Source organism: Wolffia australiana, chromosome 9, assembly GCF_029677425.1.
Source record: "Wolffia australiana isolate 7733 chromosome 9, ASM2967742v1".
Lineage (NCBI taxonomy): Eukaryota > Viridiplantae > Streptophyta > Magnoliopsida > Alismatales > Araceae > Wolffia > Wolffia australiana.
Genome location: NC_135843.1, coordinates 5495178 through 5567266, shown reverse-complemented (window position 1 = coordinate 5567266; position 72089 = coordinate 5495178). Strand labels below are relative to the sequence as shown.

The following is a 72089-nucleotide window of genomic DNA, read 5'->3' as shown; positions in this document are numbered from 1 at the left end:
GCGGGATAGTTATTCTCGCAGGTCAGAGTGAGCTTCAATTAAAGTTCTTATAGATCTTATTTTATTTTTGATAATGGTTATTTTTGACTAAACTCCTTGACTTCTTTGAAGTCAAGAAATTGTAGTACTGATGAGTATTCTATGGTTTCACATGTGCAGAAATTTATAGGAATGAGAACATGGTAACTCTCAAAGAGTTAGAGAATTTTGAAAGGGGAAGCTCTGAACCAATGTCTAACCAAGCTCTGAACCAATCTTGTTTGCTTTGAAAAATGTCTGATCCATGCAAAATATAAGGATCAAACTTGGGAGAAAGCATTGAGGTCTCAGTAAACTTGAATTGAGGTTTCAGGAACCTAGATTTGCATTTTCCCCATCATTATCCATCCATTTACCCTTAAAATCCATCATTTGCACACTCTAAACATTCATTTTCTCCACTTTCTCTCTCTAGAATTGGTTCTTTCTCTCTATAAACCTTAATCCATATATCTAGTTACTGCCCTAAAAATTTCATAAAAAATCTTCTTCATTTGCACCTTCAAATTCCACCTCAAACTCCTACATTCTCTTTTCCTTTTCTCTGTCTATCATCTAATTTTGACCTTTTCTCTCTATGAACATGTTTATTTCTCTCTCTAAAATCTCTACCTATCTCTCTCTAGATCCTCAAGCATTCTCCACTTTGAATCCCAGAAAAATTGCATTTTAATATCAATTTTTATCCTTTCAAAACTCGGATTTTCTCTCTCATAGCCGCCGTCATGCGCTGTCGTGTGGCTCTTGTGCGGCAGGAACATTCCTCTGCCCATTGGTCCACGCATGGGCAGTGCACGTGACCACAGGGCACAGGGTAGCCCAGTGCAGGACTTTGCCAAATTGGCCAAGTCCTGACCATATTGTGATGTCAGACGTTGTCGATGACGTTGTCCGACGGGTAAATTCCTAAGGTTATGAAACTATGTGATGCAGTGGTCCTAAGTGAATGTAGGTGCAGGCCCTGACTCGTGGGGTTAAGCCAAGCTCCAAGCTCTGGGACCTTCTGACCCTCGTTGAAGTGATGATGGCAACTACCATTTCAAGCGGAAGAATTATGTTGGTGCTCACACGTAATAGACGGGCTCGAACCCGTACCTAAGATTTCACTCAAGACGTGAATTTCAGAATATAAGCTCTCACCTAATCTAACCCGAGCACGGTGGAGTGCAGCCGAAAGTATAATGTAAAAGATAATATAACTAACGAGCAAGGGGACGACGTACCTCATCGGTGGTGTCGCCCGTCATCGATATAATCGTCGGTGTTATGGCCGGTGCGGGTAGGTGCGAAGGAGGCATGCCGGAGGCAAGCAAGGCGTTATTCGACATGCGGCACAGACGCGACGCTGGAGCGGGAAGCTGGAGGGAGAGGGCGAGGATGAGTGAGGTGCAATGGAGAGGCAACACGAACGATAACCAAGACTCGGCGGGCGTGACCTTGACAGTAGATCGGAGCGGGCGGAATGTTGGTGGCGTCGACAGCGTGGTGTTGCATGTATGGGCAGTGCAAACGTGCAGCTCCGTAATATTGAAAGAACTTACTAGAAAATACCCTTGTCATGGTCTTCCTGATTGGCAAATAGTGCAAATTTTTTATGATGGATTGAATGACCATGAGAGAAGTAGAGTAGATAGTGCTAGTGGTGGTACTTTTATAGATAAAACAATTGATGAGGTCACTAATATTATTCAAAAATTGGCAGATAGTTGTGCATATCATGAGGGCTTGAGTCATTATGGGAGAATTTCAGGACCAAAGCATGGAGGGCTATTGATGCGAGTGCAATAGAACCTGATTTGTGGAAAGATAAGGTAGAGAGGGACTTAGGCAAGGTGTGTAAGGCTGTCGGGGAGCTTGCCCAAGACATGAAGAAGATGATGAGCTCCTCTCCAACCTTTACTTGCCTTTCTACTATCCCTAAACATCCCTCTTGATGTAATACAAAATTGCCAGGATCGACGGCTCGTATTACAACACACAGGATGGTAGTCAATGACCCCAAAAGATATTGATGCAAACGTAAACATAACTCTTTGATGATGAATTAATGCAACGACTGAACCAAGAGAAAAGAAATCCACTAATGTTCCAAGAAGGAAGATTAGCACGACCAGACTCTCAACGTCCCGTTAAACCAACTAGATACCCAAACGCAAGAAGCTTATCAGCTCAAAGTGTGTCCACACTTCTGTATCATGTGATTACTCTTTTACCAAGACAATAATATCCTAATCACTCGACACAGTGGCTATCCTATTAGCAGATATGTTGACGCGAAAGCGGAACAGATAGTGAATGACGGCACTGAAGAAAGTAATGATACTGACAATAAGGGGAAATGAATAGTACCTAGCGTGGTGGAGATGAATTGTAGTTTAACTACAACGGTGTGCTTGGTGGTTGGATTAAGACATTCAACTAGGGTGACATGGCGCAGCACCGTTGGTTCGAGAGGTGCTTAGGTACAGTGGTCAGCACGCGTTTCAAGATGGCGTTGATTGGTTGCACAACACGGGATGTGCAGATCACAAGGCGTGGGCACGCGGATATGGCGCTCAGGGATCGGGCATGCGGAGATGGCATTCAAGGCATGGTGCACAAGGGCGTGCACGCACCGGCATATGCACAGATCTGCTAACATAGGACGATAGTGCCTAGTGCTGGCACGGGAAGCTTGATGGCGCAAGATCTGCTAACACACGAGATTGTCGGTGTGTGATGTGTGGATGAGCGTGAGATGACGGTTGAGAAACACAGGCGACAACAATAAGAGGGGCGTTAGACAACGGTGGTGGCGTTGGCAACGGTGACGCAACGGCGGCGGGGTACGTCGACGACGACAATGGCGGTGGCTGCAGATGCGGCGGCGTCAACGGCAGCGTCGGAGCGTGGGCGCCAATGAATTTCAAGAAGAAGGCCTAGAATGAGCGATTTCTTGAAAATCTCGAATCGGAAGAACCAACAAGAAACTCTGATTCTTGAGGGATTTCAAGAAATCAGGGTGGGGACAGAACTGGTCGTCAGCGAGGCAGTCCACAGAGTGATCTCGACGTGTGACTATGAGGGTGATGACGAAGGATCCACGTTCTCCACTCATTACAGGTCTGACTGCTATCTAATCTCTAAAGAACACAAGAAAGAAACTTTCAACTTTTCAAATTGACAAATCCTCTCTCACTTGGGAATGCCATCCCCTTATATAGGGAGGATGGGTTGCCAAGTGGCCGACAATAGGGGAAGAAACTGTCACGAGATGATGCCCCCCTCGACGAACATTACAATGCCAAAAAAAAATTAACGGACGAGGCCCAAAACATAATGGCTCAGTTCTATTTTTTGCCGAGATAAAAATACAACGAAATAGCATAAGAGACTTAAGAGTAAATTCAAGCGCAATATTTGAAGGCGAAATTGTGAACATCAGCACAAGCAACTCGGTGTGGTTGAACTTGTCCTGTGTTAGCGTCGTCGCGATGGTCCCCCATCATCCTCCTGGGGTGGGAAGAGCTTGACTCTGGCGAGTTGATGTTGATGGTGTCTTCAATGAGCTGGATCAGGTCCGGGTGAAGTCGACAAAGGTCTTCTTCAGTAATCCATGTGTCATCCGATGAGGGTCGTCCTTGACAATGCACTATGAAGGTGCGGTCTACTCATTCCCCTGCAGTGTTAATTACCTCCTGCAGTACCGTTTCTATCTGTTCTTGTCGTACAAAAGCAGGGAAAGGAAGAGGAATTTGGTTACACTCGCTCTCATGACTACCAAGTCTCAATTGGCTGTGAGGCTCATTGATCGGTGGTGAGGGGTGGTATCAGACTAAATCACATATATTGAAAGTGAAATAGATCCCCCAATTAGGTGGGATGCTTACGACATAGGCATTGTCGTTGATTTTTTGGGCTATCGAGAAAGGCCCAGCACTACGAGCATGCAGCTTCGTAGCGACCCCTAGAGAGTGTCGCTCAGGCCTCAATCTGACCATGACTAACTCTCCTTCTGAAAAAGAAATAGACCTTCGTTCTGAGTCAGCAGCTGCCTTATATTTCTCTTTACGAGATGAAATGCGAGAATGAATGCTTTCATGCATGCTCCTAATATGCTCAGTGAAATCATATGCATCCTCGGAAATTCTATGATGCTTGTCTAATGGTATGAGATCTAAGGGCTTGCGTGGAAGTTGACCATACACGATTTCAAAGGGTGCTTTCCCAATGGTACGGTTCACCGAATAATCGAAGGCGAACTCCGCGCGAGGTAGCACTTGATCCCATCTCGTAATATTCTCTCCAACAATAGATCTTAGTAAGTTGCCAAGACTATGATTGACAACTTCTGCTTGACCATCCGTTTGTGGACGGTAAGACGTGGAAAACTTCAATTGGGTTCCAATAAGGACCCAAAGTGTTTTCATAAAATAACTGGTAAATCGTACATCATGATCTGAGATAATAGTTTTGGGTACTCCGTGTAGTTTAACAATATTATCGAAGAAATATCTCGCAACTCGTGATGCATCGGCCGTCTTGGAGCAAGGCACAAAGTGATGTAATACGACCTGCCGGGATCGGTCGGCTCGTATTACATCACAGGAATCGATGAGTAGATTCGTGATTTATATGAATATATGCTGATAGATGAAATCGTCGAATGAGCAATTAATGGTCATCCACAAATGGGGAGGAAGATCCTCGTCAATCAAAGGGAAGATATTGATCCTAGATCAAACTCCCGATGACCCGGCGGACCGACTACATCGACTAGGTGGCGAGGGGCGTGTGACTACCCGAAGGTGTTCGACGCCTAAGGACAGCGATAACCCTCAACCACAAAGAGAGGTCCTACCACTCGACGAGGTGGCTAACCTATCGACGATTCGTTGCAAAATGGGCAGCGGACGAGATACCGGGAGACGAGACTGAAACAGGTAATAATACTGGATATTGGTGGAGGGGAAACGAGCGGGTACATGATGTGTCGTTAGTCCACGGCTTTGTTCACGTCCAAAACAATGCCGAGGGCGGAGTCGGCGACGGTCGATGGAGCTGTTCGTCGGATGTGTGACCCGTGGATGGCGGGGAAGGATGAGCTGATGGTGGCCGTGCATCGTGGCGGTGTACGACCTCGAGTGCGGGCACGTGCGCTGTCAGGAGCGCGCAGCGCGTGAGCAAGTGCGGGCGGGCTCGTGGAGCGTGCGGGCGCGTGCAGCGTGCGGGCGTGTACGGTGCGCAGGAACACGCAGGCGCGCCGTACGTGAGCGCGGGCGGACGCATCACGCACTAGCGCGGATGGGCGCCAAACGCGTAGCCGCGGGCGGAGTGATGGCGCACGACCACGGGCGGCGGCGCAAGCGAGGGTTGGAGCGTGGCTCTCGGCGCGGACCGGCGCGGGAGGATGAGGGGCCTCGCGGGCGCTGGCGGGAAGGTCTCACGCATGTGCGGCCTGATGCGCGGAAGCGGGCAGATGAGTGGCACGGGGCGGCGGAATGGAGTTGGAAGGGGTGGCGGAGACGGCCGGCGGTGGCGTCGGAGGCGGAGCGGAGATGGTCAGGGGATGGCGGACTGTGGCGGAGGCCGTTCTTGAATCTCAAGAAGGGGTTCTTGAGCTATAACCACCCAAGAACCCTTCAAGAAGAGGGGTTTTCTTAATGTTCTTGGAGGCTTCCCAGGTGGAATCCGGGTAGCCCGTGGACGATGACGTCGGCGACGGTTCTTGATCTTCGGGCACCTTCGGAGTGATCTCGACGAAGGATTCTTCAGCTCCAGGCGGTGTCGACTTTCTTGGATCTTTAATCGTTCCGGAGTGATCTGGACGGAACGCTGGAACACGTCATCACGGAGTAATCTCAACGTGACGGCGAGGGCTCTATCCACGGAGTGATCTCAACATGGGCGAGGCTAGCCGGGCCTCTCTACTCTCTACTCTCTACGATAGGGGAGACACAAGTTGGAATTTTCTTTTCAACAAATGACTCAAAATGTCACTTGGGCATGCTATCCCCTTATATAGTGAGGATAGGTGCCAAGTGAACGTGGGGGGAGGACGAACCGTCGCAAGACGTGGTTTGGCCTCTCCTTACAGTTGAAAATAAAAACTAAAAAATAAATGTAAAAGACGGAGACGAGGCTCAACACCGGCCCAGTCCATGGAATCCAAAAACACAAACAAAAACAGAAACAAAAACAAGTAAGATAAGGATGCTTACGCGGGGTACTTAAACCCCGGTTCGCGAGCATCGGCGCGAACAGCTCGGCGAGGCTGATGTCGACTGGTCGTGGCATCTCCTGGATGGTCCCCCATCACAAAGTGTGCCATTTTGGAAAATCTATCTACTACAACCATGACTCAATCGTGGTTGTGTGAGGTCTTGGGGAGACCTAGAACAAAATCAATACTAATGTCGTCCCAAGGTTTGTTTGGGACTGGTAATTGAGTATATAATCCTGTGTTCTGCTTGGTAAGTTTGGGCCACGAACAAGTAAGGCATCCGAGACAACCTTTCCTACATCTCATTTTAAGGAAGGCCAGTAAAATTGATACTCCAAAGCTTGTATGGTTTTATTTACTCCGAAGTGTCCACTAAGTCCTCCGGCGTGTGTTTCCCAAGTAAGGAAATCATGTAGTGAGGTACGAGGAATACATAATCATTTGTCGTTGACAAGATAGCCATCCGAGATGTAATAATCCTGTAGCTCCGTGTTAGCTTTACTTGTGACGGCATGGAATATCTTTCCAAAATTGGGACAATCGGAATAGTTTTCTTGTAATTTTTCGAATCTGAGGACTTGGGTCCTCATCATGTTCAGGACCAACAGTCACCTGCTCAGTGCATCCACCACGTCATTGTCTTTTCCCTTCTTGTGACGGATAACGAAACTAAAATCTTGAAGATATGCTATCCAGCGAGCATGACGATCACTAACTTTTCTTTGAGCATGTAAGTGGTGTAGCGCACTGTGATCGGAATATAGAACGAACTCCTTGGGGAGGAGGTAGTGGGGCCATTGGCACAGGGATTGTTGCACAAGAGCATAGAACTCTCTATCATAGTTGTCGTATCTTTTTCGAGTATCATTTAACTTCTCATTGAAATACTCGATCGGATGTCCTTCTAGGCTAAGGACTCCTCCAGTTCTGATGTCGGAGGCGTCATAGGCGACCTCAAAAATTTTTGTGAAGTCAGGTAACTTTAGTACCAGAGCTTTGGTCGTAAGTTTTTGAATAAGTTTGAAAGCCTTACCAGCTGATGGTGTCCATTCGAACTTATCCTTCGAGATCAGATCGGTAATGGGTGCAGTCACACCACTAAATCTGGGTATGAACCTTCGGTAAAAGGTTTCTAATCCCATAAAGCTTCGGACGCCATGTACGTCATTTAACTTGGGCCATGTAGTGATAGCTTCAATCTTAGCCAGATCGACAACTACACCTTGCGCAGATAGTATAAATCCTAAGAAGGAAACTTCTGGGGTGAAAAAGCTGCATTTTTTTGGATGTGCATAGAGCTTTTCACGTCGTAAAGCGGTGCACACCTCTCGCAGGTGTTGTAAATGTTCACTCCGAGTACAGCTATAAATCAATATGTCGTCAAAATATACGACAACAAACTTTCATGTGAATGGGAGGAGTACTTCATTCATTAGTCGTTGACAAGTACTCGGGGCATTGGATAACCCAAAAGGCATCACGTTCCATTCAAAGAGACCATCTTTGATTTTGAACGCCATTTTCCATTCGTCTCTGGGCCGAATTCTGACCTGTTGGTAACCTCTCCGTAAATCTATCTTTGAGAAGATAGTTGCTCCAACCATTTCATCTAACAGATATTGTACTCTAGGAATCATAAAATGATATTTCATGGTGATTTTGTTGATGGCTCTCGAGTCACAACATATGTGCCAAGTCCCATCTTTCTAGGGCGCAAGTAGTGCTGGTATAGCGCATGAGCTGAGACTTTCTCGGATCGATCCTTTAGATAGTAGATCCTTGACTTGTGTATACAACTCCTCGTATTTGACAGTATCTATTCGATAGTGCAGTAGGTTTGGGAGTGAGGCTCGCGACAATAAATCAATCGCATGCTGAATATTCCTCAGTGGTGGGAGTTCACTGGGTAGCTCTGCAGGGAATACTTCTGCAAACTCGTCCATGAGTTGAACCACTTCAGGTGTTTTGGAATCTTCTTCCGGTTCCTTAATAGCAAATGCTACAATAAGATCAAAACACATGGGTATGATGTCTTGATCTAGCTCTAACTCTCGTCCGAAGATGCAACCATTCAAAAGAATTGGGTTCTGTGGTGGTCGTGGTTGAGCTGGAGCAAGCAACGTAGGTTGTGTCGGTGGTCGAACCGTTGGGTACCAAATTAGACGTCGACCACTGTAAATGGACGAGCATGTGTTGGCTCGTCCTGCTAGTTGAACATCATGGTCAAATAACCATGGTCGTCCTAAAATGATACTACCAATCTTCATTGGTTGGACATCGCAGAGTACTTTTTCATTATACGTACTCATCTTCAGGGGTACATGGCATTGCATTCTCACCGATAGGGTGGAAGCATCGATCCAAGATACGTTGTACGGCATGGGATGAGGTATCAATGTGAGACCGAGTTTATTCGTTGTATCTTCAGAAATTGCATTTATGCAACTTCCACTATCTACTATCAACTTATAGGTATGTCCTCCAATTTTGACGTACAAATAGAAGATATAAGTACACTGTGTAATATCAGCGGGCATAACCAATGGTCGTAGTCGTCATCTCTAGACTCTACCGCAAGAGCATCCACTCATCCAACCCAATCGTAGGTTGGCCCATTTGGCATGACATGCTTCCAATGCCAAGGACGCAGCCATAGAGCATCCCAGTGTCCATCTAGAGCCTTGCACATTGGGAATGAATATTCTGAACTTGAACCTACCATTGATGATCAGCCTATTGATGAGGAAGACTATAGAGTAGAAAGTTATGTTGTAGGTGAATTTGTGAATGAGGATGGTTTAGTGAGTTTTATTGGTATCACCGATTGCCGCACCATCTCTTCCTTGAATGAGGATGCCATCTCTTCCTTATTCCCCTCAAGGTACAATCATACGAAGAAAAGGTTTTGTTTGATGTGTTACCTATGAAGGTCGGAAGTATTATCTTAGGTTGCCCTTGGATTTATGATAACGATGTGCACATTTATGGTAGAAGTAACACTTGTTCTTTCATTTATAATGGCAACAAGATTACTTGGCATCCTTATGACCAAACTCCTAAGACCCCAACACATAAATCCACTTCCTTAGGCTTATATATTCTCAATGGACGTGAATTCTGAAAGGAATTAGATAGTGAGTTGTCTATTTGTCTAGCCATGATTATTGATCATTCTAGAGACAGTTCTTCTTCACCACCCTTAGAGCTTTCTGAATTATTGACAGAATTTGAGTGTGTTTTCCCTGAGGAGTTACCCAATGCCCTTCCCCCTATGCGAAATATTCAGCATGCCATTGATTTTGTCCCCTGTTCATCCTATGGATCCCTCATTATCGTATGGATCCCACCCAATGCAAGGAGCTTCACCGACAGGTTCACGAATTGTTAGACAAGGGTTTTATTCAGGAGAGTCTTAGGCCATGCGCAGTTCCTGCACTTTTGGCTCCCAAGAAGGATGGGAGTTGGCACATGTGTATTGATAGTCGAACTATAAATAAGATCATCGTTAAGTACAGATTTCCAATCCCTTGCATTGATGATATGTTTGATATGATGGCTGATTCAGTGATTTTCTCAAAAATTGATCTTAAGAGTTTTTATTATCAAGTCAAAATCTGTCTTGGAGATGAGTGGAAAACTGCTTTTAAAATTAAGGATGGCTTATATGAGTGGAAGGTCATGCCTCTCCAAGTACTTCCTCGTTGATCATGTCTCATTCCTTGGTTATTTTATCTGCACAAGGTGTTTCAGTAGATCCTGCTAAAATAGTTGTCATAACCCAATGGCCTACTCCTAGAACTGTCCATGATATTTGTACTTTCCATGGCTTAGCTACCTTCTATTGTCGCTTCATTCCAAACTTTAGTACTATTATGGCACCCATGACCGAATGTTTAAAGGGTAACCATTTTGAGTGGACTACATTGGCTGAGAAATCATTTGAAGAAATAAAGGTTAAAATGACTCAAGCACCTATCCTCCACTTACCATATTTTGGTAAAGTCTTTGAAGTCACATGTTCTGGGTTGGGTATTTGATAACTTGCAAATTATAATATGAAATTGATGAATATTACATTACATATATGTGTTTTACTAGCCATGTCTGCATGTTATCATAAGTAAATGGACATAAATGACTTGCACTATGATTTTATGATTTTTTTTAGTTTTTAAGTATTTGTTACATGTCATTTAACCTCAGTGCATTGAAGAAATATTTTTCAGTGCATAAATACTTGGCTAGATGTTGTTAATGCTTTTACAAATTTTTTTGGGATTTTTCCATGTATTTATATATATTTTTTTGAAAATTATATAGCCCAGAAATAATTTTTAGAAGTAACAGAATATATTTTGCATTTTTAAAAAATCATTTTTTATTAAATTAAGTGGCTTCCACATCACTCGCCTGAAATTTTGGGCGAATGATTGGCCGCGCCAATCATTTGCTGTAGGAAACCATGGCATCGCAATTCGCGATGCCATGATTATCCAATCAAAGCATTCGTCGTAGGCTAATTCGGGCATCATGATGCGCGATGCCATAACTAACGAATCACCATGGCTGTTATTACGTGGCACGGCCGGCTCAAGAAGAAAAGGTAAGTTTTGTTCCTTTCCGCGTTTGGAATTTTGTGTAATTAATACACGCGGAGAATTGATAATCGAATGCAATAAATGCACGCGACGACTCAATATTCCGCTTGTATTTATTAAAAGTGGTAAGCTCACCTTTATTTGCTTTTTTGTATTCAAAATGAAGCTGACGCGACGACGTGGCACTTTCCTAACCGTTAAAAATGTATAATCTCTCTCCTTCGTTAACGCGAATTATTTCATTAAATTTCATAGTGAAAATTTTGACTTTGACATCTCGCTTTCTCTTATTTTGATTTTCTTTTTCAGCTAATCTGATTGTTTTTCCTAATTGTATGATTGACATTGCATGAACGGTAGGAGATCCTTAAATCCCCATTTAGTGGATCTTGAGATGATTGATAGAAGAAGTCCTAGTATTGATACTATTTTTGAGAGCTCCGAGGGAGAAAATCACAAATCGGTGAGAAAATGGAAGACAACCAAAATCATAGAGCTGAACAAGGAATGAGGTGAATGAGATTGAGAAGGTATTCTGATCCTGCAGAGGGCAAACCTATACAAAAGTTTATGCTCCTCTACCCGAAAATGTCAACTTTAGAATTGACCATAATATGATCAATCAATTACCTACATTTTATGCACGATTCAATGAAGAAACTTATGAATTTTTATAAGAATATAATCAAATTTGTTCTGCTTATAGCTATGCAGGTGTCCCTCAAGAAATTCTCAAACTTAGGCTATTTCAATTTGCTTTGAAAGATAGAGCCAAAGAGTGGTTTAAAGGAATAGATCAAGAATTTCAATCATGGAGTAAGATGCAGTCTAGTTTATTAAACAAAGTTTACTCGTATGGAAAGACCACTTCAATAAAAAAGGCTATAAGACATTTCTATCAGGGAAGTGACACCCTTGGAGAAGCATGGGAAAAGTTCATGGCACTTACTAGGAAGTGTCCACATCACGGAATTCCATCTCATGAGCTTGTTCAAATTTTTTATGGGGAATTGAATGATCAATAACGACACCTAGTAGATATATCTAGTGGAGGAATGTTCCTTGATACTCATGCAGATGAATATATGAAACTTATGGAAAATTTAGTGGAAGATTGGACACATAGACAAAGTTTTTCAAACACTAACCAAAATGTGAGCCCAAAGCGTGGAGGAATCATTGACATAAAAGCAGTTGAACTAGAGCTAAGAATGGACAAATTGGAAAGAGACATGAGCAAAATTGGTAAAACAATAGAAGATATGAATAACATTTTTAAATCCTTTTTGCAAGAAACTAAGGGGAAGGAAAATGCATATGATGGCAACACATCTACTAACATCCCTTGTTTTTAATCTAGTGAAGAACATACTAATGAATCTTGCCCCATGATTGAACAGTTAAATGCATTTGAAAGACAATATGCAGGGCACGCCCAACGGAATGCAAGACCTAATTTTGCCAATCAGAATTGGAACAAAGGAGCAAACAACAACATCGCGACAAAGCAATTTACCCAACAACAACATCCACAATCTTTTCAAAATTTTCAAAACTACTCTAGACCTTTTTACTCTCATCCTAACAACAATAATGAAAACACTAACTCAACTTTAATGGATTTTATCAGGGAAATGCAGGAAGAGAGAAAGAGCATGCATGAAGAAAGGAAGATGTTGATGCAAACCTTAGAAGAGCACAAGAGAGAGATTGAAATGCTCAAGCGAGGACAAGGAGCACAAGCACCAAAGCCTAACCTCAGAATTAAATTGGACATCATTCTAAGAGAAAGCCATCCAGGTCAACTTCCTACTCAACCTAATATTAATCCAAAGAATATCATGTCGTGTGTAGATAGAAATTTAGAATCATCATGTTTTTATCTTTTGAAAATACAAATGAGTCTTACATTAGTGAAGATAATAATGTTGCATCATGCACTAGTTTCATAAATAATTTTTTGTATAATTCTGAAAAAGATAGAAACAATAAAAATGATGATGAGCAAGTGCATGCAATTTCAAAACCTAGAAATGGAAAAATTCTGCTTGACCCACATGAAAAAGGTGTAGAAATGAGTGAAGCTAAAGAAGAAGTAAATGGAGAGATGGATAATGATCAACAAAATGAGGGTTGCCAGGATGATGAAAGGCATCCAAAAATGGTAGACCCTAATCCAGTTGGCTATAAACCACCCATTCCATTTCCTAGTGCACTAAATTTGACCAAGCAAAAACTAGAAAATCACCAATTGCTTGAAATATTAAAAAATGCAACCATATTATTCCCCTTACTGAGGCAGTACAGAATATTCCTTCATATGCAAAATATGTGAAGGAAACAGAAAATAGTACAACTATAAAAAAATATCAGTTCAATTCTATTGAATGATATTCCTAGACAAAGAAGAGATTCAAGGGCCCCTCTAATTAAATTTGAAATATGATGAATGGTTTTTAGCAAATCACTTCTTAATTCTGGTGCTAGTGTCAACATAATGCCTAAAGCTTCATAAGACAAATTTAAATTTGGTGAACTTGAACCCATTTTTCTTGAATTACAGTTAGTCGATGGATCAATTAGGCAACCTTATGGAAAATTAGAAGATGTTATTGTGAAAGTAGAAAACTGTAAATTTCCTGTTGATTTCATTGTTACAGAAATGAAAATAACAGGAAATCTTGGTCATGCACCAATAATTTTAGGGAGACCATTTCTAGCAACGGCGAAAGCCACTACGGATTGGGATAAGGGTACAATTGAACTTAGAGTAGGAGATGAAAATATTGAATTGTCCATCTCAAAATTTATGAAATATCCAAAAGATAGAAGTGAGGATGTTTGCTTTCTAGAGTTGGTAGAAGATGATAATTTTGATTTTGATCCGTGCTTTTATGATTTATTTTCTTGTGAATTAAATGAGTACATGAATCACCAATCATCAATGCCAGCAAATATTTCTTTGCATTCTGAAATTGAGCTTAAACATTTACCTTCGTCACTGAAGTATGCTTATTTAGGACCATGTAATTCCTTTCCCCCAATTATATCATCATTGTTATCCTCTAAACAAGAATTAGAGTTACGAAATGTTTTATCTACTTACAAATATGCTTTTGATGGACAATAGATGATATTAAGGGTATTAGTCCAAACATTTGTGAACATAGAATTTTCTTGGAAGAAAATTCTAAAGCAACAAAACAATCTCAACGGTGACTCAACCCACACATGTTAGAGGTTGTTAAGAAAGAAATCATGAAATGGCTAAAAGCTTATTTCATGTGTCATTTCAGATAGCCCATGGGTAAGTCCTAATACATGTAGTACCTAAGAAAATAGGAATAACAGTGACGAAGGATGAGAATGGAAATGAAGTTCAAGTATGCATAGACTATAGGAAGCTAAACTCAGTAACAAAAAAAGATCATTACCCATTACCATTCATTGATCAGATTCTTGAAAGACTTTTAGGCCAAAACTTTTAGGCGCACTTCATCGATGCACTTGTTAAAGGCAGGGACAGCTCCGCTATTTCTCCACCATCATCATGCAGGGGGCTCGTGTGAGGCGGCGACGCGAGCACTTCTCTGAGCACCTGCAAGGTATCACTTATGTATCATTTCCTTTCCTGCACATGGGCGTGGACGAGTGGGACCCGAGGGTAATTGGGTTTTTTATACTCGCTCCATGCCTATAAAATTGATAAACACTTCACTTTATAAATAAAATCCCCCTGGGTGGCATCCAAGGCATGGCTGGATTGGTCTACGGGCACAACCGCAGGGTTGGCCGTACCCGGCACCGTGTTTTTTGCCCCAAAAAAAAACTTATATTGTTTTTGAGATGGATAATCAGGGTATAACCAAATTGAAATTAACAAAAATGATCAGGAAAAAACAATTTTTACATGCCCAATAGGTACTTTTGCATTTAAAAGAATGCCTTTTGGATTATGTAATGCACCAGCAACTTTCCAAAGATGTATGAACGCTATGTTTTCTGATTTAGTAGGGGATTGACTATAAATTTTTACGGATGATTTTTTAGTCTTTGGTTCATCATTTGATAATTGTTTATCTAATTTAACCAAGGTGTTGCATATATTTGTCAAGAACAATCTGGTGTTAAGCTGGGAGAATTCTCACTTCATGGTGGAGGAGGGCATTGTCCTAGGGCACCATATCAGCAAGGATGGACTAAGGGTGGACAGGGCCAAGGTCGAGGTCATCAAGAACCTCCCCCTGCCCACAACCCTAAAACAGCTTAGGGGATTTTTAGGGCATGATGGCTTCTACAGAACCTTTATAAAAGACTTTGCTAAAATCTCTAAACCTTTAACTAATTTACTTTCTAAAGATACATTGTTTGTTTTTGATGAAAATGCTAAAACATCCTTCTTGCAGATTAAAGAGGCTTTAATTCAAGAACCAATTTTACAAACTCTAGACTGGAGTAAACCTTTTGAAATCATGTGTGATGCCTCTGACAGTGTAGTGAGATGTTAATAATAGAAAAAAAAATTATAAAGATATTAATTACTATTGTTATGATGAACAAAAACTTTTTAAACTAGGTGTTGACCATGTGTTTAGAAGATGTGTACCCCAGGAAGAAAAATGGAGTATATTAGATGCTTGTCATTTTTCTTTATGTGGTGGGCATTATGCCCCAAAATTAACTGCATTTAAAGTTTTAAATTGTGGATTCTTTTGGCCAAGCTAATTCTTTAATACTTTTAAGTTATGCTTGATAATATCACTTTTAGGGTTAAAATTTGTCGTTGGTGATTGAGATTATTCAATAAATATATTTAACCGTACTTAAAAATATTTAGTTAGGGATGAGTACGGATCATCTCCACAGGGAACGAAGATTAAGGAATTACTTTCTTAACTCGTGATGTTCTTATGAGAAGGTCGACAAAAGCACGATTCAAGGATATGAGCTAGTGATATTGATTAAGAAGTACTAAATGTATATGTTATTTCAACTAAAATAAAGAGTAAATGATTGTGACGGACACGAAGATGAACGAAAGTATAAATGAGGATAATGGTTGGGTATGATGGCACGGATGGAGAGACGAGAAACACGAGTGAAATGAGAGTGCAAGTATGATGATAAATTCTAATTATGTTAAATATAGTGAAGGGAAAGAGACAACGTAAGGCAAGGACACTTACCTTAGATCCTTATGTTCCGCCAGGATCACGGCGATCTATGAGTGCCGGTAAGCCCCTCCTCTTCTCCAATGCTTCTTCCCACACACTCAGGACACCAAGAACACTCTTAATGGATCTCAAAACTCACTATCTTTCAATCAGCCTACACAAGTAGGAAGCAAGTTCAAGATGAATTTTACAATGATCCAGGCCTCTATTTATAGATCTGAGGGTATGGATAGAAAGACTAGGGGGAGACGAAGCAACGCTGAAAATTTCAGCTAAATCGGAGTTGTAGATCAAAAGTTATGGCCGTTTCAATTTCAAGAAATCCTAGCCATTGATATTTTCTCTCTCCTCGTCATCGGCGTCATTTTCCGTGCCCGTTGAGAAGTCAAAGCGCTCCGCATTCCGTGCTTTTCGTCTTCCGTGCGTGCGCTTTTCGAAGTCCACGTGTACCTGAAGAAAAGTCAAAGAAAACAAAGCAAAGAAGAAGAAAAAAGAAGCAAAACACGTTTTGTTTTCGGAGGGAGACGTGGCGGCGCGACAGCGTGCCACGTCACCTTCTTCTTTCTTCTTTTTCTTTCTTTTAAACGAGTGGCTGTGAGTGTGCCACGTCACCCGGCGCCAAAAAAAACCAAAAACATTTAAAAATTCATATTAAATAAAATAAAAGCCCAAAAAATACGTATGTATATATTTTTGACTCAGAAAAATCATATCTTTCCAAATAAAATGTCAAAAAATTCCAGAAAAATCATTTTCTATCTCAAAAATAATATTCTTTTAGAATATATTGTTAGAAAATCCATAAAAATGCAGTAAAATCAACAAATCATTCTAAGAACAGATATAATCATTTTAAGATTGATAACATGCAAATATAAGTAATTAAATGCAGATAAATAGGTAAATATGATCATATAAGGTACTTAAAATGCATATTATCAATGCTCTAGTTGTTTAAAGTGTCAAGCTGTAGTAAATATTAAATAGAAAGATAGAATACCACTACAGCCCATAATTGAAGTGGAAATCTTTGACCTATGGGGGATTGACTTTATGGGACCATTACCAAATTCAGATGGACATGAGTACATCTTTATGGGAGTAGATTATCTATTCAGATGGGTTGAAGAAATCCCCACTAGGTCAAATGATCATAAAGTAGTTCTTAAATTCATTCAACAACATATATTTTGCAGGTTCGGCTGTCCTAGAGCAATTATTAGCGATGGGGAAAGTCATTTCAATAATTCTCAATTCAGGACCATGTTAAAGAAATATGGGGTTCTACATAGAATCACAACCCCATATCATCCACAAGCTAATGTTCAAATTGAGAATTCAAATAGGAAGATTAAGAAAATTATTAAAAAAAGTATTCGGTCTGATGGGAAGGATTCGTCAAGTAAGCTATATGATGCTCTATGGGCATACATAACTGCTTACAAAACACCCTTAGGGATTTCTCCTTATAGGGTTGTTTTTGGTAAGGTTGTCACCTTCCAGTGGAAATAGAACATAGAGCTTATTGGGCTATAAAAAAACTTAATCTCTCTTTAGATGCAATAGGAAAACAATGTTTATTGCAGATGTACGAACTCCAGGAGCTAAGGAATGAAGCTTATGAAAACTCAAGAACTTATAAAGCCAGGATGAAGCATTTTCATGACAAGAACATTAGCATCAAACATTTTCAGAAACATCAAAAGGTATGGCTTTATAATTCTAAATTGAAGCTTTTTCCAGGAAAGTTAAAATCAAGATGGGATGGATGGTTTACAATTACTGACATACATGAAAATGGAGAAATCTAGATTTGTGATCCTAAGACAGGGAAAGAGTTTAAAATAAATGGCATGCGGTTAAAGCCGTATGTAGAAGCGGAAAATCTACCACCACTTACAACAATAATGTTGGAAAATCCGGTTGCACCTACTGAATAGGATTCACCAACTTAGGACTTGGATTCTATATTTTTTTCTTTGATTACATTTTACCTTTGCAAATAATGAGAACAAACCTAATTCCCCAGATTTTCATTTTGTTTGTTTTGTTTTCAGTTTTTAATTTCCAGGAATAAACAAGAAGAAGCACAATTCTTACACGTGACAACAAGATGTCGGCTCAACATTAGTAAGTTTTCAAAAATCAAGGATCACGCCTACACAGGTTTACAATTCTGAGATTTTGAATTATGTTTATGTTCATATCTATGCATTGAGGACATTGCATATTTTAGTGGGAGGGAAGAACATTTCATGCTTTTAGAATTGCAAACCTTTGTTTGAATCATTATGTCATAATCTAAGCATTGAGGGTGTCTTTGTCTCATAAATCCCATTTACAAATCAAAACCCACCTTTAGGAGATCTTCTTCATCCATTAATTTGAATTATATGTGTAGGTAAGTTTAACTTTATAGTGCATCATGATCATGCAAAGATGAAACAAACCGAGATTTTGGATAATGTGGGAGTCAATTTCCAAATGTCTAGGGTATCTAGTGGGTGTGTGAGGGATAGGAAAATCGAAGGATTAAAGCACTATGACTCAAAAAAGTAGAGAGTTGAGGACCCCCACTATGCCACCATTTCACTGAGCCGATCCTACTTGAATTTTTTATTCTTTCATTGAGTCAATCCTACTTTAGGGTGGATGATGTCGGACGTCGTCCGGTCGGTACCGAATCGATGTTCAGTTACCTAGATAGTGGGTCGAACGTCGTCAACGACGTCGTTCGACAGATAAACAAACCTAACGGGTAATGTAACTACGATGAAATGATGTGCCTACGTGTCGTACTTGTAGGCCCCGACTCGAGAGAGAGTGACAAACTCTGAGCTCCGAAGGGGTCGCCGGTGATGGCGATGGTGGCCTCTCGAGCCTCGTCAGAGGAACGAAGGCGACTACGATGCCAAACAGAATAAATCCGTAGGGGGCCCACACGCAACGGATGGGCTCGTCCGTACTGGTAAAAACACTCAATAGTCGTAGTTACCTCTCAACTTTCCTCTCTCACCTATCTAGCCTGAGCGTGGTGGAGTCAATCAAAAATACACCGCAAGGAGTTATATAACGAGCAGCGGAGAGACAACGTACCTCGTCGGTGTGCGGCTCGTTGTGCAGGTTCCTCGTCGTTATGGTAACCAGCGCGAGTGGCGGGTGGATAGGAGCCGAAGAGAATCGGCTTGCTTGACTGCCGGTGTGGCACAGGAGCAATTAGCAAAGGTCAGAGGAGAGGGAGACAAAAGAGAGAGCAATGCACGGGCAAGGCAGTTCGAGCGTCGACCGAGTCTGGGGAGGCAACTTTGAGGTAAGTTAACAAGTTGGAATTTAGGCGGCAGATGCGAGCTACGCGCTGGAGGAGCCTTGGTCGGCGACCCGTGCAAGGTACGAGTTCCGTACAGCTATGTCAAAGAACACGACGGCGCTTGCATCGGCGTGTGTGGCGGCAAGGGCTCGACGGCACATTCTGGGATTGTGGGTTTGCGCGACCAGAGAGACGTCGAGACGTGTGCCGATATCTGGGCGCCGATTTCTGCTGAGGGAAACAGGGCGATCGTGGCAATTCCTGACTAGACCATTTCACTGAGGGAAATAGGGTCATCGCCGACACTGAAATTCAGAATGCCGGTGCGGGAACCCAACCTCCATAAAGATCGCGCCGTAGGCACAAAGGACGTCAATTCGTATTGCAAAGATTCCACGTTGGGTGAACTGGTCGGTCGGCGATCGTCGTTGTGATTGAGCTCAATGACATGGTAACCCATAGCTCCGTCGCAAGCGGTGGAATCCATGCCCGAGGGATGGGTCTCTACTGTCGCTCTACCTTCAGTGCCTTGGGGGGTGTCGATGAGCCAAGGCGGCACTTGACAGGCACCCGTTGCTGAAGCACAAACAGGCGAATGGAGGGTGCAATCAGGACGATTGCAGACCTAAGAGGGGGAGGGGAAGGGGTAGTCCAATAAGAGGGGCCCTTATATAATGGGCCCCCCATTATAAAAATAAGAGAAACTAAACATAAAAATAAGGGGAAAAGGAGGGGGTCCAAATGACTAAGGACCCCTCCCAACATAACGACAAAGACACAATGGACAAAATGACGGATGCTTCTCGGCTCGACAAAATGACTGGAGGAGACCGAGAAAACAAAAGCGCGACTAATGAAGAAGATGAAAGAAATCAAAACACGATAAAAGCGAGCATAATTCACCTGGGCTGTCAATGCCGGGTGTCTTCGTTGGTGCCTTGGCATGTTGGTCGGCTGGACATGAATCGGCAGGCAATCGATGATGATGGCGACGGCTCGGATGACGCCTTCGACGGGTCAAGATGGCGTGCACAATCAGTGGAAGATAGGCATTTCTCCAACTCTTAAAGCACGGAATTTTCCTTTACTTGATTCTCCATCCACTTTGTCATTTCATTTGCCATTCCATATGCCATACACCTTTCCATTTCTTTGAACTTTTTTCTAACCCACAGCCTTTCATGGATGGTAGCCATCTCCCAAGCCACTCTATCTCCCTTTCTATGGGATCATCTACATCCCATCTCTATCACCAATTCTGTCTAATTTCGCTCTTCAACTTCTTAATTCCTCCTCTTCTCTTCCATGATTTTACATAATGCCATTGCTAGAGTCAATGACCACCCTCTTCTTATATACAATGCTTTAGTATGTTCTTTACCCCTTACAAAAAAAGAAGAAGAAGAAGAAGAAAAGGGTCCCCAACTTTGAGAAAAACCTGAGGAATAAAAAAAGGGGATTGTTTTGTGGTAGGCATGCTAGTACATCAATCTTGATACAAGATATTGCTCATTGAATCTAGTGAGGGCATCACATATGATTTCAATTCTTTCTATGTCATTCTCATTCGTCTAATTCTTGGGAGAAGGCAACCTGAAATGATATATCCATTATAAAACCATGCAGTTCAAATCCATCTCCTCTCCTTTGAGCATTCCTTCTTTCTTAATCTCTTAGCCATGCCATCGTTTCTGAAGTAAACCTCATCACACATATCCCCCTTATACAACATTCGATATTCTGTGCTAAATGGGAGGCGGAGAATGTCTAGCTTTTATCATAAAGTAGGAGGAAACTTAGTGGGAGAATTTTAACATAAAGTAGCCGCTACCCGGAAGAGAGTGACCTTGATATGAGAGGCGAGAGGTCCACCACTTAAAGAGTGCAGTGAAGAACCTTTAGATCATAGTGTCAAATCTAGAGAGAAGTACATCTTTCTATTTCATTTCATTAGCTCTACCCAAACCAAGAGGGATGGCACCCATATGCCTGACAAGGTGGGATCCAAATTGTCAAGGGGAGTTCCTTTTGAGCATGTTATTGATATCTCTAACATTTCATGCAGATGAATGACGGTTGACTGATGAAGAAGTCATCTAAAGTAACAACGGTACATTGCTAAAGGACCAGCAATGATTAAAGTGGGGGGGTATGATAACTTGCAAATTATAATGTTAAATTGATGAATATTACATACATATATGTGTTTTACTAGCCATATTTGCATGTTGTGATACATAAATAGACATAAATAACTTGCACTCTAATTTTATGATTATTTTTAATTTTTTAGTATTTTTATATGGTATTTAACCTCAGTGCATTGAAGAAATATTTTTTGCAGGAAATAAAATACTTGGCTAAAGGTTAGTAAGGGTTTTACTAATCTTTACGGAATTTTTCCATATTTTTTATTATTTTTACCATTATTTAGCCAAGAAATGATTTTTAGAATTAAAATAATTTATTTTATGATTTATTTTGTATTTTAAATGATTTTTTATGAATTTCTTGGCATCCACGTCTTTCGCCCAAAATTTCGAGCGAATGGTCAGATGCGCCCAATGACCAGTTTATTGGCTCATTATGGCATCGCAATGCACAATGCCATAATGAGCAAATCATTATTTCAAAAGGAACAACTGACGTGGGCGACGAGGAAAAGGTACGTTTGTTTTTATTGTCTTTTTCATGTGATAAATGAACACAGAGAATCAATCTCCGCGTGCATTTATAAAACAAGAATACTCCTCATACGCGCAGTCGATTAGCCTCTTGCATTGATTGCACGTGGCAACCAACACCGCCTGCATTTAATAGAGGTAAGCTTATCGTTATTTGTTTATTAAACAAGGGAGACGCAGGGTGACATGGCGCGATCTCAGCCACACAAAAGGTATATTTTTTATCTCTCTTTTTGTAGCAATGATTGCGCCATTTCGGCGCGCAACTACATGGCAATGCGCGATCCGAGGGCGATAAAAACAGGGTGACGAATCAGAAAATGCCACTTCTATCTGCGTGGAGGAGAGATAAAATTTATCCAATGGCTAGGATTAATCTCCAGTAAAATGATGATATCTTGAGATCTAGCTGTCCGATTGCGCTCAAATTTTGAGGGTAGGTTTGATTTTTCACCCTCTATGATCCAGATGGTTGGATTTTTAAATAGAAGTCAGGAAGAAAGGGAAATTCACTTTTGAAAGCTCTCCCCAAGGAATTGGCCAGGAAGGACATAGGTGATGCTTTCAAAGTCGACAGATCTTGGTTTATCATTGAAAGTTGTCAATTTCTAATTTGCTTTTTGAACTTCTTCATGAATGATTCTAAAACACCAAGGCATGGGCAAAATGTACATGCCCTTGAAGTTGATTTGAATGGTGATTAGCATTGCATTTTTATTTTGATTCAAGATCTGACTCTTAATCCTTAGTTCTACATTGATTTTCATCCCATTTTGCAATTTTTATGATTAGCATTGAAATTGCAATTTTCCCCAATTTTTTCTACTTTCTCTCTCTAGGTTAATTCGTCTACTTTCTCTCTATATATTTAGAAATCGATTGCTTGAAAATTCAATTCAGTATATAAAAAACCTAAATCCAAATTTTCATCCAAAAATACGTCCATCTCCAAGTCCAAATTTAAAAATCCCTTTCTTGATTAATAATTCTCAATTTTAATACATAAAAATTGTCTTCATAAATCATCTTGATTGGAATATTGGTAATCCGAATTAATATAATTTAAGAATCAAAATTATCCTATCTAGAGTGTCTTGTACGAAAACATTAAGATCAAAATTAAGTTTTTGCTTAATTTTGATTAATTACAAACAAAATTAAAACTCAATTAAGGCCCATTAAATTCAAAATTTATTCAGTCTTGAATTAATTCATTTGAATTAGGATAAAAATTCTTACAGAGTGCCTTCCTATGGTTCGACCCCTTGCTTGCTCTATACATAGTATTTAGTGATTAAGGGCTATTATAAATTTTATTGCATAAGTCTAAAAACGAAAATAACGACACATTTTATACACCAAGTCCCCCCCTTCCCCCCCCCCCCACGGGCAACTGACCACATAGTTGGATTTGAGCCACCCTGTTGAAGCGCACGTCATTCGCTCCCGCCAATGACGCGTCGACAACTTCCGCATCGCCCTCTTGCGCTATGTTGGCGCTAAAGGTCCACCCTTCCCTCTTTGGTGATTCACATTATTTTATCCAGTACTTTCTCGTGTTTTTCCACCACCGTCAGACTTAGCAGAATAGGTTTGAATCTTCTCGTGATCGACCGTTCGAGAAATTGGATTTGGAGCTTTGTTTTCACCACGATGGTTGTAAGACAGTCCTCCCACCCTCGACCGAGGAAAGGGGCTGCACCATCAACATTTTACCGTATTTAAATGTTTGAAGTCGATTGTGTTGATTTGTGGTCTGTTTTATCCATCCCTAGTTGAGTTAGCCAATCCTACCCATGTCAGTCCTAGTCATCCTGCATCATTTTCTCATCCTTTAGGTTGATGACTTACATTTCTACTCATTGCAGTAACCTCTGGTGTTCTTCACACCTAGATAACACCAGGACCCTTGTGCTATAGTCTGCACTACCGCCTTATGAAAACAAAACCAGCCTTGCGACGTGACGCGAGCATTTATCATGATACGGTTCCCTCTAGTCTGTTCCTAGGTCGGGTTGGGGAACATCCAAGTGATTTTTTTTCACGCATCCAAATGTGCTCACAAGGAGCATAATAAGAATAAGACCAGTAGAGACTTCTTAAGAGATCATTTGAGCTGCATATCATAATACTCCTAGAAAGACATATTTTGAATATAGAGGAGTTAAAGTTTCGGAAATCACTTTGCTTACTAAAAAAATATTGTAAATTTTAGGCTATTTAAATATTTTAAATTTTAGGTTATTTAAATATTTTAAATTTCTAGCTAGGGAGTATAGTGACAAAAGTAAAATGATATGCTTCTTATTATTTGGATTAAGATTGCTTGATGGTTTTGTACATTTTCATAACCCATAGTTGATGGCATATTATATGGTTGTCAATCCATTCTCATTTACGTGTCACTGAATAAATATATTTTCATTATTATTTGTGTGATTTTTATAATGAAGTCCTTGAATAATTTAATGAACGATAGAACTATGGTGAGAGCGTAATACAGTGATCGCTAGTATTTAAACATTTATATAATTTTGTATTTAAATTATCAAAATCTAGAGCGAAGAGTCCTATCTAGTTTTACTCATTTGATGAGTATAACATAACCTATATCTATTAATGTGAAAACACTAATGACATATCGTGGGTGCTCTTAAGGAAAAAGAGTTGGACCAAAAACTTATCCCTAAGAATCCATGAATGGTATTATACTACCGCTGTTCAAGTCAATTCATGTCGCACTCTTATGAACAGTCCTTATACTTGAGACAACACAGTAATGTTGTGCAATAAATGTTATGTGATCGTCAAGCTAACCACATAACTATGTTATGTTTATGTTCATTGAAATGAATGTAAGTATTCATTATTATTCTCGTGTGATAATTATAATGAAGTTCATAAATTCATGCAATGATGATAACATCAAATTAGATCAATAGTTATGCCTATATACTTCTTTTATACCGATTATGACTTATTTTATGACTTATTTTCCTAAGCTCTATTTTTATGTATTTTTATTGATATTTGAGACTCGCCCCACTTGACTCATCAGAGTCAAGTGTATTTCTCACATATTCTTGGAGTTTTCTTTGAACTACAGGACTTAGGTAAATAAAATGGTGATTTAGGATACAAATTGGGGGAAAGGAGAAATCCAAGCCATCTCCTAGATACACAAGAAGATGACTCTAGAAGCCCCTTCGAACCTATCTAATAAATTGGTGAACTAAGGGCAAGAATTGTGGAACTAACCATCAATTTGAATTTGAACAACCTATTTTCAAATATGGGAAGGAGGCAATGTATATCTATGTTAGAAATTAAGTGATCCTAGCCCTCTAAACCCTTGAAATTAATCCAATGGCTGGGAGAATTTTGGCACTTCTATTTAATGTCTTCTCCCCGCTCTTTGTATCTCATCTTGGAGTTGTGCTCCCAACTTGCTGTTGGAGGCCTAGTGCATCATATTTCTTTGATCTATTCTTGTTATACAAGAGTGAGTGAGAGAGAGTTCAACGGTGATCAAGATTCTTAGAGAAAGAGCACCACTTTCCCCTAGAGGTTAGATTCGACTTCATAATGATGCACGGTATTCATCGTAAATCTCATGTAATGCAGCTTCACAGACCTCCTACCACTCGAAAGCTACCAAGACATCTGAAATAAAAAGCCACGCCAATTTACCATCCATATGTATAACATAATTAAAGATAAATTAGAATCATACCTAATGTATCTGGGTCAACATCAATGTCACCATCAAGGCAAATGTCGTACAATTTAGTTTTTCCTCCTCGACACCAACACTTTACTCAGACAAGTGCCTCAATACTCATCCCCTCCAAACGCGATCTCTCACAAGTGACAACTGCTCTACCAGCGGAGAACAACTGTTCTGAGGGAGCACTTGTAGCAGGCACTGATAGAAATTCACGTGCAATTTTTGATAGTGCTGGATAGACAAGAACACCCTTAATTCCCCACCAAGCACGTGCAGAGTCTCCCCTCCTTGGTGTGTTGTACGTAGGAATGTCTCCATTTCCTCAAAAGGGGAAGCTGGTGAGGTTGTTCTTATGGACGGTTTGCTGCTAAGGGCCTGATTGACCCAAGCCTTTGATGGTTGTTGCTATGGGGCCATATTTGTGTCACCTAGGTCATGAGAAGATGCCGGTGTAGTAGGGAGAATTCCTCGAACAAAGGATACGGCGTTCAAATAGGATGCCTTGTCAAACATTGACCCCTTGCAAAATGGGTCAAGTAATGAGGTAGCTAGGACGGCATCGGTGTTCCACAACAGCTTCTCATATTCGACTAGTTTCTTCTGCATGGTGACAACTACATGCAACAATGATGCACGTTCATCTTGTGGCAGTCTCTTGCTGGTGAACAGGGTGGACTTAGCAATCCGCTTCATGACATCGTCCTTGTGTCATGCTAATGCCCACACAAGGAGGAGGACATCCCCAATGACAGACTCCTTCGATCTGCTAACATGATCGGTTGTGTACGTGAAAGGTCCCAATAAGAAGGCAAACTCCTTAAGCAACTCCCATTCATCACGCAAGATCTTCGTCTGGCTACTCCCTAACGTGAAGAATGCAGCCCCTGCATCAATCACATCCCTTTTGGCAATAGCTTCTTCTAGCATCTCGTGCGTGCTACTCCATCATGTCGGGCAGTCAAGTGAGGGCAATCTTGGCTTTAATTTATGTGTCCTGCATAGATCAGCATAATATAACTGTCGCTTTGTTGATCGACAAATAGCTCGAACTATTGTTCTCGCTTTCGTCACTATGTCCCCAAGCGAACCGCGACACCGCTACAATGAGATGTCCTCTTCGCCCACCTCCACATCTGGTTCACTGACATACATATCGGCAGTCATGCCGATAACACTCTCCTCCTCGACTATGGATGCCGTAGTGGGTATACAAAAGCTCTTCAATGCAGTTTGAACGACGATGTTCACAACGAGTCTTTTTCCTAATATTGCCATCATTCTTTTGTTGCTTGATGTGTTATCAGTGGTAACGGCACATAAATGTAATGTAAAGCACATTAAACATTAGAGCGTACATTGAAAAAGTGTCAAATACATTAGTCCTAACATTACTCACCTTCGAGTCAAGTCCATACTCTTGAAGCACCGCGGCAAGAATTTCTGCCACAGACTCCCCATCGTGCTTCCCACACAGCTCGCAAATGGCAAGGAGAAGTTCATGATACATCCAATGAGCATCGATCCAATGAACTGTTATGCCCAAAAGTTCACAACCATTTCCCATCGCCCAACCGTCAGCTGTCATCGCCACACGGTCGACATTTGCTAATGTGCAAATGATCTCCACCTTCATCCTCTCAAACAACTTCATCGTCTATGCCTTGATCACTTGGGAACTCGGTGAGGGTACCTCACTCTATGTTCCAAATCGTCATGTCTCCTTCCAAGCATATGTATCAACCCAACGCCATGGCAAGTGTGCGCGACAAACTAGCCGACTAATGATGTCATTGGTCTCTTCTGATGTTCGACCCCTCAATGGTCGTCTTCCGCCGAAGAGACATGATTTCTTATCGTCTGCTAAGTCATCTATACATCGTTATGTACTAGTGCTGCCCTTCAGCCCATCATGTTCTTTGAATGAACGAATTTGAAATGACGCCAAAAGACACTTGTACTACCATCTATTGGGTGCTTCAGATAGACCGCCTTTGTCGCATTCTTTGTGCGACAAATTTCACGCTCATATGTCGAATCCCCAACAACTGTGAAGTAATTTAGAATGGGTGACCATTTTGCTTGTCTACGGGACTCCGATGCATCATCAGTATGCTCTGTTGGTAGCTCGGGATTTAACTGCGTCACAGTCAGGGTTAGATTAGTGGTAGATAGGATTCTAGTGGTACGATCTTGGTTGGCGCTTCGAACGGTGCTCCCACGAGCGGTAATAGTCATACTCACACTGTCTGCCTTCAATCCATTGTTCGGGTCATTGAGAGCCTAGTGGCATTCCCAGGTCACATTTACCGTAGCCTAGTGGTCGTTGGTGTTCGTTGACGCCGGACTTATACTTCTCACTAATTTCATAGTTGCATCATCACTTGCATTATGCCCACATTAGTCGTCTCCACTACATGACATGACTGCCCTCGCCCTCCTTGTGTGTAACACGAGCCATTCGATCCCGGTGTCTGTCGTGTTACATCACTTCCCGATGGTCCTCCATCAAGGAGTCTACTATCTTTATAATCATATAAGAGTAATGTGGAGATGATTGTTAGATTAAAATATCATAATGTCTTATTTTGTCAGCCTCTATCTCCATGAATCTCTCATTCTTTTCTCACTCATTGTATGTCTCTCACCATCCTCCTCTTTTCTAACTCTTCCTCCTCCCATATGTGTACTTCTGCTTCATTCTTCCCCCCTTCTAACTATTCCCTTTCATTCTCATATATCAGAATAAGGGAGATTAAATATGGTGAGAATTGCATGGATGACTCTAAAAGGCTGGACGCTTGAACATCTCTACATGACCTCCTTAAGGAATTACATTTTAAAGAGATTAATAACTGCAAATACACCCACGAGTCATGTTCTTATTATGTCATTTTATTTCTCTAAAATTTTATCGGATCGAGAGTTTTTTAACTCTATATTGCATTTGTCCTTTTACAATAGTTCACAATATCCTACCATATTTTACCATCCTAGTTTGTTATTATTCTACAGTTTTGATAATGTTTTAAGTGCCTAATCAATTTATACACCAATTTTCTTGCAATGAAAAAATAATTACAGATTTAATTTTCTGCATATATGTTGTTGTTCGGGTGTTGGTATGGACTGCCTAAAACCGTGAGAGATGACAAGGCCATTTCAACACCGCCATTCTACAGTATGGGGAAGATAATTTTGAGCGAGCTGGCTGGACGGCCGAGTGAACTCTACACCATTATTTTGTCCCACATTCCGAAAAAAATGCTGCCTATTTTCTCGTCCACGTTTGATGCGATGGATGAACGACACCTTTGGTGCTGTCCTTTTAAGTCCTATGGACATTTCAAAGGGTTTGTGAAAGAAATGTCTGCAATTTCCCATTACCAAATATTTATCCATTTCAGTTTTAGACGGAGAGAAAAGTAAATAAATATATGTTAAGTCATGAATCTCATGCAATTTATTTAAGCTTGGAATAACCCCGTTTAATTTGATAATGGCTTCTTAAAAAATATTTTTATTGTTGACAAATCTGGGGATTAAATAATGAAATTTCTACATTTCTCTGGAATTTTATTGCATTTTTTGGAATTTAATCAAAGGATAAATGGGATATAAAAATCCGACTTTACCCTAGTTATCTGTTAAATTATTCATTTCACGCAATTTATTTAAGCTTGGAAATAAAATAATAAGATGATAATGGCACGTATAAAAATAAATTATATTATTAATTAATGAGGGGATTAAATATTGACTTTTGCACATTTTCTTGGAAATCCATTGAAATTTTGGGCAATTTATTCAAGGAATTAATTAATTTTAATTATCTGCTTTTTCCCTGGTTATCTGTTACATTATTCATTTTATGCAATCCATTTGAGCTTCGAATCACTATACTAAAATGATTATGGCATGTCTGAAAATGAATTTTACTGTTGATTAATGTAGGTATTGATTAATGAGTTTTCAACATTTTTCTAGAAATCTATTGAATGTTTTTGGAAATTAATTGACGAAGATTTGAATATTTAAATCGCAAAAGGGAACAAGTGCAATAAAAATAAGAGTTTAAAGTAATTTAGAAAATTGGAGGGACTATTTTTCAAAGTTTGCTGCATATATATCCTCGTAACATTTTTCTCTCAGTTTTTCATCCTTCACCATCCATCCATCGTCCGATTCCTCATGACTGGACGATTTTTCATCCCACAGGACGACAACCATCCTGTTCGGGCGTTCTCGGGATGGTTTTTCGTCCCACGGGATGAAAACCGTCCTGTCCGGTCATTCCGGGACAAATTTTTGTCTCGATTATCATACATACCTTTGGACCGGATGATTTTTTCTTCCTGGGACGAAAAAATCGTCCTGTCTGCGTCCCTGCGCTGTAGGTAAAAGAAAATATTCAAAGAGATCCATAATCCAGAACATCATGAAAGTCATGTTCATCTTCAAGTGGGCGTGTTAACAGTATCAAGTTTAAGAGCGGGCACGAGGACCAGAGCAGATGCATAGCGAAGATGAAGCAACGATGAAAGGTTAATTTATACTTTTGTCTAATAGGAGTCTATTATCTTGATGATCATATGAGAGTAAAGTGGAGATGATTATTAGAAACCAACTCCTTTTTGGGCCATTTGGGCCCATTTAGACCAAAAGTATGTTTTAAAAGCCCGACCGTGGAACTATAAAAGGCAGAGCGTCGACTTATAGGGTTTCCACAATCCCCTCTTGACGGCCGGGTTTCCCTTCCGAAGCGAGTCTGCGAAGTTGCGGCGGCAGCGAGAGCAACCATGGCCGTCGGGTAAGCATTTCTCCATCTCCCTTGGATTTGATCTTCCCCGATCGTAGTCGCGTCGATTCTGATGTTTTCTCTGTGATTTTCAGCAAGAACAAGAGAATCTCCAAGGGGAAGAAGGGAGGAAAGAAGAAGGCGTATGTTATCCTGTCTTTTAATTATTATTATTATTCTCTTTTTGGTTGTTTTTGTTGGTAGGATAGATCCATCCCCGGTTCTCGTTGTCGCGGATCGAGTTTACCCTGTTGAATTGTTGCAGGGCGGATCCTTTCGCGAAGAAGGATTGGTATGATATCAAGGCGCCCTCCGTGTTCAGCGTTAGGAATGTCGGCAAAACTCTTGTCACCCGGACCCAGGGAACCAGGGTTAGTTAGAATCACGCCTCTTTCCTTGTCTCTTCGACCATTCTCTATCTTCCGGTTGTAGTAATCGTTTTTCCTCATCATATATTTATCCATCTAATGCTTCGGCTACCCGAGCATTGATCTTCCAGTGTATGAAACTCATGGAAGCCTGGTGTTTTTTTCGGAACGACTATAATAAGTATAACAATCTTCACTCTTTTAGCGCTTATTTTTTCACAGTTACCCGTTTTCTAAGTTAGAATCACGCCATCTGCATCGTGTGCTTACATAAATCGTTTTTCCTTAATATATATTCACAATTAATGTTTTAGCTACTGGAGTAATGATCTTCCAGTGTATAGAACTTGTGGAAACTTGGTATATCTTCAGAATGACTTTACATTTATGATCTCCATATCTGAGAGCGCTCACCTCCTATTTACTCTTTTTTTCGGGTCCAATTTAGCTTCTCCAAGAAATGACATTTGTTTGATTTGTTTTCTGAGATACGAATATTTATCCAATAAATTGGCTAAAGGCATGTAATCAGACTAGGATTCTCGTCTACACGATTTCTTGCTAATGCTTACATGCGAGGCATCTAATCTGATTATTGATTTAACAGTTGATTATCTGTTCAATATTTGGTGTTATGCAATACACAATGCATGAGATTCATGAAAAAATGTCGAATCTCACTGGCTTGCGCTTGTTGCAGACCGCAAGCGAGGGCCTGAAGCACAGAGTGTTCGAGGTTTGCCTCGCTGATCTTCAGAACGATGAAGACCAGCACTACAGGAAGATCCGTCTCCGAGCCGAGGACATTCAGGGGAAGAACGTTCTCACCAACTTCTGGGTACTTCAAATTACCTATATTTAGAGAAACGTTTGCTGTAAATTTCCCCATAATACTTGTTTCTCTGTGATTAAACTTGGGTTTTTTCTCTCAGGGCATGGACTTCACCACCGACAAGCTTCGATCTCTCGTCAGGAAATGGCAAACTCTTATTGAAGCTCACGTGGACGTGAAGACCACGGATAGCTACACGCTCAGGATTTTCTGTATTGGGTTCACAAAGAGGCGGCCCAATCAGGTGAAGCGCACTTGCTATGCGCAGTCTAGCCAGATCAGACAGGTAAATCCTTAAATGAAAGCTTATGTTAAGTTGTATTTATTGTGTTTATCATCTTGATTGGAGATTTTTCTGAATTGGGTTTTTTTTATTTATTTTTTCAGATTCGAAGGAAGATGACGGAGATTATGGTCAATCAGGCATCGTCCTGCGACCTTAAAGAACTGGTCCAGAAATTCATCCCGGAAGTCATCGGGAAGGAAATCGAGAAGGCGACCTCGAGCATTTACCCCCTTCAGAACGTGTTCATCCGGAAGGTTAAGATCTTGAAGGCTCCCAAGTTCGATCTTGGGAAGTTGATGGAGGTCAGCGCCTACCACCCTCAGATCATCATTTATTTATTTCTTTTTAATCCACCCAGATTAAACTTTTTACATATTGACTTTGCACGGTAGTAATTATCAATCCATTCAATTATATACTAGTAATTATCAATTCACAGTGAGTACTCGAAAGATATTGATGTAATGTTTGAATAGTTACCTTGCAGTTTAATTCTAGATATGATTCAGTGTTGTTAGGCCCTACCCTAGATTTAATTATTGAAATTTTATTTCCTATATTTCTGTTTGTGTAGGTTCACGGTGATTAGTGATGTAATTATATACTTATATGTATTAAACTCACCGCTTAATTATATATTTATTATTTAGGTTTGATCAAACTCTATTCTGAATATTTTGTTGAAATCATGTATATGTTTAGCTCACTATTTTATCTTACATTGATTAAAATAAAGTATTATATTCATGAAATTATAAGTATTGAATTTTTATTGTTTGGGCAGGTTCACGGCGATTACTCGGAGGATATTGGAGTGAAGGTGGATCGGTCGGGAGAAGAAGCTGTTGTGGAGGAAACCGAAGTGGTGGGTGCGTAAGAGTTCATACAGTGCACTTGGGAGTCGACTCGTTTTTTTTAAATTAAATGTTTTTTCGAGCAATTTTGGATGTTGTTTGAATGCCCCTTTTGAACCCTTATTCGAATCGGTCGACATTCCTTTTTTAGTTTTATAACTCGTTTTTTCCCTTTATCCGAATCATAAGTTGTTTAATAGCATCTCCTTCTAGATTACATGCTCTTTTAGCATGTTGTATCGATATCTTGTAGTATTTCTCAGAATTTGGAACTTCGGAATTTCCTCAGAATTGAATTTGAAAACATAATTTACTTGTTTGTATTAGGAATTAGTGTTTTAAATCTTTGAAAGATAATAAATAAAAGACATTGCTAGCTAAATCCCAATCGTTAGGTTCACTTTGAAGAAGTCAGAAAACGAAAGAGCAAGAAAAATTCATATTAATATTATGGATTGAGCCATTGGAATAATAATATGGATTGAGCAAGAATGACAAACTTATTCTATATCCAATATTCACAGGAGTCAGAGATAATAGTTAAATATGTTTTTTGCAAGAAAAAAGAAGTAAAACACAGCGGAAAAAGAATGTCCGAATAAACAAAATCATCTTCAACAGAGTTTTTTTGAAAGGAAAAATAATAATCTCGGCTGGGTCAGCTCTTTGACTTGGAGTGCTTGACCAGCCAGTCAATGACAGAGTTGATGTTGGTGGAGTTCTTGCAGGAGATCATGAAGTAGAACACTTCTCTGTTGGAGATTGATCTGACCTCCCTGCAATTTTGAAAACAGAAAAATCATTAAAATATTCTAATTCTTTTTTATCTTTTTGTAAGACATTTAGATTTTAAATATTTAAATATAAGTTTAAAGAAAAAAAATACATCTGCTCTGCGAAGTCTTGCTTGGAGAGGGCTTCTGGTTTGTCTACTTTGTTGCCGAGAATGAGAAGAGGAATTCCGGCTAAGGAAGGTTTGCTCAGCAGGTCGTGGAGCTCACTTTTTGAGATCTGCAGGCTTTCTCTGTCGGCAGCGTCTACCACATACCTGTAATTTTTTAAAAAATGTTCATAAAAAATTTGGCTGGTTGCCTTTTTTCTTGGAGAAAAATTTCATAGCCTCAAGAAAGTTTCTGTATTTGGTTGAGTGAGACAACACGACAAAACTTAAGAGAATAAATGTTTAATTAAATAAAAATTGAACCGAGACATTTTTTAAGACAGACGGGAACATCACCCCATATCGGTGATCAACCCAAAATTAATATTAAATATGCTCATGAAGAAAGTTTCATACCCTCAAGAAAGTTTATGTATTTCGGTCAGAGTGAGAAATAACAGGACAAAACTTAAGAGAATAAATGTTTAATTGAAAAAAAATTGAACCGAGACATTTTTTTTAAGACAGAAGGGAATATCACCCTAAATCGGTGATCAACCCAAAATTAATACTATATATGCTCGTGAAAAATACATGACCGACCAGCCTGGGTCCCTTTTCCATCCACTTCCTCCTAAACCAAGTAATTTATTTCAGGATCCTTAACTAAAGATCCTGCTGTTAAAGATCCTTAAATTTAACCAACATATTTAATTATGGGTTTTTGGGTTTATATGTTTTTATTCGACAAATAATCTGAATAAACATGCCCATTTACAGAGAATTATGTAAATTCCTGATTCGATGATGGCCGAAATAAAATGTTTCCTGAGTGTAAACTAACCTCTCGGAAATCTATTGAATAAAGCTCGATAACTTAAAACTTCACACCCTTCTTTCTCTAATCTGAAGAAATTCAGTATTATGGGCAGTGAAAAGGGACCAATCTCAATAGAATAAATGTTGAATTGGATAAAATTGAACAAAGTAATATATTTCTGGAAACAATAAAACATCCTCACAATTTTGCCAACTTTTGTTCAAAACGTTTATCAGACAATTACGTGTTTTTTATTTAATTATTCTACCAATAATATGACTAAACAGGCACTTTTAAAGAGAGCTATGCAATCCGTGATTCTGTTGAATAAAAGATCATTAATTATAAGAGTACAACAGCGAGTAATAAATTTAAACTATGAATAAAATAGGAGCAGACTGGTCAGAGAAACCGGTAACCTATCAGGCAGAAGAAAATGAAAACTAAACTAAGGAAAACTTAAGATTCGACGATCACACCTAGCCGCACATGACATCGTACCCCTCTGACAAGAACTAATTTCTCAGGGTTTATCTTCCCATGAAAAGAATATACTACTCCTCAAGTCAAGTGGGCTGGCAATTGGAATGTGATAATAGAGGTCTTGACATAGGTTTCTAGAGAGACAAAGAGAGAGAAGAATAAAATAAACCGATCAAGATTAGGAGGGAGAAAAAGATAGAGAAACAGAAATGCAAATTGTGTAAATTTATTTGCCTCCGCTACTTAGGGAAGGGTAAGTACAGCCGTTAATTTTTTTTTTTGGAAAAACTATAGACCCTATTGATCGGGACGTGAACAGTTCGACAGTTTGGGGATCATTTTCATCCTGTCCCACGTCCTATTCCTTTTGAGTCATCTGAAACCGTCCCGTTGGGAACGGTCCCATCTTAAACTGTCTCGTGTGGGAACCATCTCATTTCATACCATCCCTATGACATCAGGAATATAAAACAATAGGCGTTCTGATCCACAGAACTTTTAAAATTCGAGAAAAAAATCATAAAACGGAAATTTCTTACTTCAATGCCTGCAGACGGGATGGTTTTTTCATTCCGGGACAAAAAAACAGTGCTACCCTTCATCCAGTGCCTGAATTTTTGTCTCCTCCCACTTCTGAGGCCCTGGGCAGTACAGTTTTTTCGTCCCGGGATGAAAAACCGTCCCATCTGTCTGTGCACTATGGGGTGACTGATAGTTGAAGGGAGACTAACCCAATGATAAAATAAAAAAGTGCCCCCTAATACCCTGAGATGACAGAAACACCCTAACAAATGGGCGGTTCACCGATTCGTTGGGTGTTCATCCATTATTACAGTTCAAAAGAAAAAAAGAAACACCCTAACAAAAGCAAAGACATGCAATAGCCATTTCTATATGTTATACATTAAAGGAAAAGCAAAGACAAATGATACTACAATGAATTTAATAAATGATATTAAGAGCATTTTAGGATTTAAATATTTAGAATGATAAACTTAAAGATGGGAGACTTACACAATGGCTGAGACAGCGCGGCAGTAGCGTTCCCACATACTACGGAACCTGGGCTGGCCTCCAAGATCCCACAACTTAATTGTTACATTACCCTTGGTCACCTTTCTCATATTGAATCCGACCTGTAAAAATCCATGCATTCAAAATTCAAAGTTTAATCAAGTTTTTCAAAGATATCACATGCTAAATTATCAGGTATTTAATGTCGATGCACTCACAGTGGGAATCATGTCTTCGCTGTAGCCTCCGGTCTGAGTAAGAAATTTACAGCGCATTATTTTTTTAATTTACTTTGCAAATGAAAATTGACGTAGATGAAAATACCGCAATAACGTTGACAAGGGAAGTCTTCCCCGCGTTCTGAAGTCCTATCAGGGAGAGTTCCATTTCTTGCTTGAAGAACAGGCTACAAGGAAAGTCAAACGTCAAACGAGGAAAACATAATTCTGAAAGCAGGTTGAAAACGAAAAAAGATGTAAGAGATAATTCATCTAAGAATGTGAAAAAGTTTATTTAAAACAGCAGAATAAGAGGAGGGTAAGGAGGAGTCCAATCAAGATGGGAATAAAAATAAGATCAGATAGGATCCACGGCCGATGAATTAAGTTTTTTTGGCACAAATTAACACTTAATACGCTTCGAACATCGATATCTTGACTGACTAATCAATGCAACTGAAGTCGAATGAATCAATAAGTTAACATTACAATTCCCTCAGACGCAGAGAAAGAGGTGAAATCATGATGTCAAGAAATAAAGACGACCGACAAAATGAAAACCCCGAAAAACTTTGGAGGGTTATTAAAAGAATCGATAATCAGATTATGTCTACAAAAAAGATAAAAGAGGATTTATGTAAAATTCCACGTGATATCTTAATTGTATACTGAAGCCGACTGAAATTGCATCCAACTTCTAATACAATGACAACATCAAGAATTAAAGCCGGCGAACCATCTCATCCTCCGACATTACAAAAAAACGAGAAATGATCAATCCAATCACATTCAACGCATCACTAAATTCTCCGAAAAATAATTCCCTCAGACCCAGCGAAAGAGGAGAAATCTCGATGTCAATAAAAGACAAACACCACCAAAACTGAAAACCCACACGAAATTCAAGAGAAATATAACAAAAAACAGACGATCAACTTAAGGCGACACCAACCTGCGGAGCCAGTTTAGAAAAGCATCCCAGAGTCCCATATTTGCGTAAACGAAGCCGAAAAACAGCGAAAACACGAATAAAAGAAGTTGCCCCAATTTGAATTCTGCAATGAAGGATTCCAAAGTTGCGATCTTTCCCTCCGCGGCTTCGCCCGTTGAAATCGAGCCAAAGAAAACCGAAGAACCGAATCCACGCTTCCATCGGCATAATTATAGCAATCTTCCGTTTATCTAACGCACCAACCCCTTATACTTTTCATACTCACACTTAATCCCCAAACTATTAGAAATTTAAGTAATACACATGTACATTATATTTGCCTATTGGCTTTGTACTCCCTGTCTAGTCCGTCTCCATTTAGACTAACAAGGTTAGGGGTCTGATGACAGCACAGTATGGTGCTACTATCGGTTATCCATATCCAACATTTGTCATCAGATATTGTGTTATTCGTTAATGGGAAAAACTGAAAACATGTCCGACAACGATAATTGGATATCGACAACAAATTATGATATTGGATACTGTAAGGAGATAACAATAACAAATACCGATATCGTTAAGCGGATACCATTAAGAAATATGGTCACTATGGAATGATTAACAGTTAAAATTAATAATGTAAAATTAATGCAAAAACATTGATATCACTAATTGATATTAAATCACTCAAATGAGGGTGGTAATTGATATATTAAAATAATTAATGTGATCAATTTATGCTATACGATAAAGTAAAAGTAAGGGTGATAAATGTGTGTTATATATGCCCTGATTTACATATCTGTATTAATTTTTTATGAAAGTACAAGATTTTTTAGGGATATATAACCAACACAATTTTGGTATTAACTTTTGGGGCTCAAATATGAAAAGAGCACATACACGGAGACAATTAGGATGGAAGAAATGAGGAGCTATAATACAAATAGGTTTCTACGAGACAAACTGATGAACTGTGTTTTCTAAGGGAGTTTTATGAAACTAGAATCCAGGGAACGTGAGATGGAGGCCAGAAAGTTTCATTCGTTGAGCCATCCATTGCCACTTCTGTTTGCCTTGTTGAATGGGTCAACTATTGGGAAGACAACACGGCCAAATTGACATTGGACTGAGGCAACCATCTCCCCAAATAAGTTTTAATTGCTCCTAAACATCCTATTAACCCCTCTACAGAGTATGCATCAACTCCACAGGGAAGTGGGCCTCCATGCCTAACCGGTATGTGCGGCTTGATCATGGAGTTCGTAGGAGCTAGGCAATAAAGGTCTGAAAGAAGGCATTCGGTACTTGCCTAAATAAGTGCCTTTTGTTCCGAGGAGAATGGCTTGAGTTTGCACATACTTGGTGCATTGTTAATTGCTTTGACACTATCATCCTTAAAGCTATCTTTTTTAGAAATTGAGCTGACTACAATTGCACTAGAGTCTTGAGGTTACTTTGCCAAACTCCATAGGGGGAGTCACACTCTTCGGTGTGGTATGCGTCAAGGTTAGACTAGGGCTTTCTCCATTGGTTGCAAGATGCCATCAACGCCATGGGGTGAGCCATCAAGGCTGTCTACAACTTATTATATTCTACAAACAAGAACTAATTTTCCAAGTTTGAAAGAGAAATACATGCACAAAAAGTCAACATGTGTCGAGTGGCATTTCTTATTTTATGAAGAAAGGAAACATATGAAATAGCATATTCAGGCGCCGATGAAGCCAAAATTTCCCTCTCCTTTATATCCTATCACCCACTAATCCATCGTTGATCCTGATATCAAGGTGAAATTAAAATAAGTTGATGTGTGAATTACAATATCTATATGACCAACACACATGTACCTGAAGATTATGCGCATTACCTGAAGATTATGGTTCTTTGCTGATGTCACTGTCGAGACAAATGTCAACCCATTCATACTTCAATTCAAACACTTCACACACACATGTTGTATACACCAACATATATTCATGAACAATCTTTGCCAACATAGTGAAGAAGAGAACACCTTTAACCCCAAAAAAATCATAAATTAATACATATAAAGCAAAATATAAGTTCAAAAGACACAAATCAGTATAAATTTTTACTTATAAAAATCAAATATTTGTGAATATACTGTCAAACAATCAAGAAAATTCATATTGAAATCAAAAAAAGTATTTTATTTTATAATATAAATTAATAAAATTCCAAAATAATTCACAAAATTTAAGACATCATTCTAAAAATAAATTTAATCATTTTAAGCTTGATATCACAAAAATAATCAACTTAACGAAAATAAACATACAAGTATCACCTTAACAACCTAATAAAATTTGTGTTAGCACCTGTCCCATAAAATATATATATATCTCATAAAAATGACATATTATGAATCCCAGCAAGGTATCACAGTTAGTTGATTATCAATATTCTTGGTCACACTCTTTAATGAGATGATGATTTAATTAAACATGTTTTTTGTGATGTGTTTTATGGGACTTTTTGTCAATTCGATGGAGATATTATTGTTCAAAAGAGTACATGATCTATTCAATCTGAACTCATAGTCATTTTTCCCCATAACGTTTGCAAACATTAAATCCAATGGCTAGATATGAGAGACTATGCAAGGGATGCACTTTCTACACTTGCTCTTCCTTTCTACAGTTCACCCTACTAAATTTTGAATCAAACTGAATGAAAAAACTAAAAGATTACTTGTTAGGGTACCATTTGCCTAAGTCTTCAGAATCCTTTAATTAATTACATGTGATATACATTTAATTTCCTTTGATACATTTTAACTTATAAAAAATAAAGACACCAAATTTTATCCCTAGTGTACCATTATTCAATTTTGAGATTGACAGATTCATGCCATTAAATAAAAGTTTGTCAAAATATTTCACAAGACATCCAATTTACTTGGATGACATGATTAAACTGATCACATAGTTTCGGAGTTTTCATCCTAAGGTGATGGCATCTGTGTAAATACAGACTAAGTTTAAACATTAATATTTATTCACCATATTAGATTTTATGAAAAAAATTAATGAAATTTTGTATTACTAAAAAGGCAGTTCCAGAATAGAAAACTCACTCTCTAAGCGCAACGAACGTTAACCCCCCAAAATCCCTCTAACCGAGGACATACTTTTAAAAAAAAGAAATTACCATGAATCCAAAAACAAAAAGAATTTGCAGCATTCCTGCATCTCTATATTTTGAATAAATAATTTCTGTACTTAAGTCCAGAGCAGAAAATCTAGCTTTTCCTTCCTCTTTCCAATCCTAAGACCTAGTATCCACACTAACTCTCTCATATCCTTGTGGGAGTAGGGTAGTTGTTGATGGATATTATGTGGCCGTCAAGCCAATCACACCACCATGTTTATTTAAGTTCATTGAATAAAATATTTACATTCATTATTATTACATCTTATGTTTATAATCAAGTCCATGAATACGTGCAATGACTTAGTGAATTATGATGAGATCATAATACATTGATCACTAGTCTTTAAACATGCATTCAAAATATTCCTATTAGATAGATATTCAAGACTAACATCGAATTATCCGGATAGAATATCACTAGATGATCCTACTTATACGATAAGTATAGCTGATCGTGTGGCTACTAGTGTGGCGACACTAAGGACAGATAGTGGGTGCTCTTTGGAGAAAGAGTTCACTGAATTGATTCGTACGAATCCCTGAATGATATTATACCTTAACATCAATGAGGTTGATTCAAGTCACAGTTGTATAAATGATCCACTGACTTGAGATACCAAGTACATCTCGTGAGTGGACGACTAAGTTTTGACTATGACTTACGAGTCTCTAATCATGGGATTCAAATAAGTTATAGATCGGATGTAGTAATAAGCTTACTGAGATGATTGAGTGGTCAAGACGGGATCATCCGCCCTCAGTATAAGAGGAGATTAACTCAAGGAAGATGATGTAGACAATCCCTGGCCAGGGTAGTGAGGATATTGGAGAAGGCGTTCTGAAATGATCCCCATTATGCATTAGTATTAATCGAATGACGGATTAGGGTTTGACGATAAACCATACCCTAAGTCATTCGAGAGTCTTGCACGGATGATAAATTATACATATATGGTAACCGATGATGGTAAAGGTTCCATGAGAGAGAGTTCAACACTACTCGGTATCTTCTAGAGCACGAGGTGTATCTTGGCACACCACGGGCTGAAAACTTGACCTATCGATTGGGTTAAATCAATCCTTATTTAATTAATCTATATGTTGATATAGTTAATTAATAAGGTTGGTCAATAAATATTATTGGGACACTAAGTTATTAACTAGAACGATACATGGGCCTAGAGGGTCACACGCACAAGGTCATAAGGGCATTGGTGGATATAATTTATTTTGGAGGGTTTTTGAGAAAAACCTTAAGTGAAATATAAAGAGGGAGAGGGGTCTCATTTGAAGCACCCATGCAAACCTAATTTGAGAGCCCCCCCCCCCCCCCCCCCCCCTCCACTCTCTTCTCCACTCATCCAAGGAAGAGTGTCTTCATGGTGGAAGATCTTCTAGATTTTCAAGAAGAGTTGAAGAAGAAGACGTGGAGATCCAAGCGCCGAGTGATCGTGTGGACACTTCTAGAGGCCAGATGCGTGAACGGCTTCAGAACGGTCTCGGAGTGACAAAGTCAAGGGTGGAACGAGTTCCCCAAAAGGTACATTCAATGTATGTTTTAAAGATCGATAATGAATCGATCAACACGCTTCTGCATCCATGGAAACATGTTTTCCATGGACGAACGAAGGCACCGAACCCAACAATTGTTTCATACTTAACTTTACATACCTACATATAGGAGCTTGTTTAAGAGAATATAGCTATTTATTTAATCAAATAACCCAATGTGATTTATAGTAATCTTAAAATCTGTGTGTTTTTTTGCAGCCTTAGTACATGAAAAATGTAGGAATAGGACTTGAATCCACAATCCTTGCTCTACTTGAAGGAGACAAGTCCTGAATCCACATAACTAGCCTCTCCAACCCTTGAGTCCACAAGTGGTTGTGCTTGAATCCACAAGCACTGAACCACTCTCTAGTGAAGAGAACACTCAGAGGGGAGAAACAAGAGTTAAAAAAAAAACATTAGACTTCAATAATTCTTCAAGGGTACATGGGGGCCTTATATAGGCCACAAAAAGTACAGGGTCGTCGTCCATAATGACTATACTCATTAAAGGACAACTCAAAACATTGATAAAAACAGCTCTAACAAGCTAAAATAGAGGATAAGCAGCCTGACAGGCCTAAGGAAATATATTATGCAGATTATGGGGCCTGTAGAATCTATCAGGAGATATTTGTGTGGATCAAGAAGATGTTGGTGGGACAAAACATAAGATATGCGTCTATGACAAGTTAGAGTAGAGATCTTGGCAGAAGAAGAATCTCTCATAGGATTCCGTAAATTATGAATCTGTATGTGAATCCTGTCAGAGAAAATCTGTCAAAGGATTTTGTCAGAGAAAATCTGTCAAGAGGATTTTGAGGGGATCTAGGTACTTTTTTACAGATCACGTCAGCTCTAGAAGAAACTCATTCTTGGGCCACAAGTTGCTAATGGGCCTCAAAAAATGGGCTTCTGGGCTACATCAGTTTTACCTAGACTTTATTTTTAAAATTCACTATTTAGATTCATTTATTTGGTTTAGAAAAAGGGGCATATTTTTTATGGCCACCCCATCAGAGAGATAATATTTTGGGGATTCCATATTATCGGGTTTTGAGGCCATGATTGAAAATCATAAATGATTCAAATAGTAGAAATTGAAATAGAATCAGAACGCCCTTTAAAACACAAAATTAAAATGATTTTCAAATCACCTTCTATGGAACTATATCTGCTACCTTAATTATTCTTTGGATGAGTCATCATAAGAGGCACAAGTCTCCGGCTTCCAGACATATTCATGCAATCCTTGACATATCAAACCTTCCCATTCTCAAATCGATAAGCACCACCATTGCTTTGGGATGATCTTCTTACTATTCATATCTCAATAGGAGGGGAGGATGCCCAAGGAAGGACAATTATCACAAGCAGATATAATATAATGGACACATTTCTTTTTGGACTTCCTCCATTTTATACTTAATGGGATTTTTTTCATAAAATACCCTGTACTTTAAGTATGTCCTCTTATATCTAATTAACCTTCATTGAGTGACCCTCTAGGCCAATGGCAATTACTATTTACTAGTCTAGTCTAGTAAATGACTCCATATGACAATTACTATTTATCATCTTCCCTAATTAATTAAATATATAAAAATATAGTTTAATTAATCAATGTTTGATTTAATTTAATTGATCGTATGAGTTACCAAGCTACTCTGATAACATGCAAATAAGCATGATAAAATCATGTTTATTTCATGCATTTTAGAGCATAATTGAGGTAATTTTATTCATGTTATCATGAATTTTATGTAATTTTCACCAAAAATACATATGTCCGCTAAATAATGATTCTTGCATTAAAATCATTATATTTTGATGTTTATAATGATTGAAATGGATAGTATATTTAAAACGAATGAATTTGGTGAAAATTTCATACAAAAGGAGTTTTACATAAAGAGATATTTAATTTTAGAGAATTTTCTGGATTATATTTGATATTTTTCAAGTTTTTTTTAAGGTTAAAAAATGTCAAAATCAAGGCCCACTAAGGAGGGATGATGTGGAACAAATGGTGGCTCGCTTTTCTTGTGGAACAAGTCAACTTCGTGCCCTACAAAGAGGGATGATGTGAAACAACTGGTGGCTCTCTCTTCTTGTGGAACAAGTCAAATTTGTGCCCTACAAGGATGGATGATGTGCCATGCTCTGGTGGCTCCCTATTTTGGTGGAAATTCTCAAACAAATGAATGGCTAGAAATGTTCAAAATTCAAATAGCCATAACTGCTGACACCATGGGTAGTTTTGGATCAAATGGCCACCTCTTATTTCTCTTTCCATGACCTATGGTTGAGCATATAAATAGATCCCAAGGTTAGGCTCTTCTTGTACTTCATTTTGCCTTTCTCCATGGGGGAGACCTTGTGAAACAAAAGTGTGAGTGCCAATTTAGGGTTTTTCCTCTTTTCAAAAGTAACTTTCTCCCATCTCTTGATATATCTTCATGTCTATTGCAACACGCCAAGCCATCGGGCGCAATATACGGGTCCATGAAGGGGGATTAATGTTTGGGAGCATCACCAAAGGAAGAGGTAAGTCCTAAACACTTAATTAGTATTTTTATTCCATTTCCCCCATCTTTCTACCCATTCCACATCCTCATATCACTTCACTCTTTGTTATAAGTTATTAAACCCTATGAGTAGGGATTAATAGCTTATACCACCCATTCCTAATTAGGGTTTCTTTATCACATCCATTCATTCTTCTCATCCTATCCTCACTCCAAGATTTTAATAATATCCTATTCTCTGTTATAAGTTCATAATTCTTATGAGTAAGAATTAAGAACTTATACATATAATTAATTTAATTAAAATTTCAATATATATCTAGTATATTTTCTTTCCACACTATCTCATTTTAACCACTTTCTTAATCATTACTTTGTTCTAAATATCAATCTTAATCACAAAGCCTTCTCTGTGGTTCGACCCCTTACTCACCAATTCACATCAGTAATGAGTGAATTAGGGTTAATTATAACTATTATTGCATAAGCCTCAAAATTACACATCATGATGGAGCGTGCCATCCCACTCCATCGAAGATGTCTTTAGAGCCATCGTCGTCGTCATTGACTGCCCCGCCGATTCGTGCCCAGCCCGACCAGCACGCCAAGGTGAAGGTGAAGACACCCGGGTAAAAGCACGTCCACGTATTATACCATTTTGATTTTTGTCGGCATGTGCTTGTTCTGTTCGTCATTTTACTGTGTTCGTGTGTTCGTGTTCGTCGTGTCTGTGTTCATCGTGTTGTGTTTGTGTTCGTCATGTGTCATGTCGTTCGTGTTGTCAAGTTGTAGTCATCTTTGTTTTTATTTTTTTTTTAAAAAACACAGGGTCCCTATGTATAAGACCACCCCCCCCCCCCCGCCCCCCGGTAAGGGCACTTGGAACCTTACTAAGGGATAGTGTGCCATTGGTAAGGGCCATCTTGCCTCTATATAAGGGGCATGATGGTGCCCTAACTGATCAGACCAGACTATCGTATTGAGGTATTTTTTTGTTCAGTGCTTGGTCTCACGAAGTAAGAGAGGAAGAAGAGGAAGAGGGAGAAGAAGAGAAGGAAGGAAGCAAGCAAGCAGGGAGGAAGGGGGCCAAATCGTTGTCCACTCTGGTGTGCACGGCCCAGCGTAGTTGCCACCGCCACCAAAATGCCCGCGCCTTGCGCGTGGACACAAATTGTGCCTTCGGCCGATCGAACGTCGCAAGGCCCCTCACCTCGCACACCACGATCACATCGCTGGTGTACGCGTGTGTGGTGCCTCGGCACCATGTTCCCAGCAGCAGCGCGCCTTTGTGCTGCCGACTACTTGGACACTGCCGTGGTATGCCACGCCCGCCGCACTTGCATTGCCACAAGCCGCTTGTACCATTGGTTGGACGCCTGCCTATGCTGTTGATCGGCTGTGTGAGAAGTCTGCACAGCCAGGTTGTTCCCGCACTGGAACCCATACACCGGCGATACCGCCTGGCCATCCTAGTTGCTCGTCGGTCATTCGCATCTGCACCATCACCGAAAACCCGTGGTCCTTGGTCAACCTCGACCCCGACGCCCTACCTCAGCATCACTGGTCTATTGTCATGCGCCGTCCCGCTGCTTCGCCACGCTGATCGCCGTCACTATGTCCGCTAAGTAGACGTCGTGCATTCACACAACCCCACTGAGGCCCCGCCGAGCCCCACCATGCAGACACCTCCGACCGGTGGGCCCGTAATGGTGTGCTACGCCAACACTGCAATGACCACGTAGCCGCTGCTATCGGCGTCGGTGCAATCACTCGAGCCTGCGCTGTGCCACAACCGCACCACCTCGGATGCCAGGGACGCCGCTCGTGGCCAACGCTTGCCATCGTCGCTGCCATTGCTTGCGCCCACGCCCGCCCTGCCCCCTAGGTCGCCCGCAGCCACCGCAACCGCTGTCTGCTGCCAATCTTCTCGCGCCGTCTGCTTCCCACCTCGACGAACGTCGAATGACGCTTCCCGGCCATGCCGATCCACTGTTAGGGTCACGGCCACCAAGCGACGACCATTCACTCGAGCTGCCTCACCGACGTACTTCCCTCTTCCTCGCCTCCGCATTCCAGCATCGTCTCCTGTGCCACACCTGCAACCAGTCGAGCATCATCTAGCCGTCTCCGGCACGATCCCACTACACCCATCCACACCGGCCCTCGCACTGACAAATACGTCGTTCCCCTTGCTCATCAGTTATATTATCTTCTATAGTATGTCTTTTGGCTGCACTCCAACGCGCTCATGTTAGATTAGATGAGAACTTATATACCATAAACTACGAGTCGAGTGAATTCTTAGGTACAGGTCGAGCCTGTCCGTTACGTGTGAGCGCCCACAGAATTATTTCGCTCAACACCGTACTCATCATCGTCGCTATGACGAGGGTCAAAAGGTCACCGTCACCGTCAATCGGTCGCCTGCCCCGGAGCCTCGAGTCGGGGCCGCACGTACATCCGCCTAGGACACTGCATCACATAATTTCATTCTCGTAGGGAATTACCCGTCGGACGATGTCCCCGACGACGTCCGGCATCACATTGACTAGGTTAACCACTTAAATTTTGACTTATCAATGTTTGATTTCATTTAATTGATCGTATGAGTTACCAAGCTACACCCTTTTGAGTTACTATAGAAATTACAAGGGGTTCATCAACCCTTTCGAGTAACGTTTATGTCACAAATTACCATGTATGTATAATCCCTCGTTTGAGTGATGTTTTCATAATGACTTAGGGTCTGAACAACTATCAATCCCTCATTGGGCACCTAAATTGGGATACACACATTGGAAAATCATCGTTAAATTCTTTATTTGATATTTCTACTACATTTTCCAAGGAATTCATCATGGTTTATTTTTTCAGCCATCTCTGCTTCTATTGAGGGACATGAAACCATCTTGATCACACAATCACGTTCGTTGACTTGTTGGTGCATCCATGTAAAAACTTTTTGGAACACAATGATTAGAAACTTGTAGGTAAAAGTTGAAACACAACTTACAATCCAGAATAAGTCTTTGGCTATCGATAAAACACAACATGGTATAAAATATGTAATTTTAATGCTTTGATTTATGTCATAATATATAAAAATTTATTTACTACAATGTAAAGCTTGAATCCTCTAGCAGCTGATAGTGAGAAATTTATTTTGGTGAAATACATTTAAATTATTTTTAGATTTATTTTATGGGATTTTTAGATATTTTCTAACTACACTGAATATAAAAACTACTGAAAACTAATTCAACTCAGTAAATATTTGTTTTATCTTTAGCTGCTTCTTCTATTTGAAACGATTTGTAGGATTTTTCAATAATTTGTGGAGCAAGAAATCAGCCAAATTAGTTTAAATACTGGTGGTTGCAGTGATTGTGGCAGAAGTTGTGGATGGTGAATGGTGTAGATATATATGTCACTGACATATTAATCACATATTGCATATCTTGTTTCATCTTTATTAGTGAAACATATTCATTATATTGCACGTGTCATACTTATAATCAAGTCCATGAATACATGAGCAGCCTTGGTGAATTATGACAAGATCATAATATTCACGAGTTTTTAAGCACACATTCACACATAAATACACATATTCACAAGTTTTTAAGCATGTTTTCTAAATATTCCTATATAAAAGATACTCGAGAAGGAAATAGAAGTATCCAGATATAATAGCACTATCTAGCTTCACTCATATGATGAGTATGGCCAATCTTGTAGCCATTAATATGGAGACACTAAGGATAGATAGTGGGTGATCTTTACTGGAAAGAGTTCATTGAATTGATTCGTACGAATCCCTGAATAATATTTTACCAAACTGTCAATTAGGTTGATTCACGTCACGGTTCTGTTAGTGGTCCTTACACTTGAGATACCAAAGACATTTCGTGGACGGACAGTTGTACTTTAACTATGACCTATGAGTCTATAATCATGGGATTCTAAACAGTCTTAGGTTGGGTTCATCAAGAAGTTCATAAAGACAATTGAGTGCTCGAGATGGGATCGTCAACCCTCGGTATAATAGGAGACAACTCAAGGAAGATGATGCAATGAAGTCCTTGGGCAATGGTGTGAAATATTGAAGAAGAGTTCTCCAATGATATCTGAACGCATCAGTACTAACTCGGATAACCGATTAGGGTTTGACAGTTGACCATACCCTAAGTCATCGTAGGAGTGGATAAGGGAAAATACATACACGGTAATTGATGACAAATAGGTTCCATGAGTGAGTCGATATACACTTAATTGTATCTTCTAGAGCACGAGGTGTAGCTTGGCACTCCACGAGTTGGAGAGTTGTCCTATTGATTGGGCCCCTAGAGTCGTTAACAAACCCAATACATGGGCTTAAAGGGTCACACTCAAATGGTCTTTTGGATGTTGGAAAATATACTTAGAGTTTGGTTATTTTACAAAAAAATACCCACTTAGTATAAATAGGGGAAGGCCCTGAAATAAATTCACCCAGGAAAGAATTGTGCAGGGACCTTCTCCTTTTTCTCCCTTCTCCCCATAGCTCATCTCCATTTTCGATGCGATTGGGATGGCGTAATGACGGTGACAGAGGTTGAATGGAACTCGCCAAGGTGAAGGAGGAGATTTGATGTGTCAAGGATCTCGTGGATACATCTCGAGGCTGCACACATGAGCAACTCGATTCTTCTTGATCATGAATCTAAGAAATCACGGATGCAATGCGTGCATCGGTGATTTGTTTCATGTTATCTTGATGACGTTTGGATTTTTTCATAAGTATTATAACATGAATCATTTTATGTTTTTCATTCAGATCTAAGCCTAAAACCCAACATGTACACATACATTTTGATTGGGCACACTATATAAAGGGCACAAATCGATGCAATAACTGGGAACTTTTTGTAGAATGCGAGAAAATGTTTCAGCACATGATTGGAAAATGCAATATAATGTGGATGATGATGCACAATCTTCGGTGAATCTGATGATTCTGCACTACACTAGCAATCCAAAACAAGCAGAGGAAAGTGTTAATGGGTATGATTCCTTTCACTTCAAATGATGATCTCTAATGATTTAGAAGGAGTTGTAGGATGATTTTTAAAGGGTAGTTCCATTGTAAATCCCGTCTATCCATCTATATCTTTGATCTATAAATAAAATTCCCTATATTTAAAAAAAAATACTTTTGTAATGTGTTCTTCATAATGATTAGCAGGAGCAATTTATTCATTTTAAATATTTTTGGAGTCCATTCTTGCATACCAATTGTGAAGGATTGAAGGAGTAACGTTCTAATCAAGACTTGAGAAGAGAAACCACCACTCAACTCGTTGGGCACATGATAATGATGCAAGTGTAATCTTCATCTTATTCATACTCATGTCTTTGCCCTTTTTCCCTAGTTTATTGTTGTCAAGAATACCATAGGTTTTCACCATCACATACTCCACCAACTCTGCTGCTTTTTTGGCACATATCCACCTCATTTTCTGTCTCCACCAGAAATAATAAAATCTGCATCACTCACATCACTCCACAACTCAACAATGAGTATCCACAACCATCTCTGCTGCAATCACAACGGTAAACATCCTCCGATCACTCCATTCATGCCACCACTACCAAATGTTAACCAGCGCTACTAAAGTGCAATATAAGGCATTTAGATAGAATAGATTAGGATTTCTCACTGGAAAATTGCCAAAATTATTCTATAAAATTTGAATACACTAGTTTAGAAGGATTTTTTTCTCACTATCTTAGATTTATTTGGAATTAATTTTCAGTAGTTTGATTGTATCATCTTAGATTTAATGCTTCAAAATATTGAAATTGAAAGAAAATTAAAGTTAAAATTGACTAATTTAATACTTGGTCATTGTTGTTGGGCCCTTGCTCTATGCTCATAAGGAAAAAATTTAATACTTTCATAAATGTAAGCCTTCAACAAAAAAATTAACCCAATTTCTGGATCATCAAGAATGATTTTCCTCAAATATTTAGATTAGTGGAAATAAAATAAAAACGGTAGCCCACAACAATAGACCAAGTATTAAAGAATCAAAGAGGAAAGTACTACATGGATTCAGATATGCCTAATGATAGACATATTAATAGAGATAGATAAAATGTATTGATTAAATATGCAGAGATGAAAGTAGAAAATTCTCAATGAGAATATTCAGGGATCATGACAGTGAGAGATAGATGAGATATGTTGATTTAAGTATTCAAATTTGAGGATAGAAAACTAAATGAAAGAATGAATCTTAATCAAACACTGGCCATAAAGATATATATAAAGTGAACATGCTAATTTAAATACTGATATATTACAAACATATAATTATAATTTTTATGACTAGGAAAAATAATTCATTAATATGAATCAAACTCTTAGATGAACATCAATTCAAACACTATTTCATCAAGATAAGACATGTAGACAATGCTTCTTTTTCAGGTCCAGGTCCTGGTCTAGGTTCCCTTCTCTACTTCAAGTTCTGTCTTGAGCTTCTCTTTTTATCCCATTTGCATCCAAAAATCACTATCTAGTTTACTGAAGTCGTGTAAACCAATTTAAAATACAAGATGTAAGAAAATCCACTTTACTCTTTAGGACTCAAGTGGGATTAGTATCAGAAATCGATAAAATATAAAAAATAATAATAAAGTTCTTATTTTATTCATTTTAATCCTAAATGTTAAAATAAGTGAAAATTAAAGCATAAAATCACTTTTTATTTACTTAATTTGATGTTATCATTTTCTGAGGTCTAAGGATCACTTACACGACCGAGATGTGCGTTTGCACGTGCACCATATCAAATAAGTAGATTTTACTTATAAAATGTTGCAGAATTTAAAATATTGGTAACTGCTGTAATTGGTGCATGAACAATGGAATTCAAACAGGGATAGCATTGGGTATCAATTGAGGATCAACAAAATTCTTTAAATCCATTTCCGTTGATATTGTTTTGTGACCTTAAATAAAGTTTTGTCATTTTGACGGTTCTAGATTATCCTATTGGTGAAAACCAGTTAAAAGAAGACCAAAAGAGCAAACAAGCAGAGAAGAAGTTCATTCCATATCAGACCAGACCTTAATAGGGTTATGTACATTCTCATTATGAGAGAGAGGGGGGCATTCGATCGTATGTAAATAGATACTATGTTTACATATGGATCCCTATGTCGTGACATTCTATTTAGGATTAGTAATGGGCGTTGAAGCAAATTGGAGTGAATTTTAACCAAGGCAAAAATGGTATTGCTCTTAAAATAACACTTGAGACATTGTTGGCAAATGAAGAAAAATATCATTTTCAGAGAAAAAAGTGAGAAAAAGGCAAGACAGAAATTGGAATTTATATTTCTCTTTATTCAATACTGATTTTACTAATATTTAATAAAACATGATGAACTAATTTATGAATTAGAAATAAATATTGAGGACAGATATTTGAGATGGAATTAAGAGATACAATTGAAATGAGTAGAGTATATTATATCTGACTTATCTGAATGCATTTAGAAATAATTTAATGAGATAGTAAGAGATTGATAGATCTTCAAATTTCTGAAAAACATGTTGAATAAGGATTGAGATAGTCTTTTCAAGAATATTATTTTATTTAGATTCAAATGAGGATAATATCAGAAAGATCTGAGCTGAGATCAGGGCATTAAGAAAAAGAGATGCTCGAGATAGAACTGGACATAGATAGGAAGTAAGATAGGGTAAGAAGATTAAATTCATACGAAATATTAAAATAACTAGGAAATTTGACATGACTTGCCCTACAAAACTCCTAGCAGAGATCAAATATTGGAGTGAAACAATTTTGAGATAATGAGAGTGATCCAAAACTTGAATTGAGTAAAACTTTGAGATTTTTTTGGCAATTCCAAGAATGTTGATTAAAACAGTTTTTGAGTAAAATAGTAGGCATTATTGAGTAAAAGTGTTTTTTGAGTGAAACAGTAGACATAATTGAGTAAAAGTGTTTTTTGAATGAAACAGTAGACATTATTCATTAATTGAAATAATGTGGTGGAAGGTTCTACTCTTACCTTTACAAAGCAATTATCAACCAACGAATGTTTAAGTGAAGCTCTGTGCTTCAGTTTTCATTTTTGGCGACTTCCACATTTGTAAATTTAGGTAGGCACCATAGTTTTTACTGTTCTCCATGATTAGCTGTTTGATAACAAATTATATAGGGAGGCACAAGACATGAAGATAACCTTCCTATTGGACAAAATCTAGCTTCAAAATGAAACAAAACCTACAAATGTGGAACCATTTTGAACTCCAGCTGTATCCAAAAATTATATTCATTAAATTTGACATTGCATGAAAAACATTTCCACATTACAGCAACTTGTATGCATACCGCCGTGTTTGGTGTTTTTTCTTTCCGAGAGACGAAGGTGAAGGCTCCACAAGCTAATTCAGGGGTAAATACAACATTACTGAGAATTATCTAAGTTAACCTTAGATTAAAATCGATGTAGTAGTCTTCTGCCTCCCACCCTTACCTTTTCTTCACCATCAAAGTTAAAACCATCGAAGCCGTGGACCGCGGCATGAACATCATTGCCTTGCGGTCCACTAGCCGTCAGATCCCCATCCGACGGTCAGCCGCGTCCGTGAAATAGACGGGTTGACCTCATCCGAGGTTCTTCTACTCTCATACTTCAAATAAAAACCCACAGAAATAAATTAATTTACCAAGAAGAGAAATTGCTGAACTGACCCGGGACTGAGGCTTTTCTCTTCTTGGACGAGTCCTGCTCCTGCATCATGTCGCCGCCTTTTTTCTCCTGAGGTGGAGCCTTTGATTTTAAGTACTTGCCCACGCCACCGCTGCCTGGGGCAGACCCGTTCGCCCCCGTCGTGCTCGGGTTGCTGTACCACTGGCCAATTACGTCCTGACACGTGGAAGCAACGGGTTTTAGTCTCTCAAAAAAGAACTCTTACAAATTCAAAAGTTTGGAGCTATAGAAAGCTCACATGGTCCGCATCGACAGGTTTCTCTTCTTCTTTGGCTTGTTCTTCCTCGTCAGGCTCGGAGTAGGGGTTTACGAAAATGTCCACGCTTGTGATCTTTATCTCTTGCTAAAGAAAGGGAGAAAGATAAGTCAGCATCAAAAAAAATAAAATATGTTTCTGTAATTGGAACGAATATAAATCATTTTTGAGAAATTGTATATTAAAATTAAAAGCATCTTATAGTACGAGCTAGTTGTAGTTTGGTCGATTATTATCATTGATTCAGTTGAAGCTGTTATTTCTGGGAGAAGAAGTGCCTGAGGATGAGTCATGCAGATAAGTCAGCATCAAAAAAATCAAAATATGTTTCTGTAATTGGAACGAATATAAATCATTTTTGAGAAATTGTATATTAAAATTAAAAGCATCTTATAGTACGGGCTAGTTGTAGTTTGGTCGATTATTATCATTGATTCAGTTGAAGCTGTTATTTCTGGGAGAAGAAGTACAGGAGGATGAGTCATGCAGATTATTTTGTGATGATTATCAACAAGATATAAACAAATAAAATCAATTGTAGCTAGAGAAAATGAAGACGTCATGAACTAGAAACCGGTTGAAGAAATATTGGAAATCCGTTACCTTTAGACATCAATTTTTTTTAGACAGCAAATTAAGGTAATTTAACTCAGCGAAAAGAAATACCAAGCATTTGCACCCGCGAAAAGAAATACGAAGCTTATTAATCAGTTTTTCTTGATAATGTAGAAGAACATTCAATAAAAATCAAAGCAACAAAATTTTTGAAGGAAAAAAAATTTTCAAAAAAATTGAAGGTAAAACAACTTCGGACGACATGAATCACACGAAAAAGCCCGAAGGACTTTTAAAATAACCCAAGACCACCTAAAATCAACGAACACTCATGCTGTTGATTAATTTTTCTCAAGGAATTACTTTTTTGGAAAATTAGATGACTACTAACCAGTGGGCGATCTGCTTCATCGACGGAGACTTTCTCCATTGCTGCAAGAGTAGTGAGCCCTCCAACGACTTTTCCAAAAACAGTGTGCTTGTAATTCAGATGATTCGCGGACTTGTAAAGTATGAAGAACTGCGACCCGTTGGTGTGGGCCCCACTATTTGCCATGCTGACGACACCTCTTTCTGAATGAAGTAACTTAGAGTTGACTTCGTCCTTAAATGGCTTGCCCCAGATCGATTCCCCTCCACTTCCAGTGCCCGTGGGATCTCCTCCTTGGATCATAAAATTCCTAATCAAGAAAAAATCATGGGCTATTTTAAAACTGATAAAAACGACAATAAATCAATTTTAACTGGGAAGCGTACCTGATGCTTCGATGAAAAGCAACTCCATTATAGTATCCACGTTCACAGAGCGTAATGAAATTCTCACATGCCCGAGGGGCTATATCACAGTGGAGCTCTATGTTAAGGTCTCCATGAGTGGTATGCATCTGAACATAACCTTTCTTTTTTGGGTTTCTCTCAACATTGACGTACTCGAATTCATTCTTCGTGACAGGATCAAATGAGGTGGATGTGAAGGATCTTGATGCAGCACCGGTGGTGTACTGGCTTTTGACCTGGGAATGGTCAGATGTGAGAATTAAATTGAAGACGCGGTACAGAACTTGGGTTTAGCATCCTTGACAATGACTAGTGGACGATGATGATGCCATGATGAATTATCATCATGTGAGACATGTTGAGATCTTGTGATGATGAATTTTTCATTACCTCACATCACCTTGTCATTGTCTCCTCATTCATCTTGTACCAAAATGGTGGAGAATGGTGATGATGAGTGGACAGCAACAATGACATCACCAATCCTCAACATCATCAATGACTAAATCATGCCATGGTGGATTTGTCGACTTCTGATAATTACCCCGTCATCCTTCGTCATCCTCACATCATTCATCTCATCATGACATGATTCATCATTGTAAACATTTGCACACTGGCGACAATAGTAATTGAAAGGATGATGACAATGCCATGACGATCGTCTGCATCATTGACATACATCTGAATCATGCAGTGATGAATCATTCATTGTCGCATAATCACCTCTTCATCATCGAGTCATCGATCTCATACCAAACGCGTATGGCAATTCTGATGGCGATCATGAGTGGTGGATGAAGATGACATGACCGATCGCCATCATCCTCATGATACATCTGAGTCATGTCATGATGAATTTGTCATTGCCATATTATCATCTTGGCATCCCCTTGTCAACGCTTCATCATTTGACTCGCATAAAAAACAGATGCCAACAATAATGACGATTATGAAGGTGAGTGGATGATGAGATGACAGATCATCATCATTGTCATCATTCATCCGAAGCACGCCGCGATAAATCTGTAATTGTCTCGCCATTTGTCTTCGCCAAAATACAAATGACGATGTCAAATTCGTCATCATCTGCCATCCCAATATAAAACTGTAGGTATTAGCTTTCAGACTTACAAGCTTGACGTTGACTGGGGTCCGTTCACCTGCCATGTGCATAGCTATCCGGGCTGCTGTCTTATCACTTGGAGCAGCTTTGGCCGCTGTGGCACTTCTACCATGGACTGAAGCGGATGCTGCATCCACAATGCTAAAGCTTGGAGCGGATTTGGGCTGGTTTTTAGTTTTTTTCTTTGATTCTTCATCGGCAGTAACAGACTTTGAGGTTAAGATTGCGGCCAGGGCCGCAGCTCTCTCCTTTTGAGCTTTACTTCCCCCACCACCATGCAATGCTATTTCCTTGCCGTTCTCACTTTTCAAAGCCTGAAGCATTTGTTTGAGATCACCAGATACATTTATGTTGTACGTCGGATCATCCTTCATTTTCTGCAGATCTTTTGAAAATGCCGAGATCAAAAGTACCATCAAACTCAGAACAAGTTTATCAGTGTGTTGAGAAGAAAAAATCTAAAATCAGATAATACCTTCATCTTCAACCTTCAAACTGTTTTTAATATGATCAAAGTCTACTAAAACTTTGCTCTCTATCGCATTAGGGTTCTGTCAGAGAAAGAATGAACCGTAGCTTAGATAAAGGTCAAAATAAATGGTTCAACAGAAAATAAGATCGTGAATCAGGGAATCATCGCTCTAGTAACCTGGATGGTAATTAGGTCGTCTTTGGTGAATGGCTCGTCTGTAAGCAACTCTTTCCAATTCTTGTTTTTAATATTGAGCTCCTTAATTGCCTGAATAGGAGAAAGGATCAAAAAAGGTGCCAAGAAAACTTAGAAAAATACCAGGAACTAAGCAGACCTCGTAACAGAAGACATTTCCTGTGGTCTTCACTGCAACTATGTGGGTGTACTCCGTAAAAACTTTGTTCAAAACTGGACAGTGAAACTCACCTGTTCCATAATCACAACCAAAAAGGGTTAGGCATTTGAATATCATGGTAGAAAGGTGGCAGTGTTTTCGAAGGTTTAGCTACTAAGCAGAGAGAGAATCGATCACATCAAAGCAATAGTAAAGTTGCTAAGATTCTTTAGAAAAACTTGATGAATTTTTAGATCCTTGCACTAGGTCTTCGGTAATTATAGATCGAGGCTTTTCAAATGAAAACAGTCTGATGATTGACTGTACCAAGCGATTCTATTAGGGATTCAACAATATTACTAATGCATTTCATCAAACGATAAAGCTAATCCAAATCATAGACCTGTATCACAATAAACTCCATATGAATAAAATGTTCAATTAAATCGCACCAGCTATTTATTTAAAAAATTCAATACACGTCAATTCCCAAGTCCCCCGAAAAAAATAAAGGGCAGTTTTGGAGCGAAAAAGGTGTTACCTTACCCTCAGAATTTTTGTGGAAAGTGAGGGGAATAAGATCTTGCGCCTTCAGAGGCGCTCCGGTAACCGGATGCTTCCCGTACTTTCTAATATACGGAATTATATTCCTGCACCGATCACAATAGATCATCATGTCAGAACCAGAAACCGAAAGCCCTAATCAGCTCACGGAAGAGATCACTTACAAGACGTCAAACACGAATCCATCCGCAGTGCATACCGGATCCTCAAACGGAATAAAAGATATCCTTCAAAATGGAAAAAATCACAGAAATTGACGAATTCGCTCAACAAAAATCGACTGCGACAAAGATAGACAACAGATTCGTAGGAGACGAACGTGCAGCAATAGAATGGAAGTCGCTTGAACGGCGCGGCCGATTCTTTGGCCTTCGCTCCGCCCCACTCCGTCGCCCACTCCGTCTTCGTGATGAACATACGATCTTTGCTGTGCTGCTTCTTCCCCATCGCGCCCGACTGTGTTCACCGAAGCATTCTATTTGCACGATTAGGGTATTTATAGTCCCCCAGAACGAATCATATGCTGCCACGTGTCTAATGTTGTGACGCTTGGGAACATCATATGCAGAACCCACCATTAGGCTTTGACATATTGGGGACCGGTCGGACCGGACCGAACCGAGACCGAACAAGACCAGACCGGAACTAGACCGAACTTTAAGTAAGGTTAGGTCCATGCCGAAAAACCGGACCGGACTGGACCCTGTCCCACGCACTACCCATCCCCTTCCCCGTCGCCCTTCCCATCACCCGCCCCAAGCGCTCATCGCCGCTGCTCCACGCGCACAACGCCTGCGCCACCCCCGTGCTCCTCCGCCACCCCCCATACCCGACTAGACCGGAACCAGACCGAACTTCAGATAAGGTTTAGGACCGGGCCAAAAAACCAGACCGGATCGGGACCGTCAAACCCTACCCAGCATATGTGCAGGGACGCGGACGGGACGGTTTTTTTGTCCCATGATGAAAAAATCGTCCCATCTGCGAGATTGGACGAATAACCATCCTGTCCGAAGGATTGGGACAATGGAGGGTAAGAGATTGACAAAAATATGTTGGATTCGCTTCTGACGGTTAAGATCTTGCCACGTGGCGACATTTTGCGTCAAAGTCCTTGCTTTTTTGTGTGTGCAAACTGACCCTATCCAAAAGTAATTGTAGATATGTCCCTCTGCTTTCTCTCTCCTCCATTTTCAAACGTACATTAAAATTTTAATATAAATTAGAAAAGTATATTAAAAACTTAGAAAAGTATATTAAAATGTTCAAACGTCATTGGACGGTTTTTCTCTAGACGGGATGAAACTGGCAAAGTCCCGTCCATCGTCCATTGTTATGGGACAGTTTGGACAAAGTTGAAATATCTGGGCGTCAGACGGGACGATCTTTGTCCCATCCCATCCATCGTCCATGTCCCAGACAATCTGGACCTATAACCCGGCGCGTCCGGGACGCGAATTCTCAGACATGACGCACGGATGACGATGACGGTGGACGAAACAGTGACTTATATTAGTCACGTCTCCCATCCGCTCACACCAGTTTTTTGGATAAAAAATCCATCACAATGACGTCACACATCCCATCATCCCGTCACCGGACAACGTCCACGCAACAACGACCGTAAGGTTATTTCAACAATTTTTAGGGTATCTCTGTGCGTGTGTCTCTCTGCCTCTCGGTCTCTCTTTTTCTCTCTTTAAATATTTAACAAATCATTGCTACCATCGTCTGATGGTCGTCCTATCACGTCACCCATCCTAGACTCTCTCTTCAAAAAATACCATCTCATCTGTATGGATCTCAATACGCAGGGCGTTATCCTAAGGTTTTTTTATTCTTGGACATTTAATTAAAGCTAGAACTAAAACTAAACATTTATTCTGTTGTATACATTAAGGATTTTGAATATTTTTAAAGAAATATTAAATTTTAAATCAAAAGATTCATTATATTTAGTCATGGACCAAAAAAGTATTCTGTTAATCCTTCAGCTTCCAATCCTATCCCTACTCCTTTTTTATTGAATGGATACCAAGAGAAGGAAACTCCATTTAAGCATGCTATGACGAGAACAGTTTGGGACGGATGACCATGCTAGAAGTTTGTAGGCATGATCTGCCATGCCAAAAGATAGGGAAAAATACAGATCACATACAAGAAGCTTTGGGCAAAATGAATATCTTCAAGGAACTCATGAAAGTTTTTTAAAAAAATGGAGGGACAAGATGAGGTATTATCCCAAGGCATTTATTTTTCTAGTTGCTACTTGAATATGGAAACAAAACTATTTATTAGTGTTTCTTAATGAATATTACCAAAATAAAGTCACTATCTGAGGGTTATAGTTAGTGGAGGGAAAATGTTAATATTTTCTAGTGGACGTAAAAATACTTGCTAGTTTGGGGTCTCATCCTGTCACACACTATCGGCCCCCTTGGCCGTCACAAACTATAATAACAGGGAATTATCCCGCAGTTTTTAATTTTCTAAATGCTACTTAAATATTAAAAAAACTATTTATTAGCATTTCTTAATAATTATTATAAAATAGAATGTCAATATCCAATGTTTGTAGTTTATTAGTGATAAAAAGTAACTATATGTCGACAAATGAAGTTAAACTACTCGCCAGTTTGCAACCAATCCTGCCACATGTCGTCCATCGCCTTGACCACCACAAACTATAAATAGTGAGGCATTATACCAAGGTTTTAAATTTTCTAAATGTAACATCAATGCAAAATTATTTATTATTGTTTCTCAATAACTATAATCAATAGAAAGTCAAAACCAAAGGTTATAATTTAATAGAGACATTAAGTTTACATCTTTCATCAACTCGAAGTAAAAATATTCTTATTTGCATCCCGTCACACGTTATCCGTCCGGCGGCTACTACAAACTATAATTAGCATGAGGAGGAGAAACGGGATGGAACACAGACTAGTGATTATTTTTGCGTCATCTGAAAACATATATGGTCCTTTTATCTCTAATAAACTATTACATTTGGATATTGAATTTCTATTGATAACAATCATTAAGAATTTCAATATCCAAAGGTAATATGGTATCTGTCGTCAGATGATGTAAAAATACTCACTTGTATGTGTCACGTTCCGTTACACGTCGTCCGCTTCACTCGGCCATTACAAAGTATAAATAGCAGGAGGATGAGGAGAAGAGAGAGACGAAGACTATTGAGTATTTTTACATCATCCGACTGCAGATATTAATTTTTATCTCTATCAAACCTCTGGATATTGAATTTATATTGATAATAATCATGAAGACATTCGGTATTCAAAGGTAATATAATATCTATCATCAGATGACATAAAAATACAAACGAGTACACATCCCGTCCCGTCACATGTCATCCATCCGCGCGGCCATCATAACCTATAAATAGCAGGAGATGAGAAGTGAGACAAGACGAAGACTAGTGACTATTTTAATGTCATCATATGACAGATATTAAATTTTGATATCTAGTAAACCGCTGGATATTGAATTTATATTGATAATAATCACTAAGAAATTCAATATCTAAAGGTAATATCATCAGACGATGTAAAAATACTTACGAGTATACGTCCCGTCCCGTCACACATCATCCTCATGCTTGACCATCACAAACTATAAATACTGGGAGGACGGGGAGAAATGAGATGAGACAAATACTACCGAGTATTTTTACATCATCTAAGAATCAATATTAATTTTTTATCTCCAGTAAACCTTTGGATATTGAATTTCTATTGATAAAAATCATTAAGAAATTCAATATCCAAAGGTAATATCATTAGATGACGTAAAAATACTTAGAGTATACATCCCCTCCCGTCACACGTCATCCTTATGCTTGACCATCACAAACTAAAAAGGGTTAATATCACGGTTCAGCCCAAACTTTTTCGAAAATCAGCGTTCTAGCCCTAACTTTTTTTTCGCCGCGGCATAGCCCGAACTCCCTATTTGGTCCACGGGCGTAGCCCGGCTGTGATGTGGAATCGACGTGGCTGCCAGGTGGGTTTTTGGCGGAATCCACCTGGCAGCCACGTGGATTCCATGTCATAACGGGATTTGGAGAAAGTGAGATATATGATCGATTAGTCCGTCCAAGTAGAATCACCCGGGAGAGAGCTCAGAACCAGGTTTGAGAGAGAGGGGACAGTGGAGAGGGAGAAAGAAAGGGCGTGAGAGAGAAGGGGCGGCAGATTGTTGCTATTTGCAGTGGAATCGTTGCCAGTTTCTTCTTCGCTACGGTTTTTAGTTTCTTGATTCTTCATCCGGTCGATCCGAGTCGCTGGGGCTGAGGACGGAGTCTTTCTCCGGTGGGAAATGTTCTTGAGGGTTGGTGCTCAGATCAAGGATTAGGGTTTTTTGGATTTTGTTGAACAGCGACGTGGTGTGATTGTAGGGCGTGGAGATGGAGAGATTAGGGTTGCCCGGGGAATCGCCTGGAGATAATCGCCGGAATTACCCTGGTATGTTTGAAATTTTGCTCTTTTGGGGGGTTTGGTTTTCTTTGTTTCTTGATTTGGGGATTTGAAGTTGCGTATTTCTCATTTCTTACCATGAATTTCTATTTCACATTTGGGGATGTGAGGGCCACCTGCTGAGAGACTTCTTCTTTTTATCTCCATTCTCATTCAAAAAATTGCCCTAATCCATTTGTCTCGTCCTGCTCTTGATTTCCTTTTTATTTTTTATTTCTTCATTTCTGGGCTTCCTCTTCACATTTTTTCATCGATGAATCTTAACTATTTTTTGCTATTAACTATGAATTTCTTCCAATTTTTTTCCTTCTCTTGACAGATTAATTTTTCTCCGCAGAAGGTTCATCAAGATTTGACGCTTCGCAGTATGACTTCTTTGGCAAGGATATCGCGGAAGAGGTAGAATTGGGGGGTCTTGATTATGAAGAGGAGGAAGATGAGGTAGTCATTTATATCTTCAATGAAGCGATTTTCTGTATATTCATGGTTTTTTTTGTTGGATGTCTAATGAATCAGCTCCTGTTTGTAGTCTCCTGTTTGGCTCAGTTGAGAGAATTTCTGATTAAGTAGTTAATCAAAATTCGTAGTTGTCTTATTCTTGGTTTTGAAGAACCCTTTGATTTTGACGTGTATTTTCGATGAGGATGTATTATTTTTATCGACAGCTAGTAAACAGGATGTATCATCTTTCCCAGACGTGCGTATTATATTTTGTTGTGTGCCTCTATTTTAAAGAAGCATGGAACATAATATAATCTGTTTTATTGGAAAACAATCTTTTGGTTTATTGGAAAACAATGATCATTGAAAAACATAATATAATTAGTCATGACTCCGGCTGATTTAATTCGTAAGAATCATTTGGTTTATTGGAAAACAATGATCATTGAAAACTGGTTAATCTTTTTAATTAATGCGTGAGTCACACTTCCGCGTTGATTGGTTTATATCTGGTCTTCAGCTTTTGACATTTTACAGGAGGAGAACCCCATTTAGATCGGTCATCTTAATGGTCTTTTGTTTTGTTGCTTCTCTCACATAATCCTTCATTTTTATTCTACATTTAAAGAAAAAACCATGAATGTCGAGTTAATTGTTACTGATGTTGATGCCACTATCTCTCTGTCGTTGTAGGTTCGAGAACTAAGATGCACTTCTGCCAGCAGCATGAGACCCTGCTAAGAGTCTGCGGCGCCGGAAGAGTCTGCAGCATGAGATCAGCATGAGACAATGCTGATCCTCCTGCGGCGCCGGATGCTGGCGGGTGATAGTGAGAAAATGTTGTAGAAGAAACGCACAATTTTAAAATTAAAATGTTAAGTTATGGTTTCAATGCAGACGAACGGTGCACTTGATATTCCATCGTCCCCTATTAGAGAAAAGAGAAAATAATGAGAAGGACAAAAGAGATGCGAGGGCTGAACATATTCTCACCTAATCGATTCCAAACTACACGACAATGCACATAAAGTCTAATACTGAAGGATAAATTTACTGATGCGAAATTGAAGAATGAGGGACAGGAAAAGAGGATACAACTTTAGCATGGTCTTGGGATAACAATGGCTTTTTATTAGTGAAATGTGGATCCTCATGGTCAACTATAGAATTTAGAAAAGTGAAGAAAATGATGAAAATAAATTATAATTACGTTAAGGAAAAGAGTGTTATGAAACGAAAAAAAAATGATAAGAGCTATGAAAAATAATGAGAAATCAGTGGGAAGCTCAAGGAGTTTTAATATTATGACCATGTAACGTAGACTGTCAATTATTTTAAAGGAATGGTTGGGGTTTGGTCCATGACGAACAAGAAGGACGGACATGCGCCGAAATTCATGGATTATCGAGCGCGAACATCGCAGAACAGTCGTCATTTCTGTTACTCTCATTTAATATAAACCATTTAATCATAATTTCCTCATAGCCATGGACTGCTAGAGGGCTTGAAATGGCAAACATGAACGGAAATTGTGGGCAATTAGACAACAAGATCATATCATTAAATGACAACTAAATCGTGTTCTACAAATGTTCTGACAGTACAAGTAAATGATAAGCTTGAACACGTGGAGGTTTCGTAGCTCCATTGCAACTTCAACGGCGATGGTCTTTGAAAATTGGCGGATATGCATCCTCTACTTAAACACGTGGAGGTTCTGTAGCTCCCTGGGATCCCTGCATGATTGATCAAACAAGTTCATTATTTTACGTTAAAAAAACTCCAAGAGGCATATAAACAAAGTTGGACATAAAATTCAAACCGTACTTGGCCTCCAGCTTCTATTCTTGGTTGGGTACATGTCTTCCGATTATGGCCAACTTGGTGGCAGAGGGAGCACTTCATATGCACACCTTTCTTCGATAGTCTTTGTACCATGGGTTCTTTCTCACTGACGTCAATTCTCCTCTTCAGCTTGGGCCTTCCAGGTTGTTTCCTCACGAGAGGAGGGAATACATAACTCCCATCAGCTTCGCTCCATAAGTTTTGTCCATTCATTGGTGGGATACCGTAACTATAAGCTAGCTGGTAGACATCTTTCTTCAACCACTCACTGACAAAAATGACAGGGTCCTCCTTGATCCAATGAATGCAAGTAATAGCATGGGGGCATGGAATGCCCCTTATCTCCCAATATCTGCAACTACATGTTCTACGAAGTAGATCAACCACAAATCTGCTTCCCAAGTCTGTAACCTCGAATTGATACTTGCCTGCATGCCTAAGAGTGCATGTCCTAGACTTCTTCTTGTTATCTTCGACCAACTCCCTTATCCGAGGGCATAATTGATCAGTTCTCTCAGAAAACAACTCCCTTTTTTTAGCTACCCTCTGCATGACTGCACCTCTAATTTCTTCCAACATGTCTATGATAGGCTTAGATCTAGCCTGTATGATGTAATTTTTGAAGCACTCGCAAATATTGTTATCAATCACCTCACACTTTGTATCCTTACTAATGTACGCCCTGCAAAACTTCTTTATACCTATATCTTCGAAGTCTTGCGCGGCTTGTGGTTTCAATGTGCTCATCTCTCTCATACTCCGTTGGAAATCTTCATGAGTTGTGCACTTCACAGCTTTCCAAAATAAGTTCTTCAAAATCTCTATGGAATGTCCTTTCTTCTTCCAATTTGCATAAATATGTCTAGCACAATTCCTATGCTCCGCATGGGGTAATAAATACGACACTGCATTTTCCAGTCCCTGCACAATGTTAGAGAGTACCAATCTATTAGTGTACTACAATTGTTCGACAATAAGCATTAAGACTTCAAACAAATAAATATTTATGAGTTAGTTAAGTACCTTTTGCTGATCGCTAATAATAGTCCAACCATTTCCGTCCACGTTTCCTAAATCATTCATCAGAAGTTGAATAAACCAAGTCCATGAAGCTAGATTTTCCCCTTCGACCACTGCCCAGGCAATGGGGAACATTTGATTATTCCCGTCCTTGCCCACAACACTCAACAATTGGCCTTTAAGTTCGGTCTTCAAAAAACATCCGTCCAAGCCAATGACTCTTCTACAACCTTCACGAAAACCTCTTGCTATTGAATCAAAGCATATGTAGAGCCTCTTAAACCTAACCAAAGAATCAAGAGTGGCTCTATCAAGAACCAGCTCAAAAGTACCATTCCTATTGGCCTTCTTTAACTCGGCAACATAAGCAGGAAGCATGTGATAATGATCATCCAAAGTTCCTTGAAGCTTCATGCGCGCCTCGGATCTAGCTCTATAACAGGTTTGCTTTGAAACTGTGATTCTAAAAAGAGCATTTATTTCTCGCATCATATCTGCCACCTTTAAATCCATATTCATTCAAATTTTCTCTAAGAAGTGTTTCGCAACCCAATAAAAATTGGCTTGCCTATTCCTCGGAGCCCTAGTGCACGTATGAGTATCATTAAGTGTTTTCACAACAAAAGCCTCTTTCGTACCATCCCAACTAGCGTATATCCTCCATGGGCAATCTCCCTTGCAAACAACTTCAACTTTTCGGTCACCGGACCTTACAAAACTGATGTTGAATCCGTTCCATATAGCATGGTCCTTCACAGCCGCCCTAAACTGAGAAGCCGATTTAAATTTCATGCCCAATTGAAATATAAAACTCTCAGTGGGGCATCTCGGATCATACCTCTTGCCCTTGTACATGTTCCTTCTATTTTCACCCTCATCATCGGTATCATTGGGGGTTCACATCTCATCCTCTGAATCATCATACTCACTATGATATCCAGCAACAAATATTTGTTGTTGGACTTGTTCGTTTCTAATTCTGTGGCTGTCAACCAATTCCTCATTCCATTCGTCACTTGAATATTCGTCGGGAGCACTTGCATACACGTCACTTTCCTCATCTTCCTCACATATACCATATTCAGAATCATCATCGCTATCGTAATCAGAAGCAAACACCTTTCTCTCGTCATCAGCCCTGTTTAAGAGACAAATGGAAAATAGTAATTGATCATGCGTTCAATATACTTAAATTACCAGGGAGAACTTACATTCTTCTACACTAATAGGAGCGCGCTGGGGGAGATCACCACTGCACGATGAAGAACCGGACCTTAAATTCAGTCCGATTTTAGATACTTCTTACGTTCAGACCCGTAAATGTAAGTAGGTTGGGTCGTGGTCCAGCTCGTTCTACTTCGTTCAGACCATAAATTTAGGAATGTGAATTTCAAAAAAATATAAGACACCATAAAAAAGAAGTAAATTTAACAAACTAGGTTTCATTTACAATATAAAAGAAGATTAGCTGAACGATACTAAAGAATTAGAAGGGATTTCAATCTGCCACGGTAGATTGATCCTTCGATAAGAGCGACAAAATGATGCCAGACCACTGGTACCTTGGTGGGAAAAAAAGGATGGAAGATGGGGAGTGGAAACTAGGATAGGACAAAGGGAATCATGCACCACTGAGAAGAAGGCAAGAACCCCCATTGGAGAAGAGAATATGGGGACTGGATCAGACCGATTGGTTCGTTGGTTGTGAAAGTAGATGCAGGATGAGAGGCAATCGAGAGATTTGGAGGCATTTAGATAAGATGAAATGCTTGTAAGATAAGAGGTGCAAAATCAAGGAGGTCACCTCCACACAAGATAATAGGAGTGGACAAAGTTGGAGTAAAGAATAATGCATCTTCAGAGAATGTGACATAAGTAGAGACACAGTACCAATGTAAGGAAGGGATATATCAAGAGGGTAGCTCTTCTGGCATCAGGCGAAACACAAAAAAGACACATTCGATAGATTTTGGGAGGCGCCTGTTGCTGCTAGAATTGTGATGGTGATTAATACCGATGCAACAAGAGATATGGGATGGAATGGAGGGATGACAACGACAGGACTGAAGGAGGTGAGAATTGATGGCGTTGTGAAGGAAAGTAGGCGTCGTATGCTAATGAAGGAAGAGGATGGAACACCATCAATCCTATCCTCCAAGGTACATCCATAAGCATAAAAAAGAGTTAGCGGCCTACACAGTTGTGCCAAGTATTCCTGCCTAGAAATCCCATTGGTGAGCAATTCTCCATTCACATAGCATGGAGAACATAGATGAGTTGAAACACACAGCCATAGTCTGACAAGAGGGCATTAATGGACTTGTCAAATTGTGTTTGTGCCTGGCTATAAAAGGAAGAGAAGATGGAGAGTTTTTCCGAGAACTTTTTACCCAGTAGACCCCCACGGCACATTATTAAACTCGTTTAACAAAAAGCAGAAAAATGACAAAAACCTAAATATATACAAGTGGATTGGATCAAAAAGGGCAGATTCTTGATGGGCACTTGTGCCAAAAACAGATTACTTGAATTTAAAGCAGTGGCATCAAGTTAACGTTGGGCCTTATGAAGTAGCTGGGATGAGTTGAGGCAGCTGCCGATAGACCTCAATAGTCGTAGTGCTTGTTTGCATCTAATTCTGAATGCAATCATACTTCTGAAAGGTTGATGTGTCAATGTCATGGGTACATGAGAGAGCATACTTCGGAGAAAAAAGTGAGGCTCCCTATAATAAGTCAAGCGACTCTGATTCCACTTACTCAAGTGGGAGACCATGTTTGTAATGGCAGACACCATCACATTCCATGGTGCACCATGAAGGGATGAGTCAGCCCAACATGTGGTGATGGGAAACTTGTCATATGGCCGGAAAAGAATTCACTACCCTTTATTCACCGAAGTTCAGTTTAATAGTTTAACTCTCTATCTGCCAATTTAAGGCAGATAAAGTGCAACAAGTGAGCAACTTGGTGTTTAATTCTTGTCTCCTTCATATCTCCACAGATCATCCAAAAGTTAATAAACTTCAATCTCCAGAATTGGCTGTGTTGTGCTTCCAGAATAAGCAGCCGATTATGGAGGAAATGACAGAGATGGCTGCATCATGGTCTGTTTCCACATCCTCTTAGACCCTACTGACTTGTGCATGGCGTGGAAATGTGTAGTGCAAAGCGGCGTACATGCCATGTGGATGATGCAAGGGTGAGCAGGCCAAGCAACAGTTCAGTGTCAGCACAAAGGGCAAGAAGTCTACTTTAGGCCAGACCTCAGGGTCAATGCACGGGTGCGTGGTTGGTGCTAGAGCATGCAGACAAAGAGAGGTGCAGATGGCACATGCTAGGTGGCATGGCACAGATGGCATAGCGCAGGGCAGCTCAAGACATGAAGAGAAAGGATCTCTACCGTGGGTCTGGTACCATTAAACAGAACTGGACATTTTACTTCACTTCACTGGAAAACATAGTTATATGCATTCATCGAGAGAGGGTAAGAATGCCAATACGAGGAACTAAATATAAAATCATATGAGCGAGATTCATGGAACAGCTGAAGTATTTTCAATTCTCTGAATTGGAGAGCATCATACCTTGTTTCTGAGGTTTGCGACTAAATTTTTTTTGGATATAAGGATTCACAAGGCCATCTTATAATAGTGATTACGAGCCCACCAAAAATCCTCACGTTTCATACGTTTCAGTCATGCTCTAACATATTTCTCTGAAGTTCTTCTTCTCTAACTTAATATCTTCGGTCATATTCGGCATCTCATAAAGAAGGGAACCAGTTAACTTGCATTAAATAATGAAAAGAGTGAAAATACAAGTATTGAAAATTATATGAAGTAATCAGAACAGAGATCCCGCCCCCTTAAGTGATGGAAATCCCCTACTGAACATCTGAAAAAAGTACTCTTCATAAAGGCAAAAGGATCATTGACAGAACTAACAAGGCTAACCTTAGAAACACCACGCAACCTTTTTGAATTTCCAAAGGAGCGCAAAATAATATTCAAATCTTGAACTTGCAAAATTTTCTCCAGCCTGAAGAATCAGGAACGATATAAGAATCTTCCAAGAGAAGATAGCAGCATCGGTGGAATTCCCCGCAATCATCAATCTTAATATGATCTATCTCAGTTTTAAAGTATCATAGGCCTTTGAAAAATTCCTAGTTCTCCACTTATTCACTAAACAGCCCAAATTTTGTTTTTTTGTGAATTCTACTCTTCTTGCACAAATTCTCAATATAGATCAACCAACAGTCAACAAGGACTTCACATCGTTTTTTTCAGATAGATGGCCAAATTAACAAGACGATCCACAAATTTCAGGTAATTCCCAAGAGATAAACTCCGAGAGGATCAACAACAAGATATTTGAGCTAAAAATTTAACAAAGACAACGAGAAGGACACAGTCCATATGGGAAAGCGCAGCAACTTTCAAGAATATTCGAATGGAAAATCAACACTTTTCATACAAGTTCATCCTTTAGAACAATCAGCTTTAAACAAGATCGCCGCAACAAAAAAAATTCCTATAGATCGCCGAAGTGACGCAATAAACCACAATACTTTCGGATAAAATTTCAAAAAAAAAAACGAGCTGCATAATAAGAAGATTAGGAGGGACAGAGAGCACCTTTCTTGGATGAACAAGACCAATGGGGGAGATAATAAGGCAGCCCTTGACGACGGCAATGAACCCTAGCTTGTGGAACTCCCGTAGCGAAGAAGAAACTGGCAACGATTCCACTGCAAATAGCAACAATCCGCCGCCCCTTCTCTCTCATGCCCTTTCTTTCTCCCTCTCCACCGACCCCTCTCTCTCAAACCTGGTTTTGAGCTCTCTCCCGGGTGATTCTACTTGGACGGACTAATCGATCATATATCTCACTTTTTCCAAATCCCGTTATGACGTGAAATCCACGTGGCTGCCAGGTGGATTCCGCCTAGGTGGACTCCGCCGGAAACCTACCTGGCAGCCACGTCGATTCCACGTCACAGCCGGGCTACGCCCACGGACCAAATAGGGAGTTCGGGCTGTGCCGCAGCGAAAAAAAAGTTAGGGCTAGAATGCTGATTTTCGAAAAAGTTTGGGCTGAACCGTGATATTAACCCAACTAAAAATAGTGGGAGGACGAGGAGAAATGAGATGAGACAAATACTACCGAGTATTTTTACATCATCTGACAATTGATATTAATTTTTTATCTCCAGTAAACCTTTGGATATTGAATTTCTCTTGATAAAAATAATTAAGAAATTCAATATCCAAAGGTAATATCGTCAGATGACGTAGGTCCCGTATAGTCACACGTCATCCGTCCGCTCGGCCATCACAAACTATAAATACCGGGAGGATGAGGAGAAGCAGCCATGGCGCCTCCTCCTCTGTCACTGCAAGCTCGGGGAGCTCCGTTCAAGCCGACAATGGCGGATATCGTGGAGGTGTCTCTCTTGCAGAAGATGAGAATCGAGCTGAAGACGGTAGGTCCATTTTTTAGAGTGACGGGGACGAGCTTGGCGAACGGAGAGACGGAGCTCGGCAGGGCGGAGGGGGTCATCCGTCCGTGGATCGGTGGCCTCGTCCTCCACCTCGATTCGATCAGGATGACGCGCGAGACGCTCAAGATCGAGGGAAGATCCATCTTCGGCCTCGGCCTGTTCATCGGCGCCGCGGCTGTCCGTCACGGTTACGATTGCGGTTGCCACAAGGCGGAGATCCTCGCCATCAACGACACCGATCTGTATCATGGAAAGGTGGATTGTGCTCAGATTTACATGAATTGGATGAGTTAGACTTTTTTTTGCGTCTATATTTACGCTCTTTGTATGAATTAGAATCTTTATCGTCTATATTTACGTGATTTGGGTGAATTAGAATATTTATCGTCTATATTCACGTGAATTATATGAATTCATGTTCTCTTGTGTCTATATTCATGCGAAATGGATGAATTTGAGCTTTTTCTGCGTCTAGATATCCATGAATTAAATGAATTGGGGTTTTTTGCGTATATATTTCCGAGAATTGGATGAATTATGTTTCTTTTCACATGTATTTCTATGAATTGTTCTAATTAAGGTGTTTTGCGTCTAGAATTCCATGAATCAGATGAATAAGATTTGAGGGTATGATGAAGAAAATTATTTTTTCATCTAGAGCTACGTGATTTGGATAAATTAGTGTCTCCAGCATATGTATTTCGCATGAATGGAATGAATAACGCTTTTTGGGGTCTACATCTGCATGAATTAGAGAAATAAGGTTTTTTTTTCAATAATTTCATTGAATTGGATGAATTGGGGACATTTTCTGATTTTGGATTGCGCAGCTTGTGAGGTTCTACAGGAGAATGGGGTTTAACGTGGTGCGGGAGGTGGATGGGTCTTCTTCCATGGATATGGCGGATATGCTGGTTTGGGGCGGGAGAGGGACAAGAATGAATGCCAACATTGACGAACTTCTGGTGAAGTGGGGGGCCAAATTCCAACCTCCTTCCAGCTAAGTATTCACCTAAATTCTGAGATCCCCATTACTCTCAAGATCTTCGAGGATCCCTCGCATTGATTACCATTTATACTAGTGTTTGTAAGTGCCAAAATCTCTTATGTTTTGAATGATTAGCTTGTTATATTTATACCTGTAAAAAATATTTCTCCAATTCAGAGATGTGAATCCTATTCTGAAACATCATTGATATTGATGTGTTCTTTTCAAGAAAGTATGCTGGAGACATGAGAAAAGGACCCAATATATACACATTGGCATATAATCTCACATGCGCGGAATCCTTTAAAGAATGTGGTGGAGGGAAAGAGGGGGATCGTGAATCATTTTTCAAGAGGTAAGCAGCAGACTGGTCAGGAGCATTCGAGAAGCCGGAACAGCTGGAGAATCTGCGGCCTGTGTGACGAGCAAAAGAAGTCAAT

At 39.5% G+C, this 72089-nt stretch overlaps 5 protein-coding genes across 9 annotated transcripts in view; 2 read left to right on the top strand and 3 right to left on the bottom strand.

Annotated features, from left to right (window-relative positions):
- The first annotated feature begins 30446 nt into the window (after positions 1–30446).
- On the top strand, positions 30447–33040 carry LOC144707450 (small ribosomal subunit protein eS1-like). The gene is made up of 7 exons (XM_078580561.1): positions 30447–30538; positions 30622–30669; positions 30792–30897; positions 31595–31732; positions 31827–32012; positions 32114–32314; positions 32797–33040. The coding sequence occupies exons 1-7, from the start codon at positions 30528–30530 to the stop codon at positions 32887–32889; spliced, it is 783 nt and encodes a 260-aa protein (XP_078436687.1). The 5' UTR covers positions 30447–30527; the 3' UTR covers positions 32890–33040.
- A 356-nt stretch (positions 33041–33396) lies between these two features.
- On the bottom strand, positions 33397–37420 carry LOC144707449 (ADP-ribosylation factor-like protein 8b). The gene is made up of 6 exons (XM_078580560.1): positions 37234–37420; positions 36388–36469; positions 36282–36314; positions 36064–36185; positions 33753–33914; positions 33397–33642 (listed from the first exon to the last, which is right to left on the bottom strand). Exons 1-6 carry the CDS (start codon positions 37269–37271, stop codon positions 33525–33527), a joined length of 555 nt encoding a protein of 184 aa, XP_078436686.1. The 5' UTR covers positions 37272–37420; the 3' UTR covers positions 33397–33524.
- Positions 37421–52756: 15336 nt separating this feature from the next.
- Positions 52757–57806, bottom strand: PUB49 (plant U-box 49). 2 transcript variants are annotated; one of them, XM_078581021.1, is made up of 12 exons: positions 57665–57806; positions 57510–57572; positions 57328–57431; positions 56782–56873; positions 56625–56714; positions 56451–56526; positions 55984–56360; positions 54829–55085; positions 54464–54752; positions 53500–53604; positions 53243–53417; positions 52757–52932 (listed from the first exon to the last, which is right to left on the bottom strand). In XM_078581021.1, exons 1-12 carry the CDS (start codon positions 57790–57792, stop codon positions 52772–52774), a joined length of 1917 nt encoding a protein of 638 aa, XP_078437147.1. In that variant the 5' UTR covers positions 57793–57806; the 3' UTR covers positions 52757–52771. The 2 variants fall into 2 exon arrangements, with proteins under 2 accessions (XP_078437147.1, XP_078437149.1); XM_078581023.1 differs by having other exon boundaries at positions 52803–53417.
- Positions 57807–63987: 6181 nt separating this feature from the next.
- On the bottom strand, positions 63988–65570 carry LOC144707369 (uncharacterized). The gene is made up of 5 exons (XM_078580474.1): positions 65160–65570; positions 65038–65093; positions 64680–64818; positions 64114–64613; positions 63988–64027 (listed from the first exon to the last, which is right to left on the bottom strand). The coding sequence occupies exons 1-5, from the start codon at positions 65568–65570 to the stop codon at positions 63988–63990; spliced, it is 1146 nt and encodes a 381-aa protein (XP_078436600.1).
- A 4970-nt stretch (positions 65571–70540) lies between these two features.
- The window catches only part of LOC144707820 (uncharacterized), a 3294-nt gene continuing 1745 nt past the window's right edge, over positions 70541–72089 (top strand). The window contains exons 1-3 of one of the 4 annotated variants that reach the window (XR_013582556.1): positions 70541–70916; positions 71492–71748; positions 71883–72089. The exon at positions 71883–72089 is cut by the window's right edge and continues 342 nt beyond it. Coding sequence is in view for 1 of the 4 variants with exons in the window: in XM_078581067.1 (XP_078437193.1) it covers positions 70587–70916; positions 71492–71665 (504 nt within the window). In the remaining 3 variants the exon portion in view is untranslated. Of the gene's footprint in view, positions 70917–71491; positions 71749–71878 lie in introns of all 4 variants that reach the window. The other 3 variants (XR_013582555.1, XR_013582554.1, XM_078581067.1) reach the window with 3 other exon arrangements.

Bases quoted from the DNA above. Each gene is read 5' to 3' on its own strand.
- LOC144707450 (XM_078580561.1), top strand. The intron at 30,898-31,594 runs GTTAGTTAGAAT...CGCTTGTTGCAG, and splicing joins CCCGGACCCAGGGAACCAGG to ACCGCAAGCGAGGGCCTGAA. The intron at 31,733-31,826 runs GTACTTCAAATT...TTTTTCTCTCAG, and splicing joins ACGTTCTCACCAACTTCTGG to GGCATGGACTTCACCACCGA.
- LOC144707449 (XM_078580560.1), bottom strand. From the start codon at position 37,271: ATGGGACTCTGGGATGCTTTTCTAAACTGGCTCCGCAG. The intron at 36,470-37,233 runs GTTGGTGTCGCC...CTTTCCTTGTAG, and splicing joins TTTCTAAACTGGCTCCGCAG to CCTGTTCTTCAAGCAAGAAA. The intron at 33,643-33,752 runs GTATTTTTTTTC...TCAAAATTGCAG, and splicing joins CAAGACTTCGCAGAGCAGAT to GGAGGTCAGATCAATCTCCA.
- PUB49 (XM_078581021.1), bottom strand. From the start codon at position 57,792: ATGGGGAAGAAGCAGCACAGCAAAGATCGTATGTTCATCACGAAGACG. The intron at 56,715-56,781 runs GTCTGCTTAGTT...TCTCCTATTCAG, and splicing joins GAAATGTCTTCTGTTACGAG to GCAATTAAGGAGCTCAATAT. The intron at 53,605-54,463 runs GTTAGTAGTCAT...CCCTTTCTTTAG, and splicing joins ATGAAGCAGATCGCCCACTG to CAAGAGATAAAGATCACAAG.
- LOC144707369 (XM_078580474.1), bottom strand. From the start codon at position 65,570: ATGAAGCTTCAAGGAACTTTGGATGATCATTATCACATGCTTCCTGCT. The intron at 65,094-65,159 runs GTACTTAACTAA...GAACAATTGTAG, and splicing joins TTATTAGCGATCAGCAAAAG to TACACTAATAGATTGGTACT. The intron at 64,028-64,113 runs GTTTGAATTTTA...TCAATCATGCAG, and splicing joins GAAGCTGGAGGCCAAGTACG to GGATCCCAGGGAGCTACAGA.